Genomic DNA, 72,089 nt, shown 5'->3' on the forward strand with positions numbered 1-72,089 from the left:
GTGCTGGGCTGAATTGAACCCGAACTTAAGATATGTGCACGCACACCCTACGCGTGCTCTCCGCGGCGGCTCAAGATGGCGCGGTGTGTTCCCAGGGAATAGGGATGTAGGCTCCCTAAGAGAGAAGTGCGAGAGAGAAGCCTGGTTGCAGTGAACGCCTTATACATGATGTGTTGCGCGTGGTGGCAATACCGTGTATCAATACCTAGCTTCAATGCTAATCGCATTAATGTCGACAGTCATGGTGAGATAGCTACTGCCGGAAGTATACTCCTGTCACAGTGTTCAACCCTTTACTCCATCTATATTGGCGTCCAAACGTTCGGACACGCTTGAAATTTCAGTCTGCCTTCAGCAAGTCCGGCTAAATTCCACACCGTGCGTCCTCCCAACCCCCCCCCCCCCCCCCCCTCGGCCCCGCTCCCTATTCCTCTCTAGTGCAGAAATTCAAATTTTTTCTCCTTTATGGAGGTTGGCATTTGCCATTGCCCCATTTTTTAGTCCACGTCACATGGCGAACGTTGTGCCGCGGTCATACGTATACTCTTTATTTTTAAGCCAACACCGCTTTCCCAATAACTGGCTCTTGCATAACTAAAAAAAAAAAAAAAAAAAAACGTTATTTTTTTTACGTTTGATCTTCCACGTGTTCTCGCCAGGTTTCAGGTAAAGGATGTTGAAGAAATAAAATGTGTCGTCCATAAACGTCTTCTCTTTCATAACGTATATGTTTTTTTCTTTTTTTCAAAGTCACCCAGCAAATGAGATTTCTGCGCTGTTTTCGCAATTCACGCGAAAGCGTCGGACTTAATGGGAGAGGAAGCATTCAGAATAAGTTTAGCGAATCTCGCAAAAAGCGTAACATGACCTTTCGAACTTACGCCGACGCGTCTAACTTTGTCATATGCAATCATACTAGGTGTAGCATCAGGTGCAGCATTTTTTGTCTTAAATCATCAGTTTGAAGTCATATTTTTAAGAATGCTAAAAGCGTTTTTTGGGTCGTAAGCAACCTCAGTTTTGTCCTCTTGCAGTCTGTATTTTACTATATGGCGAGCAAGCGGCTCTCTGATTTTAAAGGTCACAGACAAACTCGCACCAGGAGATAAAGAAAACAATAGCGTATGCGAAACGCTGCTTCAAAAGAGAAAGAAATAACGAAAGAAAGAAGAAAATAAAGCAGGACAAAAAAAAAAGAACTTAAAGTCTCAACTCAAAAGCAAGTGATGGTGACGTCCTTCATGTTGTCTTAGCGATAATCATATATAAATATACCCTTACTGGTCCACAGCGCCTCGCTCCATCGACAAGACGGCATCGTATCAATTAAGAGTGCATCGTATACGCACGACATGCGTTGACAGCATTGATATCAGCTTGTCGCCAATGAGGAGGTATATACTAGGTTTGTCAATTGCACTGCTGGTGAGAAAGATCGCTAGACAGATAGGTAAGACAACACGACCGAACGATGGCGCTTAGAAGAAAGAGAGTAGAATCTGTGTAGAAACTGTGCAGAAATACAGTAGAAAAAGGCACTGTGATCTGTACAGGCACTGTACAGCAGATCGGTACTGTGATCAACAGTGGGTGAGGCAGGGCAGTCTTAACCCGGAGCCAACGTTTCGACGGGGTACTTGTCTTTGTCAGAGCTTGGTTTCAGCCCTGACGAAGTCAAGCCCTATAGTGTCGCATCGTTGACTCAAGGTTGAGCTTTGCCTTGTTCTCCCACTCTGGTATACTTCGTCTTAATGTTCATTCGAACCCTTTGTGAGTTTTTGTCTGAAGCGATTTCGTTCCTGCTGTTTTCCTTTGTGTTAGCAAAGCGAGCTTCAGACTTTCTTAGCTGCAGGCAAATAGTGTCACGTGGTGCGCACTGAGTATGCACCGTCCGGGTCATGTGCTCTACGGGTAGAAATGAAGCGCCAGTACTTCGTTGATACGCGAAACTGTGCTGCGATGCTGAGGTGTAACCACGGAGAAAGAATTCTTTCTCCGTGGGTGTAACACAGCATTCAAATTCTATATCTGCTGTACTTGAAATGCCGTTCTACATTGAAACACGAATCATGTGAATGGCTGATCAGCCGTGCTGGTACTGGAGCTATGGTGTTCCCCGACATTACGTGAGGCAACCGGATATACTATTCCGTAGTGTGGCATCCGTATCTTTATGGGCTTGGATTTACACACGCATGTTTGCTGAAATTTCCGTGAATTGCAAAAACCATAGGTGGGCAAAATAATGCGGCGTTCTTCAATGAATTGCGAACATCACAGCCCACTTATATCTTTTAGAAGTTCATCAAAGTCAATTATTGTGCTATTATATAGCTCACACGGGTAAGAAAGAAAACACTGAAGACCGCATGCTACGGCTAGTTGGCCGCACTGTTCTAGTTCGAGAACACGTTACGTTTATTTAAATGAGCCTATGGTACTTGCTCATAATGGTGCGGCGTTTGTCTAATACTCTGCGTAAAATGCAGGAAATAAACCACCGAGTGGCCCCATCTTACCCTCCCCATCTAGGTAGCTGTGAAAAAAAATTTTTGTTCATCAATCATACAGCTATGGAGAGAAAGGGTAAGGCGGACACACTGAATGCAAAAAAGAGGTATTTTGGAAAGCTTAACCGCTTAACCATCGACAGAGATAGCGAGACGTTATCGCAAGCTTCCGAGGAATCGCGGGGGCGTTTTGTCCGCACAGAATCAAAGTGAAAAGAAATAGATAGAATGAAAACGGAGAAAGATCACGCCTTTGTTTCTTAGGAACCACGTAACGGACCGCCAGGGCTTGTCAGGGGCTGAAGGAACAGACAAACAATCAATTTAAATGTTGTAAACAAAAAAAGAAAAAAGAAAAGCCTAGCTCCAAAGGCTTGTGCTAGAAACTGCGCCGCTTGCTGACAGGCTTTCCATGATACCACAGTTCCCAGACGTATACGTTGCGTGCGTTGTCAAGAGCGTGAAACTCTGAACATAAATTTTCGTGTCGCTTGGATACGTGGCCGAGTGTGTCACGTTATAATTTTTTTTCGTACACAGCGGAATCACCTTCTAGTTTTATTTCGTAAAATTGAAACGTGACACGTGCTGCGTGCCTGACGTGTTCACGTCGCTTCGAACTATTGATTGGTTCGGACTTCGCTTCGTCGCGCACCGCAGACTTGTGCTTATCTTTTTCTTTCTTTAGCTCTCTCTAAATGCCAAGCTAAACCGATACAGAAAGGAAACCTTTCGTGCGTTGATTTTCATAGCTAATAATGGGGGCCGCATAGAATCGATGAACGATAAGAACGGTGCACGCTTTCGTTTACAACCACTATATTTCTGCTTGGCCGCTGTGCACGTTTCCCCAGTATGAAAAAAGGGCGAAGAGTTTACAGCAACATCAAGTTTTAGCTGGCCACCGTAGTTAAACGAGGCGCTGTAGCTTCCCGGACGATGTTCCTAGCAGTATGCTTGGGTGACACGTCGGCTCGATAAAACACGTGGGACAACTGCTTCTGCGCTACATAAACAGCAACCTGGAAGCTACAGGGTGTATCGCCGCGCTGGCGTGATGAGGAGCACCACCAGCGCGCTCGTACACGAGCTGAGACCGACGAAAGCATTTGTCAGCGCCAAAATTAGGGAGTTTTAGCTAGACGCTCAGATGTGTATGCTCAGTAGGAACGCTAGTGTGTTTGCGCACAACGCTCTTTCCAGCAGCGATAGTCCCTTGGCTCCGCTGTCTAGTCGATTGAGCTATTCATAACGATAGGTACATTGACTACGTCGTTGTAATAATGCGTTAGCATTAGGAGTGCCAAAAGTAGAAAGAAGTGTATGTATGTATGCATGCGTGTATGTACGTGTGTATATGTGTGTATGTACTATATATATATATATATATATATATATATATATATATAGGGAGAGAGAGAGAGAGACAATTAAATTCACCGTGACCAATCGAATCAACGCTGGTGCCACAAATCCGATACGCCGACATCCATATCACGCATCCCAACACGAACGTCAAGTCATACCGAATGAGGCCGACAAAATGATTACAAAAGTTCTCATAGAACCTTCGTCCAGCCTGTGGACCTGCCCTGCCGTTCTCGTGCAAAATAAGGACGGCAGATGACGTTTCTGCGTTGATTATATGAATTTGAACTATCTAACTCACACAAACGTCAACTACCTGGCTCGCATCGATGATGCCCTCGAATACCTTCATGAAACTTGCCATCCATCGACCTTAGGTCCGGTTATTGGCAGATTTCAGTCGACCCCATGGACCGCGAAAAGACTGCCTTTATTACGGCAGATGGCGTGTACCAATTCAAGGTAATGCCGTTTATAAAAGAAGACAGCAACAAAATGGCCCGTTCTGCACTTTCTGCAACATAATTGAATAATCGAAAACAAATAACGCACACACGCAGGCACGACCGCGCATGGATAAAGTACCGGCTGCCTCTTCTTGTTCAAGCTATCTCACAATCTGTTCATTGCGAGAACTATCCTGCATGAATGATGAGTAAGTGACGTTCGAGCCTAAATACATGCAAGAAATATAACTTGAACAGTGATTAAATGCACCCTTTAGTTTCGGTGCCCAGAGTGAGTGCATTGGCAAAAAGCAGAATACGCGGACAAGCACGAAGACAGCCGCAAGAGAGAATAAAATGACAAGGCATCAAGTAACTTGAAGATGCCAATTCGAGAGACAACGATAGCGACAAATGTATTCTCGAGGCGTGGACACTCCAAGAAACTCGACGCAAAGGAAAACGCCCGACTAACTAAATTAAGTTTTATTTGTTTCATCAGTTGGCCTCTTAAGCATTATACCTGTTGTTTCAATGGTCTTAAGTTCTTCACAACGACCGTTCGGTTGAGCACGAAAAGCATTCGCAGAACAAGAGGGTTCCCACAGGGTTTTCGCTTCATGAATAATGCAGGGAGGTCGCACAAGTACTCCAACTGCCAACCTTTATTACGAACTGGCCAATTGAATTCTATTTGATAGCCTCTAATTTGAACATTTGGCAAATAGAAAAACATTGCAGAAACGTTCCCGCCTTCTACTAATGTTCATTCCTCGGTGGGACGCGAGTTGGGGAGCACACAAATCTACAGAAACAGAAAATCTACAGGAAAGAAACCACGACCTCGAGCAATGCCATAGCCGCCAAGCTACCACGGCGGGCAAATTGAAGTGTTGATTTGACGTGTGACCGCCTCCGTAGTGCCGCCTAGACGCTACGTACGGGGCTATAATACCTGCTTTGAGCCTGCACGCCGTATGTTGTCCGCTTTACATACTTGCGTAGGGTTTATTTTTCGGAAATAGCAGGAACATACAGTACCGTACCTTTATCTTAAGTTTATCCTGTTTATCCGCAACTGCTGCCGTGTCTACTAGTAGCGTTTCGTCACCTTCTCATGTCTTTTACTACTACTACTACTACTACTACTACAACTACTACTACTACTACTACTACTACTACTACTACTACTACTACTACTACTACTACTACTACTGCTGCTGCTGCTGCTGCTGCTGCTGCCGCCGCCGCCGCCGCCTAGTGGTAGAGCGCCCGCCTCGGCTGCGGGAGGCTATGGGTTCGATACCCACCGCCGCCGGGCACCCACTGGTTCAAATGGGTACAAGCGTGCCCCGGCCTGGCGTTCGGCTTTCTTTGGGGTCTTGCGCTTGGGAAAGGAGCCTGCGCCCTGAAGTCCCGTCGAAACCAACGTGAGCACGGTGGCGGTCGCCGCCGCCGCTGCTGCTGCTGCTGCAATATCGAAATAAGAGGAAAAGAAAGCTTCGCCTAAAATATCACCACCAAAGCACTCCGTACAGATGGTTAGCCAGCGTTTAATGCTGGGCTAATCCCGACGGTTCATAAAAGTATTTCTCAATTATGAGGTTACACACACGTTCGGCTGCAACGGAGAGAACGACGTCACTGACGGTGTGCCCGCAGTCCGCCGTTGTCACTGAGTTTGATGTCTCGAGTTTGCTCGGCGAGTGGTTAGCAGCATTCGCCCGCCATTGCCGCTTGCGACTATACGAAATTAAATTGCTTCAAAATTTATTCTGTCCATCACTGTAAGGCAATAAATGGCTCATACCCCCGTAAACGCGGCCTCTTCATTACGACGACAGAAGTGAACTTCTCCGCAGGAATGATGAGCGGCAACGCATCCAGCTGTAGAAGAAGAGGACGACGACGAACGCGGGAGCAGTGGAACGAGCACGCGCCGAGCCTGAGCACGAGCGCAATCCGAGGGGCGCCAATGAGCCCGCTGCGGAAGAAGACGACGACGCTCGAGCCAATGCTGACGAAGATAGTTTTGTGTGGCCAGGCGACGGACAGATGCGTTTTCGTTTTCCTGAGCCATGTAAAGTTATATGGCTAGGCGAAACGAAAAAAGTCACAAGCATGCGCGGCACACGCAGCAAAGCGTAAGCTGGTAGAGCGGCTCAAGAGTAGCTCTGATTTCGGCACCAAGCACAACATGGTCTTCGCGGCAAAGTCTCTTCGCCTCGTTTTGACGAGAACGATCTGAACGGCCCGCCCAGCGTCGACGGCGAGCTGTGGCTTGTAATGATCTCTGCACAGCAGTCTGCTGAGCTCTACAATTCGCTTCTTCAGCAGCGATTCGTACCTTGCGAGGAGACGCCATAACGTGTACCGTATCCATAATACGTGGCGTTATGGATCTCACATCTTACATCCCCTGCCCGTGGCAGGGTACGTTGTTGTTGATGATGATGATGATCATGATTGCTTATTGGAATCTTCAAAACGGGCTGGCGACAAATAGTCACCTAGCCTGCTTGAGTTAACCAGGTTCAGTTACATGCAGCATGCAATTGCTATATGCACTTTGCATTTGCAGGCAAGGTGCCTGCAAATCTAAAGTGCTTATTCTTTCTGGGGCTTTACGTGCCAAAACCAGTTTTGATTATGAGGCACGCCGTAGTGGAGGGCTCCGGATTAATTTTGACCACCTGGGCCGGTTCCTTAGCGTGCACTACAACGCAAGCTTAACTAGATGGCACCACCATACTGGCGGAGGCTCGGGATCGCGTTGATTGCGCGCGTCTCAATCGCATCTCGTCGTCTGGGCCTGCGCAGCTGCGCTTGCAGGCACCTTGACTAGATGGCGCCACCATACTCAGCTGATCGTCTAGGCTCTCGCTGGCCAGCAGCTCTTCCCATCGCTCCGCTGTAGGGTGTTGTACGGGGTGGTACGGCAGTGATAGCCTGACATGCCCACATGATATGAAATGAGGTTACTTTAGCTGAGCACCATGGGCAGCGAGGAGGGTATGCCGTAGGATGTATTTTACTGAGGATGTGCAAATTGGGATAAGTGCCGGTTTGAATTTGTCTCCAACTGACCGCTTCCTCTTTATTTAGTGTTCGGTGTGGTGCGGAATAGGTTCTCCTAAGTCCTCTATTGTGGTTTAGAATTGCCGATTAGTCGCACGGGACGGGAACGGGTTCCTCATGGGAGCAGTTGGAGGGTGCTCGGCTCGTGTACCCTCGAGCTACCCTATCCGCCGCCTGGTTTCCCTCCAGCCCCATGTGACCCGGGGTCCATATTATCCGATGCTGAATTGGGTGGGTTTGTGTGTACTGAGATGCTCGCCAGTGTCTGTCGCGCTCAGGATGATACCGAGGGCAGGCTGGCTGATGCGCCCTTGTAGGTAGTTGCGGCAAGCCGCTTGGGAGTCCGTCATAACTGTGAGCGATCGTCTCTGTCTGTAGCCGTGGACAAGAGCGAAAACAATGGCTGTTTCTTCGACTTCGGTGATGTTGTGGCACCATATGGAGGCGCTGGTCAGTTCTTGGAGTGTGTTGTTCACAACTGTGGTGACTGCCCTGGTGTTCGTGACTGTAGCGTGTGCGTGCCCGCTCTCCCACTGCGGCACACATGCGCGTAGCACTGCCGGCCTCTGCCGCCGACTCTCTCTGGGCTCTCGCCCGCCTCTAACAGTGTCGACAACGGCGTTTAGCCGTTCCTTCACGTAGCCAGCATTTTGACAGCGGTTGTGTGCGGTCACACAAACAACGCGCACAACTGTTGTCGACGGCGGCGGCGTTTTGCCCGTGTTCGCACCGAACGCGCGCGGCGTTGGTGACGTGTTTATGAAGAACGTGCCAACCTTTGCCGTACACCCTATGGCGGTGTACCCTAGCGACCATAAGGCCATGGTCCCTGTGGTCACTAAATAAATGAAAACCACCGGATCATATATATTTCTCATTCTTTAATAGTTCAAATAACCAATTACACCATCACATCTAAATAGTCATAATTGGAAATACGTAATTCCCACCATAGTACAGCTTCGCTGGTCTTCCACCTCCACCCCAGTGGAAGGGCTGACAGTTTTTTTTTTTTTTTTTTTTACATATGCTGCCTCTAACAAGAAAGCAGTCATGATTAAGTAAAAAGAAACATACTTAAACTTGAACTTGTTAGGAATGCTACTTAAGCTTAACAATTTTCGCAAGCGCTAAAGAAAACGATGATCGCAATAGAGAATATTACTTAGAGCAAGTTAGGGGGTTCCATGTTATGGCTTTCAAGCAGCGATGCACTACAGAATTCAGCTCCGAAGCAACGGTTAAAATGTGCTCAAACATGTACGAATCCATGTGTGGAAAACGCTAAATGCTCACTCGAACACAAACAAAGAACAAAGATTTCTGAAGAAGTGGCACACCCGTTTTATTTTTGAAAGAAAAGGCCAACTAGAAATGAACATTGGCCCATTCTGAAAAAAAAAAGCAGAACTCAGGTTGTATATATTGCATGTATAATCATACATCCCATACGTTATCGATGCGTCCTGTCAAAAAATGTATCTTATATGACTGAGCATTATATAACGAGCCCATACTATGTGATGCTGTAAACGCGGTATATCAGTGTTTTGTTGTTACATGTCATTTTGTCAAATAAAATTTCTCTTTGTGTAATATGTACGACCAGCTTGTCAGAACACCTGTAATATTTAGAAAAAAAATTAGCAGTGGCGTAGCTCGTCTATGCCAGGATATACGTAGCGTGAGCTAAGTCGGCCACATCGTTCAGAACCGGTAGACCTGGTGGCAAGGGCGGGTAGCGATACCCATTGGTGACGCTAAAGAGTGGAATCTTCTGCTTAGCGAGAAAGTTCTTGCACGTTGTACAAACCAGCGCCACGGTTTCACCCCACGGAATGAAGCCATCTCCCTGATGCGGCTTCCAACCAACTCGTATCCTAACCTCCTCCTTCTCAACAAGTTCTCCCCAGCCTTATACTCCACCACCTGCCCAGGCTGCGGTGCACCACCGACGACTTTCCACGTCACGATGGAGTGCCCAAAACTCCCAACTGATACCCCCATTCTAAAATCCCCCCAACCAACATATGCGCAGTGGGAGGCGATCCTCCATCGCTCCGAGCCTCAGGTCTGGCTGGCCCTGATCCGATGAGCAAGAGTGGTGGCGGCAGCCATTGGGGCCCTGGACTAAGGGCCCCAACCACATTCACCCTTTCACGTTAAAATAAAGTTTATTTCTTCTTTCTCCTGCAAGGTCCTTAGTGCTGCTGGGCTGACTGCGTGACAGTTCGAGGAACATAAAAGCGCCACTTTTTCCTCGCTACTCTAGCAAATAAAATGTAAGTGCCCTTTCCTGGCAATTACATGTAGCACCAACAGAAGCAGGGGAATGCACTGTCGACAGTGCTTGCACACAAAGAGCATACATGGTGGGAGGCTTAGTCGCTCCTCCGAAAAAGAAGGCCATATACAAGGTGTTTGTTTTTAGGCGGAACACTTTAAAAAATTGCCGCAGTTTCCCCCGAAAGGCGAAGTATCAGTAGCGATAGCAAATTATACTCGCGGACAACTTTCTGTGGCAATGAAGGGAAAGCTACGGAGGCAAAGCGCGCACAAGTGAGAGCGCTTCTGAAAGGAGTCCTGCGTTTTAATCCACGTTGGTTTAGGCAGGGGGAGACAAAACATAAACAGCTTATTAGCAACAGTTAAATGAGACAGAACACACCATTGAGAGTAAAAGTTTACTTATTTTGCGGCTTTTCCCTTCCGCGTCTGGGCAAACGCGAAACCGCCGCACGTGGAAGCTGCGTCGATTCAGCGTCTCTTCCGAGCATCCAAAAGCACTGTCAAACGCTGCCGGACTACTTGGCGCGGTAACACATGTGCAGCATCCACGCGCCCGTAGCTTTCCCTTCATTGCCACAGAAAGTTGTCCGCGAGTATAGTATAGAGCTATACGGAGTAAGGATTATAGTTTTATCAGCTGCATAAACTTGGACAAGCAGCAGCACCAGCAACGCGCAGAACTGTTGTCGACGCCGTCGGCGTTTTGCCCGCGTTCGCACTGAACGCGCGTGGCGTTTTCATATAATACGCATTTGGTGCCGCAGCTAAACGTCGCCTCCCTTCTCTCGCTCCCTCCCGTCCCCTCCACAGCCTTTCGCGCGACGGAAAAAGTCGCGTTTGCTCTCTATATATGGAAAGGAGGAAAGAGACGCTTAATTCTGCAGCCCTTCAGGAACCACGGCGCAGAATGCGCGTTTGCTCTTCGACATTCGTTCACTCCCCGTGAAAGCGCGCGCCCCTCGCGCCCTTTCACTCGCACATACAGCGTCTGGAGCGCGGCGACGATTTCATCGCCGTTGACGTCCATACGGAACCTCACGGCGGCGGCGACGCCGACGGCAGAAATCCGCTTTCGAGTGTCCATATAATTGCTATCGCAATAAAAAGTTGTCGCAGTTTCACCCTAAAGGCGAAGCATCAATTGCGATAGCTAATTTGTAGAGAGCTATACGGAGTAATGATAGTAGCTTTATCAGATGTATAAACATGGACATGCAGCAGCACCGGCAACACGCAGAATTGTTGTCGACGCCGTCGGACGTTTTGCCGACGGCGTCGCCGCAGAAAATGCGTGCGGCGTTGGTGACTGTTGCCGGAGCCTCTGATATAAATAGGCACTTGGTGCCGCAGCTAAACGTCGCCTCCCTTCCCTCCCCCCCCCCCCCCCCCCCCCCCACGGCCTCTCGCGCGTCGGAAGAAGGCGCGTTTGCTCTACATATATGGTGATTGTAAAGGAGGAAAGAGACGCCTACTTCTGCAGCCCTTAAGGGAGCGCGGCGCAGAACGCGCGTTTGTTCTCCGCCGTGGGTTCACTCCCCGTGAAAGCGCGCGTCCCTCGCGTCCTTTCACTCGCACATACAGCGTTAGGCGCGCGGCGACGATTTCATCTCCATTGACGTCATACGGAACCTCACGGCGACGGCGACACCGACGGCAGAAATCTGCTTTGGAATGTCCATATAATTGCTATCGCAATAAAAGAACTGTAACATCTAGCGCCCCTGCCATTGTTGCTGTAGGCTATGTGGCTAGGCAGACAATAGCAGCAAGACAATATTCAACGATAATTTTGTCAATTAACTCAAATATGCTAATTAACTTTCGATATGTTAAGTTTGGGCACATGTAACTGCAAAATTGAAGCCGAGGATTAATGAAATTATGTCTTCCTAGCAGAAATCCTAAGACTAGAACCGCTTTTAAGACCTCAAAATGAGCTACGAAATACAATGGTGGAAAGTTATTCAGTGCGCCTAGGCCCTACTTGAACTTCGCTGCTCAGGCCAAGGTTTTCATCATGCAATGTGCATTTGTATCTCATGGCCTGGAGGAACACGACTATCCATTTATTCTATGTGCAGTGAGGGCATTTGAATGGGGAACGTGGTGATGAAAGTTTTATTAGGTACGTTGCAGTTTCAAAATTAACTAATTCGCTAAATTGTTACATCCATTGCTTTAACAGGAAGACGAAGCAGGCATGCGTCTGGCACTCATGGTTCCTGCTGCACTCAGGTTTCTGAAATATTTTATGTGAATTGATATGACCAGCAATATTGCCGAATAAATCTTCGAGCTTTGGGCGGCCAATACCAAGCGTCTTCGGTGAGAAGTTTGGTCAGTCAAACAAAAGAAAAGAAAACGTCCATGTTTGCATCTTCTTTGGTAGTCCACCTTTGCTAATAACTCCATCTCCATTGGCTTAAACCAGGCTCTTCCGAGCAGTTTTATATAGCGTAAGAACATTTTTGTGAATACGAATCTCAGAGCAAAACTCACAAAAATTTCTTTCGTAAGAGCTGCTTGGCATTGGCCCGCTGCCTTCGGTAATAGTATATACGATAGCACGATTGGCTGTCACTTGCTCTTGCAGATACATTTAGCGTAACACTTCTTTGCTTTCTTTTTTTTTTGGTAACAGGAGTCCAGTTGACGAATTCCCAAAGCTTTTGTTCTTAAGAGCTGCTTGCCTTTGGAAGTCGCCCTTGCTAATATCATGTCGAACATTAAGGTTGGCTGAGACCTGTTCTTACAAACAGTTCTAGCGTAGAGCGCTTTTGTCCATGGAGGCCCAGGTTCACCGGCTACTAAGACGAAAAATGAGAGAAAGAAAAGTGGCGGCTCGCCCGAGCGAAACCCGATAACTTTGTGTCAGCATAATGCATAGATTTCTCTTACTCTATTCTATTCCTCTCTTTTGTTCACACCGCCGATCGCGGTGATAATGATACCACTCACAAAGCGCTTAGCGTAAAGGATATACATTTGAATAGAATAATTACATTATGCAGGCCTGTTTGTGTATACCCCACACTTTGTACATTCTACGAGTAGGCGGGCGATATATTACGGTAATCATTTTTCAACCCTTCAGCGAAGATGTTTGTCCCATGGCTAACACCCTAAACCTTTAAGGCTATAAAATGTTTCATTGTACAAGACAGTGAGTCCAAATTACACAGCGACAAGAGGCACCGCGGTTGTAAACTGCGTGGTAATTGTGAACATGTGTACACCAATATATCTGACACGAAAGCTTGACAGCCATATATCTATTAAAGATTACTTGACGCAATTTTCTTGTCGTCACTCGTAGCTATCTTCATTTTTGCTTGCCACAAAGAGTCGACGGTAAGAAACATTTTTATTTGTCTCCTTCAACAATGCGATCTTATCCCTTAAATGTGGGGATGCTGGCCATGAGAGAAATCAGCATTCTTAAGGGTGCAAACATATTTACTATGTATATATCGTGTCTCTTAACGAAAAATAGCGTCGCTACAGCCATCAAAAAAAGCAAGAACCCCGCCACAGTTATGTTTTTTAAGCCTGACAGGAATTCATCAATAATAATAATAATAAAAAAAAACACCACATAGCCATTACAAATGCACATTCGTACATTACAGTCACATAAACTTTCTTTCTTCCTTTTCCCACTGGGTTAGTAGCGAGAATGTTTTTTTTTTTCTATTCTGTGAGTAGTCACTGTTAGACCGTAATTAAAGGCCATGTCATATATATGGGCCTTTAAAGATTAGGACTTCTTTGTAAACAAACAAACTCATACCTTGTGCACTCTATAGTTAAAGTTTTCACATGCACATCACAGCAGTTGGCTCGCGAAGCTAGTAAACATGACGTCTCGCGGGAATTGCGCAACGAGCGCCCGAAATGGAATAAAGCCATAGGCACAGCCCGTGTAATCAGACGTAAAAACATGAAAAAAAAAGCGCATAGAAATTCTTATGCCCAGTGTTCCATTCTTTCATTATAGCCTAGTATGTGCCTTGGTTAGGTAATGCATTCTGCGAAAAATAAAAGTAAATCTTAATTGCTTCCCCTCCCCTTTCACTTATCTCATTAGCGCTTTCCTTATCTCAACGGACTCGTCCGTTTCACGAGAAGCTGTTCCGGGAAAGTCAGCCAGCCAGCCGCAGTTATTTCCATTGTTTTCTGAGGGAATAAACGTCTCATCGAATAAAAGCCCCTGCATACGGAAGCCTCTGCCTTATACTTTAGGAGCCAAGGCTGATTGTGTTAGGACAACGACCACCTTTCTTCCTTCTTGCCCCCCCTTTTTTTTTTTCACGCGCCGACTCGCCTTCCGGAAACAGCACATAAAAATCCGAATTCCTAACGTCATTATTGCTGTTTACCTGAGCAATAGTGCGTCTCGCGAAGGTTTGTCAACCGTGGTACCTTTGAATAAACTTACGCATGTAACCGCAAGTGGCGAGGAACTTAAGTACGTATTATTTGAGAGGAGACTGTCACTGTAGTATAAAGGCAGTGGACTTTCACTTTTTGCATTAGAAAGTGCTGACAGCCGAAGTGTTGACATAGGTTATACCTTTAGTAAGGGAGTATTCTCCCTGTAAGAAAAAAAAAAGAAAAGGATAATAGAAAACGAGCGTTCCCTTTCGACAAAGAGGTTTGCGTAAGATGTAGTGTATTTCTCTCACTGTCGCCATAATGTGTTCGAAGAAAAATAATGGCAAGCTGGACTTATTCCTTGTGGTAAAAGCGCGAGCGAACTAGGACAACAGTGAGAACGCAAATCAAGTACTACCAAATGAAACATTTCTTTTGTAGGAATGACACATGACTTCAAAACGTACTTTACCGCATCTTTAAAGAACTGTCTGTACGAATGCAGTACTTCTCGGCCGAGTCTAATTAGAGCTTACACTTTGAAAACGTTCACGCTTACGTTTGCTGTCAATTTGGATCACCGGGTGTGCCATTCTTCAATGAACACCTTTACCAGAAATTTGGATCATTCAGTATGTGCCACTAGTTATGCACCCTACTTCAATCAACCTAGTTTGACTTGCAGCTTGGGTCACTGAGAAAGTGCCACTGCGTATGTTCGAATGCGGGGGTGGCCGGAGTCGAATACTCGTCATAAATATTCAGACAATCTTATCTGAATATGTATTCACACAGGCGCCATGCGTAATCTTCGCCGCAGTGGAGCTAGATGGCCCAAAGTGTCCAGGGGGAAGCACGAGAGAGCATCCCGCCTGTATGCACACCTTATACATTGTGCGTTTCGGCAGTTGCAATACGGTGTGCCGATACATTGCTTCAACGCTAATCCGCAGTAACGTCGGCGTTCAGTCGCGAGATGAGTTCTGCCAGATTTCTTAAATACAAATTGGAAATTGCAGTCAAGTGGTAGTAACAAAAAGCAAAAATTTGATTCCCAATGTTTATTAGTTTACAAGCTGTTATCATCCATTTATAAGCTTTATTGCATTCTCTTTAATTTTTTGCCTCATACTATACGGCACAATTTCTCGTCTCATATACACTCCGTCAGTGAGTTTTGCCACATCAGTTGCGATCAACAACTGGTCTACCAAGCAAGCAATCGAAACAGGGCACAGCAAGAATCACAATTCCCACTTTCCTTCACACTTTCTTACTTTCCTTGTGTTCTGCATTCCTAGGCGCTTTCCTTTTGATACCCACCTTGCTCAACTCCGCAGACAGCTTGGCTGTCTTCTTCATCGTTTTAGATTTGGATTAGACCGTAGGACCCCGTGCTCCTAGCTGCATCATAATTTAGAAATGTAAGCTTTGTAATGCGTGAATAAATGTTGCTTGTGTATATTTCTGTACGCCCTCCGCAGCAGGCACAAGACGCTTCACGAAGCCAATGCGGCTGCGTCTCCGATACAAGCTACCTGATTTTTAGACTGCACCATCTTCGGGGAGAAAATTCACCTAGCAATGCCAATAATTATATTCGCGTTAAATGTTGGCAGAAGCAACTGAGTGAGGATGAAGTGAATTCAACGGAATGGGACAAATACTATACCCGGTTTCTTCAGCAATTTTCTGGAGTGGGTATGCGTCACTAAACCAAATGTCTACATCTACACTCGCAGCGTGATAGTTTAATGCTCCTTGCTCTATCACTTTCTTTTAAAGTGATAATGCAAGGAGCATTAAACAACAGAGAAGTGAACAAGAAATCAGTAAGAGAAAATTGAAGAAGTTGCCTACACAGAAGTGAAGAATGTGGCAATATACATTGATTTCAGTGCTATAACATTAACGCCGGCATTAATCGTGAGGTTGACTCTGCGGGAATATTTTGTTTTATTGTAATTCAACGTTTTGTGCTAATGTTGTTTTATTTTTACTTTTACTACATCCTATGACTTTTTTCTCTAAATGGTAATTTCCGAATTCTCGATGCCCTCCCCGTGTCCGTTTCATTTGGCCACCCGGTTCCTATAGCCTGTCCCCCGCAGTGGGTGTGCACCACGAGCACTCTGGACAAGAACAGCAGCAAAATGAGACGGCAAAAAAGAAAACCGAGGAAGAAGAAACAAGACAATCGCGCGAGCAGCACGTGCAGTCTTCAGCGTGGACACGTACAAGGTCGCATCAGCCGCCATCGTTGTTCTCGGCCACTCTTTACGGAATTCTACACTGGCGTGAGTAACCACGCCCTTGATTTTGGCCTTTCTAATTATCCTAACTACAATGTGTCGTAGTTTTGTCTTGTTAATACTTGGAGTGGTACAAACAGATTAATGTTTCGAAGCTGTGGAAAGAACCCCAGTGCGGCCATACATAATGGGGTTTTGGTTCCCGAAACCACACACTGGGTTTTGAAGGACGCCATAGTGGAGGACTCCGGCTAAATTTTGACCACCTGAGCCTCTTTATTGGTCACTCAAAGCACGGTATACGAGCGGTTTTCATTTCTTTCTTTTTTTTTTCATTCCTACCCCATCAGAACGCCGATGCTGCGACTGGGAATCGTACACGCAACCTCATGCTCAACAGCGTAACGGCATAGTCACTGGACCATCGTTGTAGACGTGCGCTACCATTACGATTGACAGGAGAACAAGAAATCAGCCACTGAGTTTTAAACATGGTTTCCCCAAAGAAGCTCCTCGCTAAGCTTTATGCTAAAATGAACAATAATTTGGCAAGCGACCGAGTCAACAGAATCCCGAATTTCCGGAGACTTCGTTATTTGCATAAAATTACGTAATTTAGGTAAGCTTGGCTAGTTGGAAAATTAAACTACCTCCGTCCATCACGTTTCATATAGAATAAAGTCCACCGACGTAAATAAGAGTTAACTGTTAATCGCTGGGAGAGGGCGTCAGTGCGTCAGTTGACCTAAAACCGGCCAATCACATAAGTCACAGACAGGCCAGTTTCTGCTCAGCAAATCGGCTCGACGATGGAATCGGCTTTATGTGACCTAAGCATCCTTTTTGAGGCGCAGGTCGGCGTGTGCTTTGCCTTTGCCTCCGGGATGTACAGTGGTGAGCACTGTTAGGGTGAACACCTCATTAGTATTCACGAGCCTAAAGAAATTGACGTTTAGCACAAAATAAAGAAAACGATTTATTTAATCTGCATCATCATTAGGCATCGTATTCGGCACATTTCCCCCCTAAAGTAGAAAGTATGTTGAAGTTATACCAACTTGAATACTAATAAGGTGTTCACATTAACAGTGCTCACCACTGTACAGCACTCACGCCGCTCAATCTCGGAAGCCATAGCCGAGGCATAGAAATTTAATATGGTGCCGTCGCGTGCTCACTGTGGCACGCGTCCACAGGGCTCCTCCCAGACAATCATGTGGTCCGGAGAGAACCAAGGCTCGGAGTTTTCCGTCTCGTCCTTCGGCATATCGGTGCCGCAGCTGGTCCAGGGTTCGCCTCAGCTGCTGCCGCGCGATGCGCCCGGCTCGTGCAGCGACCACGACACGCACTGCGGCATGCTCGGCTTCTACCCGGCCTTCCTGCAGAGCTACCGCACGCCCCGGTGCTACCTCATTTTCCTCTGCATGCTCGGCATGACGCAGGGCTTCGTCGTCAACGGCCTCGTCTCCGTGGTGACGCCCACCATCGAGAAGCGCTTCCAGCTGCTCGGAATCGAAGCAGGGGCAAGTCTACGGGCTTTCTTCGCGATTCTGCAGTATAGTTTCAGGATGCTGTTTCATAGTTTCAATAGATGTACAAAGTGTACCTACTTTTGCAAAATGCATTTAGGTAAGAAGTGAAAAAATAATTGATGTGTAAAATTGTATTGTATACTGCTTAGCTCACGTTTATCAGTATGTATTTGTTATTTCTATCATTAGAAGATGGTTATGAGGCATTTGCTTGTCCTGCTGTCATTGTATATGTAGGGGTCGAAGACATATCAACAGCGCTGTATATTTTACCCTCGGACTCCATTTCCATTCTAGTATGCAAATAAACCTCTACTCCTTACTCTCTACAACGCGCACGGGCTGAGACCGGCTTCTCACAGCCTGCTCTATCGCTAACCTGCAGATGATTCAGAGCATGTTCAACCTGGCGTCGTGCATCATGATAACGCCAGTGAGCTACCACGGGGGCGTCGGCCACAAGCCGGTCATAATGGGCATCGGCGCGCTCGTCGTGTCCGCCGGCTCGATGGTGTTCGCCTCCCCGCACTTCCTGGCGCCGCAATACATGGTGGTGGACAGCGGCGCCGCCGACGTGTGCCCACAGCGAGGTCCGGGACAGTGCGAATCCTCGGCATCGTCCGGCGTCACCACCAGCGCCAACTTCTTCAAGTACTTCTTCATGGTACACACGTTCTTCGTGCCTCATCGTTCAGCTGCTGGGAAACACAACATGCGTCGTTTGCTCTTGGCGATACATTTTATTAATGATGCTAGAAATAACAGCGCCGCCGAGGTATAGCCATGCGAAACCACTATCAATCAATCAATCAATCAATCAATCAATCAAATGAGTAAGCGATCAGCAAAGTGACTGGGAGACAGTTGGACTTCCTACATATAATTTACGGTAATCTGAATGAAGAACGAAAAAAACAATTTTTCCCATCCAAAGGTAACATCTGCTGAAAGTCCATGCAGTAAAAATCATGGATATTTTGAGGCAATTTATTCGATACAATGTGCCCGAGATTAACACGAATATATTGCACTCTGTAAAGGGAAGTACTCTGCGTTGAAAGTGTTTGGTGGTCATATTTTCCATTTAATCTTTACCATGTATTCCATTAAAGATTAGGCATCTAACTAACAATGCTGGTTTCTTTATTTGAACTGCATACTTATATTGGGACATCTTGAAAGTAGCGTGCTGGAGCACCATGCGCGACCTTACACACTTTCGTTTATCAAAGTGACGTTTGTATAACTTGTACTTACTACAAACTTGCGATTTCGTGCAGACTGTGACGCGCTCGCGTACGTTCAACGAACCACGCGTTTTCTGTTAGATGCATCCAAAGTGAGTGGAGTCCTTAAGAAATGGGTAACCGACGGTGGGACCAAATATCTTGCCTTTCAGCACAGCAGACAAATGCTTTCACCGTTTGGCCGCGATCGCACCCATGCTTCTCTCGTACCAAAGTCACTCTTGAAAACAACTGGCGCGCGTGCGTCCCGTGCCAGCTTATGGCATTCTTCTCTCGTCGCAGCTAGCGCTATGAGGCGCCGTATTAGACTGATCGGTTCACATTTCATTACAACAGCAATGATTGACCTTTTCAACGAGAATGCCCTGGGCGTCGCCGTAATGCCCTCTGGGCAACGCGAGGGATAGCAAGATGGACGCAGAGTGACGTTTTTCCAAACAGTTGGAACAGTCTATTACCATGAGCAAAGAAAAAAAATGACGCAGTGTAATATAAAGGAGCCGGGAAGAACCGAGAGTGCAGGAGACATGTACAGCAAGAAAAATCTGAAGACAAACAGCACAGCGTCTGCAGTTAAAAGGATGTTCCACGTCCGCCGCCATGACAGTGAGTGGCGCTCGCTAATTCTTCCAGGGATTGGTTTAGCACACATACACGAAGACACACACACTAATACCCAAGAAAGCGGGTACATAGTAAGACAGACTATAGCTCGATTTGTCGCACGAGTCATTCCGAGATTGTGGGGTCGGCTCCCACCAGCGCCGAGTTCTTTAGTCATCCACTTTCGTTTCTCTTTTCCGTGTGTTTACATTTTTAGTGCAAAAGCAGGTAATTTTCTATACGCTTTACTTAGATTCATTATTTCTTGGCTTCATAAGTGGTTGTTACAAGGGCTTGGCAGTATCGAAGTTACAGGTATTTTAGATACTATCTTAAGATACTCTTTGGGTATCTTGTATCTGTATCATGATAAATTCGGCAAGACGTGTATCAGTATCAGCAGCTTCGATACATTATACAAAATATCGTGTATCTTAAGATACAAGTTACACCTACTGCAAAACTCACAAAGCGACCCCGAATCACTAACGGCAGTTATAGCTTATTCTCAGAAACCGTTATGCTAGCGCTTTCTTCTACTAACCAAACATGATAGAGACAATATAATGTTCTGAGGCACTGGCATTATTAATATAGTTTTACTAATTTACTTTCAATTATGCTCATAACAAGAATACTCTTAACTGCAAAATGGAAGTTAAACCGGTACTCATAGCATACCAGTTCGCTAGAAACAGTGCTCATACCACTTTCGAGATATACATTGTGGACACGTATCATGAAATCCATTGCAGTTCTAGCTAACAGTTAACAGTGTTGTTCTAGCTGACAAAACAGCAACATATTATCTGGATTATTGCAGATCTCTGCAGATTTTGACTAATTTGATAGCACTTTACGAGCGCCTGATCTAGACACTGCTAAATACCCGCAGGAACACGCCATAATAGAATTTCAAGCTGCAAAAGTCGGTGCGAAAAAAATAACATTGTTTCAAGTCACGTGAACTAAAATACGCAATTAGCCAGCTTCTTCCACGGCACCTGCACAAAATTGGTCAGTAGTTCACCATTGTTGAAAACAGCTACATGTCATAACAGTACGGCTGCTGTCACAATTCACATTTAGGGAGCAGCATGAGACTGTAAAGAAGGGAATGCGGAGCCGGCTTTCTCTGTACTGTCTGTGCTAACTCTATGATTCGAGCTTCTTTTACTGTTTTCCGCCGCAGGTTGATTTACTTTTCTACTGCTATCTTAAAAACTGAATGCATTTGACAAAGTAACTGCATTTTTATTTATCCATATATGGATAACCCGACAGTGTAACAGAACCTGCTCAATAGTTGCTGCGCGATTTCCAGACCTTCAAAGATCTTCAAAGATTCGTATATCCTTACATGTAATGTAGTAATGCTGAGCGCTTAGAATTATCAAAATTGTTTGATTTTCTTACTGTATCATTTCTCGTTTGATATATATGCATAGCTGGCTTCCTTTCTATTGTCCAAACCCGCTATGGTGTTTCTCCGTCTCGGAGTTCACATTTTACACCCTTTCCTTTGCCACTGTCGATGCGCCCATTAACAGTAATAATGCCACTGTCGATACGCCCATTAACAGTAACATTTACTGGGTACTGACACATAAGCACATTTTCGGCCCTGTGAGAAGTTGCGAACGTTTTTACAGTAAGCAAAAACTTTCCTTTGGCACTTCGGCCGATTGGAGGCTCTCGCACAAGAAACATGGGTGCCATACCCAATGACCCAGGTTGTCTACTAGCTTGGGCCGCTAGGTATGTATACTGACTGCTGTCTTACTAAGCAGACAGCATGGGCCACTAGGTCGAGAACAATTCATTCATTCATTCATTCATTCATTCTTCTTCTTTCTGGGGTATCTGCCCATTCCTGTCCGATTCCCAGAACAGATGGGCCAAGGTGACAAAAGCGTACGCAGGCTTATGCATGTGAACGATCATGTATACATGTATGTTTACAAGCACCTATGCATGTAGCACTGCCCAGAAAGAACAGTCCGTGCAAGATTAAAACGTCGTTGTACGCATCGTCTCTTCAGTCATGATAGGCCAGCTCCTGGTCAATGAAATAAATGTTAACCGTTCTGTAGCAATAAATGTCGCAGTTTCACCCGAAAGGCGAAGCATCAATTGCGATAGCAAGTTACTAGAGAGCTATACGGAGTAAGGGTCGTAGTTTTATCAGCTGTATAAACTTGAACATGCAGCAGCACCAGCAACGCGCAGAACTGCTGTCGACGCCGTCAGCGTTTTTCCCGCGTTCGCACCGAACGCGCGCGGCGTTTGTGGCTGTTGCCGGTGCCTCTGGATGCGGCTCGGAGGTTTTCGACAAGATCAGAACGGGACACTCGTCGAGCAGCGTCGGAAGTCTTTATCACCTTCTCGCCTCACAACGTTTTTATATTTTGATGCAGCAGCTGAACGTCGCCTCCACTCCCTCCCTCCCGTCCCCCAACGGCCTTTCGCGCGACGGAAGAAGTCGCGTTTGCTCTCCGCCGTGCATTCGCTCCCCGTGAAAGCGCGCGTCCCTCGCACGCTTTCACTCGCACATACAGTATACGGCGAGCGGCGACTATTTCATCGTCGTTGGACTTCATACGTACGTAACCTCATGGCGACGGCGACGATGACGCCGATGACAGAAATCCGCTTGAAGTGTCCATATAATTGCTATCGCAATAATATTAAAGTGATAGCACCCTATGTGCAACGGACCCCTCCGAGGCGTCGAGCGCGCCAATTGATTGATAGCCAGTGCAACGAAGTTTCAGTCAGGGCACTAATGCTAGTGGGGGTCGCTACGGAGTTTCAAATGGGATATATACAGTGATTACAACAAGATGTACTGTGTCGTGGTATCATTAGGGATTGTAGTTGGCAATGAGAATTCCACTTCGTGTTTCTGCTGATGCGCCCACAAGGTTGCGTGATTCATGGATAGCATGGTAATATGCTGCACGTTGCACAATAAAGCTATTGCCGACTTAGAAAATCGTTGACGGTATCTAAGACAATATTTGTCCAGCGCTGTCTGATGAGAAAGCGAAAGATGTGATTACTGCCAAATGCGGGCGATCGCCGAGATCTCCTCGTTTGCAAGCATATATATAATTTTACATTCCATCAAAGAGATAAGTGCTGCTGATAGTCGGCATGTTATCTTATAGAGAAAATAATCTGCTGTTATTAGATCCACCGTTTCTCAGTATGACGTATTATACAAAGTGAAATTAAGATGCGCATATTGCAAGGCTATCATGAGCGGTGTCTGCTGCTCCACCTTGAACTTTAACCGTCATAAGTTACGTGCACTTTGAACATTGTCATGATGATGATGAAGAAGCTGATGATGGTGATGTGCGCATCCGCTTCAAAATTGGGTGGTAACGTATGCCACCAAGCTCGTTCTTTTACTTTCCTGTGGGTTTGTCTTGAAATGCCTTTGATTGATTGCTGGGTATATATGGCGCAAGGGCCAGTTCTGGCCAAAGAGCACCTTGAATACCTTTATACACTAAGCTATATTTTGGCAAGTAAACCCCTGTAAACTGGGACGGCATCTATAGGCGTGTTTTAAAGAGGCATTACTTCATGTATTGAAGGATCTTAAGATTCATATGGCCAGTGTAGTATAGGATACAATTATCTTCTACCTGGTTAATGTTTCTCTAATATTTATCACCTCAGTATCTTGTGTCTGTGCTATGATACATTTGCAAAATATCTTTGCCCAGCCTTGGTTATTATTAACGAAAAATTGAGCGACTTGAATCCTTTGTTTGCCCTCGCTCGGAAGGGTCGAGATGGGTCGAGATGGGTCGAGAAAAAGCGTTGAGATGTCTCTGTAACACCAGATGCCCTTGTACATGTGACGTAATGTCCTCCTCTCTATGACGCAGGCGGGGCATGCGCTGCATGGCGTCGGCTCGTCGCCATTTTTCACCCTAGGCGTGGCTTACCTGGACCAAAACACGCCATCGGCCAGCGCATCTATTTATATGGGTAACTACCTTTGCTACAAGCCAACGAAAGTTCTACCAAATGCCCACCTGATTCAGATTGATGTGAAATGCTACAGCGCTGTAGAGCTGTGATTACAGAACTGCGCGACTCTGGTTCAATATGGCTGGGGACTCTAAACAATGCAGCAAAATGAAGACTGACAGAAGGAACACAGAAAAAAGCGCGCTAACGCTGACAACTGGTGTTGAGCAATAACTAGCTCCAAGAGCCTACACGCCAAATTACGAGCTTTTTGTTAGATGAGGACGGTGAGAAGCATGGCCCATGAAAAAAAGTGACAAGACTGTACTATAAGAAAAGCACAAGATACGTGCTTTGCCGTGCTGTCACTCGCCGTTCTCCATTATTCTGCGATATTTATCGTCAGAAGCCATGCTGTTTTTAGGCAACCACAGAACTAATTTTCCAGAAAACTTAAATTTTTATGGCCACATAGCACGAGTTACTTTGTGTAGTTTCTCCATCGCTTATAGAAATGTGACGATCGGTAAAGCATTGTTCAGTTTCTTTATCACTTCAGACATAGTTTTGACGTATAACACGCAACTCTATACAGGCGTGTGAAGCCAACAGTTAATGAAGCCAACGACAGCACAGGGGAAATTATTTTAGTTTTATTTGAAGTGTACAGATGATAAGCTAAAGGGAAATAAAAGTGGACGGAAAAAACTTGTGGCCGGTGGGAGCCAAATACAAAACCTCGACATAACGCGTACGTTGATCTACCTCAGGAGTCTACCTCTGGAGTGTTACGGTTGAGGCTGTTCGAACGGTTACTTTGTGAAGTAATTTCCAGGCCACGGCGGCCGCATTTTGATGGGGGCGAAATGCGAAAACACCCGTGTACTTAGATTTAGGAGCACGTTATAGAACCCCAGGTGGTCCAAATTTCGGAGTCCCCCACTACGACGTGCCTCATAATCAGAACTGGTTTTGGCGCGTAAAACCCCATAATTTAATTTTCTTCTGGAGTAATTAACGTATGTGTGCAATATGTGCCCCATCACTCATAGCCATGGTGGCGGACATGCAACATGCTTTTCACCGGTGGCGTCACGTAGAACGTGAACGTTAGCAGCGGGCAGCTGACCAATAAACTCTCCTATGCTATAATAAACCTGCCGGAGGCAAAACCCTCGCTATGCACGGCACAAGAAGTAAGACGCTAACTGAGGGGCACGATTTTTCTTAGCCACAACCACGTGAAGGTGAAGAAAGTGTAGAAAAAATATCTGTAGGTTGTTGCTGTGGATCTTCACCGGCGGCAAGTAGATTTTTTATCAACTTTCATTTCTGTTTAGCGTATTATTTTGAACACTTCGATTAAAAATACAAATAATTTCCCTCGTAGTTTACCTTGGCTTCGTTACCTGTCGGCTTCGTATGGTTGTGACAAACAAAAGTCGGACCCCATCAGGACTAGCGCGCACCACTGCTCCCATTTTTTGTTGCATAGTCTCAAAATTGCAAAATAAATGCTTCAATATATCTATTAAAATCTTGTCAGCTTTTGCAAAAGGGTTGAGAGCCGTATATACAAAATATGGATTACACTGCTTTCTGCTTAGGACGTTTCTGCGTTTTGCATGTCCGGAGCTCTGCAGCTTAGCTTCAGCTTAACCAAAGAAGATAGAGGGGTAGCCTTATTTCGGTAGGCGGGCTTATGACGCCATTTGCGTAGTGGTGTCTGTAGTAAATGCGTATTTAGGATAGTGCCGTCAAGGGTTCATATGTCTAGGCATTTCAGCAAGTAGCACCAGACGGAACCTACTGCTTTTATTATAATCTGTACCTCAGAAGATCAGCGCAAAATGTTTCCGTGCTCTGGGGTGCCTCGGTAGCAAAAAACACCTATTAGGCAACAAAACATTTCGGTTTCCATGCGACAAAACCAAGTGCGAATGGTATTTGCAGACATCCATTGCAAAAAGGCAGTCACATTTAAAGCACCTCTTTCGGTGTTCTTGCTGCGATGATTATTATGGACAATATTCAATATGCCACAATATGCATAGGTTATCATCGGTGCTAGACTACAACTGCAGCTGGAAAATCACTATTTGTGAGCAGTGTCGACAATGCCTTACGCGTCATTAAGTTTTATTAATACCAGTGTCGGTGAAAGGTTAGCTTAAAGCTTCTGGGCTTCACGAGTCCTTCCGTCAAGGCACGTGATTACGAATCATGCGTAAAATAAACGCTAAGCGACGATGGTGGGAGGTCCGTCCGCAGGAACTAGCACCACACGTAGCACGACGTGCTTGCAACCTGCGTTCCTGGAGGGCGCTAGGAATCTGTGCAATGCCTGTATGGTGAGTATGAAATAAAAGCTCCTGCACCTTTAAGCGCGAACCTTGCGTCAGTCGTGGTACCTTCAGCGATGGAGGTGCCGAAATTGAGTGACGGTGCGTTTCTTGAAATTCGCACATGTGCTCACACAGATGAAAACTATAAAGAAGCTGTGGAAACAACCACCTAAAATGTCATGTCGTGTTGCAGGTATTTTTTATGCCACATCCGTCCTGGGACCCGCCATGGGATTCCTCCTTGGCGGGTACTTCCTTTCAATGTACACGGACATAACCGCCGATCACTCAAAGTAAGTACATTCGTACTTTTAGGGCTGCACTTGGAGTCCTAAGTTGGAAAAATATTTGGGGAAAACGTGTACGTATGAGGTCTGTCTCAAAAGTATATGATCATGAATCTGAAAGGAAGGAAACGTCTTTTGGTGTAGTCATTGTTTCAATCCACTTAAAAGTAGTTCCATATTACTGTTTCCACACACTGAGTCCCGCTGTCTTTCTACTTCTTGAAACAGTCGTAGAACACCTTCTCGGGACATGCTGTTAGAACAGCCGTCGCGTGGCATTTGCTGTTCATTCATGTTTGAGAGAGTGTTCTTTCCAGGCGCCTTTTATTTTTCTGGAACAGCCCCAAGTAGCATTATTTCCTTATTTATCTGATATACCTTAGGGCCGAAGCATTACAGAAGGCAGTGGGAAACGAGGAATACAAGGTAAAAAAGAATGTGTCAGAGCAGTATGTGAAAACATAACGAATCAAGCATGATTAACATTACAAAAGTAACACGCCTATGTGCGGACAGTAGGTTATGTGCGGAGAGAGGCCATGTGAGGAGAAGGGTAGGTGCGGAGAGTTGGAAGCTTGATTAACCACAAAAGAAAGGCAGCATATCCAACGAGTTGGGATCTATATACAGCGAAGCTTTGTGTCAGTGCATAGAGAGTCGAAACACGGGTACACGTACGCACACACACACACGCACGCACGCACGCACGCACGCGGGCACGCGCGCAGGCACGCACGTGCACACACACACACACACGCACACACACACACACGCACACGCACACGCACGCACGCACGCACGCGCACAAGCTCGGGCACACACAAATTATACCGAGCATTTAGTTAAGTGGAGTTGCTGACATTTTTGAGGTAAGCGCCGTATGGCTCGCTAGCAGTTGTTTGGTCACCTCTTATCTGAGACACTTCATATAAAGCTTGAGACATTCAATCTCTCGGTCTGAGTTGAGCTGAACATGTAATAATCCACTTTTTTGTTTTTCAGGCTGGGCATGGACTCAACAAGTAACAACTGGGTGGGCGCTTGGTGGCTTGGCTTCTTCGGTGCCTCCATTGTCGCTTTCTTCACTGCCTTTCCCATCGCCAGCTTTCCAAGGGCGCTACCGAGTACGCAGAAGCCTGTTTCCCTACTAACGCGTTAACTGTACTTGACTGCATTTCCAATGAAACTGCACGCTCAAAACATGATTAGATATAAATGTGCGAAGCTAGCACTTGATATTGTACCAATGGCCTATAGACTTCTTTGTTTGTCGAATCATGTGGCAGAGTTATTAATTCTACAGACACGTGCGACGGCATAACTGACGGCTAGACAGCACTTGGATGTTAGTACGGGTACAGTATAGTAACAATCGCGAATTTTCGCAGCGGTACACATTAAATTCGACTACTTAACTCGGGTAAAAAAAATTGTCCCTCCTTCTTCATCCGCTACCGAGTACGCAGAAGCCTTTTTCCCTACTAACGAGTTAAATATACTTGACTGCATTTCCAATGAAACTGCACGCAACATAAGTTTATCTAGCCGTGAGCGGACAGAAACAGCCAGAGTTGCCCAGCTTACTTGGAAGAGTAAGATAAAGGACCAGTGGCTGCAAAGCTGCCAAGGGATCAAGGGTTCAAGGCACATCAGCTAAATAACTTAAATGTTACCGTGCATAAAATTCCCACACGACAAAACAGTTTTGATAAACACGATAACAATGAACCACTGATATCAATTCGGTCGATTACAATGTTCATGGGCCAGAACACTTTCGCTTGTAGGAAAACAAAACATGAATCCTTTCCTTTGTAAAGCCTATCGACGAAGCGAATGATTTTTATGTGTTTCAGATTGGTATTATCCTGTTGGCATTTCCCTTTTTCATGATAACAGATGCTTGATAATGTGTACCTATGTAATTTCAATCTGTGAGAATAATCACGCGAGGAGTTCAGTAGTGTAGATTAAGCTGCCGTGTGCAAGTGCGAAAGACGTATCGCGAACTTCCACACTTAATCGTCGCAGCCGCCATAGAACGGGCGAAAGATCTGTCGAGGCTGCAAAAGGAGAAGCGGATGCAATCCCTGAAGCAAGCGCCGAGCACAGCCAATGCGCAAGCTGCGCCGGACGCCCAGACTACACCGGGTTCGCAGGCAGTGCCAGATGTCCAGGCTACTACGCCGGCCTCCCAAGCTCTGTCTGATGCCCAGGCTACTCAGGACACCCAGGCTACTCCGGGCTCGCAGGCTACGCTGGATGCCAAAGGCGCGGCAAGCGCACAGAGAGCACCAGAACCCGGTGTCACGAGTGCCCCGCCCGATATGCAGATCGCGTCGGATGAGAATACCGGGAAGGAGAAGAGGAGCTTCGCCAACCACGTCAAGAGGCTCATATCCAACCCGACCTTCGTCTGTCTCACGCTCGCCGCGAGCGCTGAAAGTGAGTTCCGAATGCCAGCAGTCTGGGACGCCCGTAATTTCGAAATCGTAATACAGCCCTAGTTTGGGCAAGCAGGGGGCTCATTTTGCGAGGCAGGGCTGCGCGAATAAACGCACTATCATGGAAAAATGAAAGCTGCACAAGATGTTCCAAAGCAGAGCTCCATTCGCGAGAAATTAACTCGACGTAACGACCACCACTGGTCCGGTCACCAAAGTCTGTACATGCATTGGCCTCACATTACGCGTACAATCTGAAAACATGACGGCATTGCGCGAACTGGCGAAAGCGGGAACATGAGAACGCGTTCTAGTGAGCCCTAATTTGCTCGCATTTTAATTGTCCATGATCGTACACATAAACTGCACCAGTCGTTGTACGTATATACCTCCTTCGTCGTTGCTTTTACTATATCCGCCCTACTGTGCGAACTTCTTTGAAGGCACTTGTGATGTAATTAGGATTTTACAAATTGTGCGGTTCCATAATTAAGGCTTAGTTTCTGGGTAGTAAAGTTAATAGGGTGAGCAGAAATGTTGCAGAAGTTGCGTTTCATGATTGACAGCACCTTAACATTTCAACGTTAGTCTGGTATGAAGATTTACAAGTCTTTGTTTTTTTGTGACATGATGTACGCCGTTTCGGCTATTCTCGTGCTCCCTGGGAGACTGACTGCTCATGACAGCAAGTAAGGGACGTGAGGGAGGGGGGGAACATATATCTTCCCAAGTTTTATTAATTTCTATACCTCTAGCGAATACATCATTAATTACACGTCCGGCTTTTGCGGTGGGCAATAATTTACATGACGAAGAAAAGTATTTTATTTTATGTGCTAACTTGAAGGTAACCCTTCAAAAGCCATCTTGTTAAATAAAGGAGTAACGTAACAAAATAACTCAAGTCTTGCGGGCCATACAAAGTAAGATTACGGACCAGTGGCTGCAAAGCTGCCAAGGGATTTTCAAGCTAAGTTGAGGTTGCCAAAGCCCAGGCAATATCTCTATTCTATATAGAGTCAACATTTTCTCGAGCTTTTCTAATCTATGACGCGAGCATTTTGACGAGTAATCGATCTATTATAACTCTTGTCGGTGCCATTGGCTAAAATCTTGACCTCTTAGTTTCTCATGAGTTGTTGTCTTCATTGCAGCAATGATCGCGTCAGGACTCACCGGATTCGCAACAAAGATCTTCATCTCCATGTTTGGCATCTCGTCAAGCCGGGCTTCCAGCCTTCTAGGTGGGCTCGGACTGCACCGAGGAGCAATGTGTTTGACAGCTCAAAATTGCTGTTCTGCGAGTGCAATTCCATTTTCCCATTTCCTATTTACGTTTGCGCATCGCGATTTCAGTATTTACGGAAAGCGTTTACCTGTGGATTTTGGCAATTCATGCATTGGGTACATGGAGGCGATTGATACATAGCACCACAGCGGTATCGCTAACGTATAGCAACACGACCAACTTCTTTTTAATTACTTGAGAGTGGCAGTCACGAATATGTATTCAACTTTTCGTTAACTCGCACGATTAGGTCAACTTAACGACTTTGCGAACCCTCTTCAGTTCTAAACGAGCGTGTGAGCAGCCTTATTAGCAAAAGCGCTCACCACACTGCTGTGTGATCAGGTGTTTGTGTAAGAAACATTCTCCTCACATAAAAAGGTGACGTACTCTCTGGCTATTGTCTACGTATAAAGAAAATTTCCGTGCTTTATTTTTTATTGTTCTGCCAGCTATATCTTCACACGAAAGCTGTTTTTCTCTTTTTTGAATTATAATTTTACTCCAACATTTTTTCAGTGACCTCTTTTTTTTTAGTGATCCGTAATACGCTTTTCGTTATAATTGTATATTACTTGTTTTCTGTATTTTTAACATTGAGAAACAGTTGAAATTCTAAACAACATACTGTGGGTGTGATTGTGGCAGTTGGTTTTGTGATGACATGAATCGTTTACTCCTCAGTTGTCCTGATAGCCATTTTGGCTACTACTTTTTTTCTGGGGACGTTTAATTGTCTTTCTGTGTACTTTTGTCTCACTCGAATAAAAATATTGTTCGCACAGTCTCTTGATTCTGCGCTGTAAGTTAACTTGACAGTGTGCGAGCCGATTATCTTGACAGCCTTTGAATCTATCACCTTACTTTATTCTCTTCTGCACGAGAAACTGCTATGCCTCTGGCTCAATCCCCGCTGCGCATGCGCACTGCAGGCATTGTATCAGTACCGAGTGCTTGCGGCGGAACTCTACTGGGAGGCTACTTCATAACGAAGCTGAACGTCAAGTCGTCCACGATCGTGCGCTACTGCGTCGTGCTGTCATTCGTACCATGGTTCACAATCTTTGTCTTCATGCACTCCTGCCCCAGCAACCATAGGGCACTTGTCAACCTCACCTCTATTGCTACCAATGTCTACGGGTAAGAATCTATTGAGCATTGGTCGGTTACGCAAGCTTTCGTTTACGGCGGGAGCAATTGAAATCATGCTAAGTTGGAATTTTCCTCTGAATGCTTGCAATTCATCCTGACGCTGCGTTGCTTATTAGGACGCTTTCAAGACAGCTATTCGTTTGACTGGTCTACGGGGATTCAAGAACAATTAATTTATTCATTCATTCTTCTTCTTTCTCGGGTTTTACGTGCCGTTCATTCATTCATTTTAGCCAGATTGTCTTATGATTGAGGTATTACATTTGAAGTGAGAAATATGTGCGTGTGAAAGCACGTGTTTTATAGACAAGAACACGAGCCTATAACTGAAAGAATCCTCCAAAATGCAAAGAACCACAAACATTCAAAACATAATACTAGCTTGACTGTTGTGCACGGGCAAGCATGATTTAATTTCTTTAAGATTGAAGACACATTTTTGCAGTCGTAAATTACATAGAGAAATCAGATAATGAATTCCAATAATGTAGTCAAATAAAGGACCTAGGGTCTTACTGCTTCATAATATTTTTCCGTACCGACTGTACAGGGTTTATGGACAATCTAATAACGTATGTAATGCTCAGCCAAAAATTGTGCATTGTATTGGGGACGGTCAAAGAAAAAATTGTATTGTAACAAAATATGCCGCTAGTCTATAATCCAAATAGCACGGTTGTAATTAACAATAACACGTGCTTAAATGATGTACATCAGTAAAAGCAATAAGTATTGAAGAGGAATACATAGCAAACATTATATAAACACAGATAAACGAGCCAATGCAAGTAAAAAAAATGTTGAAAGTTTATAAAATCACGGAGTAGCAATGTAATCTTTAAGTCGGTGCATTCGGTTGGGCTACGTATGTGTTATTACCAGTTGTTAACTGCGCATAACGCGGGATCGCTTGAGAGAATCGGAGTAATTGACGCCATGGCTACGGTGACGTGGCGATGGTGTACGCAGCCAGAAGCTCACCTTCGGCGATCTCGAGCACAGCTGTAACGCGCACTGCAACTGCTCGCGCATCGGTTACGACCCGGTGTGTGGGAGCGACAACTTCACCTACTACTCGCCCTGCATTGCCGGGTGCGGTGACGTGAGAAACTTCAAGAGTACTAAGGTACGCACCCCTTGACTGGAACAACGCTGGTAGCCGAGGAAAGGCCGCGTCACATGTCGCGATTCTCTGCGATTCCGGAAGCAGTGGCCGCAGAAAACGCCGTCCCGTGGTAGCTGCAGCGAACCGACGAAATTTGGTTGGACCTTCTCGCAGTGGCGCTGCGTCTGACCAGCGCCTCTTTGACAAGGTCTGGCCAATGGCCGTGTGGCAGCAGAGTGTAACGCACATGCTAACGTGAGAGCGGCAGCACACGCTCGCTGCTTTCGCTGCGGCGGATGCTACGTCGGCACACCCTCGTAAACGAAACGCACGGAGCAAACCTATCGCGGCATCGGCTTTGGCACGACGCTGCTCGTCGGAGCGTTTCGCATCGCAGAATCGCAGCATGTGAAACTGGTAGAACGCTGATTTGTGCCTAATGTCACCTAAATACCTAGTGTTGCTTAAATAGGAGCGCCACATTTACGTTACTGTTACTGTACCAAACCACTGGCTCGCTTCGCGCACAACTTTATGAGACCATGCCTAAACCACGTCCATTGTTGAAACAGGCCAGTCCTACCGCCCCTGTCTCGCCAAAGGTAGTCATCAGGGCCCTTCTTGACAAAAACATTCTTACGCTAAAACTGCGCGTAAGAGCAGATGCTATGCAAGTGGGAAAGAGCGCTCAAAGGAGACGAAGCCGACAGTAGACGACAAAGGCGCCAACTAGCCTCACGTCGCACATTGTAGCATATGCTAGCCAACTATGATGTCGAACGCAATATTAGTGAAATTTGCAGGCCAATGGCAGATGACAGTCTATTACGAACAAAAGCTTTGTGAATTCAGCACTGAACTGATGTGCGCAACAAAACAGTGCATAAAGGAAGCCGGCAGGTCCAGGCGTTCCCACTTGGGTCCTCTCATAAACAATTACTACTAATCGAGTAAAATAATGCTGGTGAGTTTCGGTGATTTGACACGTATACTACCAGGGTGCGCATCATGATACAGGCCTCACTGTAACCACCTACTACAGCATACGGGAATTTGTAACGATCTTTTCCATATATCGTTGCACTCGCGTGCAGCTGTACAACCAGTGCACGTGTGTGAACGGTCCGACGCTGTTCATGGCCGCCGAGAAAAAGAGCAACGAGACGGGCAACTACTACATGGCCAAGCGTGACCCGTGTACCACTGACTGCCGCCTCATCTTGGTCTACGCGATCGCCATATTTGTCGCGCTCTTCTTCACTTTCCTGCTCATCGTGCCCGCCCTTACGGCGCTGCTACGCTCGCTCGACGAGGACATCAAGTCCACCGGCATCGGCGTCAACTACGTCGCCATCAGACTCTTGGGTACGCGGGCACGCGTTCTATCTGCATTCGACTGGGCTACACAATGCATTTAACCCTCTGAACGATTGGCCGTCACCCGCGAATGTAACGTGGTCATAAGTACCACACTAAAAAAGTACAGATCCGTCATCCCATGTAGCAAGATAAACTGATATACAATCTCACCGACGACGGAATGAGCGCATTGCAGTATGAAACAAGAACCGTTGAAAAAATGTTTATATACAGCTCTATTACTAAATTATAGTGATATTGAGCCTATAGAAGGTGATACACTACCTAATTCGACTTTCGTGGAAATCGAAAGCAGTTATAACAAAACGACGCAGGGAATGGAGCTCGCGGAGGTGACGGCATTAAAGCATGAGGGCGCCTACGGCAGATGGTCCCGAAGTGGTGCCTTGTTCGGCGGAGAGCGCCATTTCCCTGAAAGGTTGTAGATGAATGTAAAACGACACTAGAAGCATTTTATATAGCAGGGAAGCGGAATGTGCTGACATGAAGATGAAACGAAGAGAGACACGAACATAGCTCTGGAAAACGCGCCACAAAAGCATAGAACAGACGGAGACTCCTATAGGCACAGACACAAAACGCACTATACTTTAGGGACATATACGAATCCATAATAGCGATAGTTGTTTTGCATGAACACGAAGAGTGCTTATGCGGATCGTTTCCCTTCTGAACAAAATGCAAAGCGGACTGAATGTGGGAAGGGAACTGTGGCATTTGGTTTCCCGAGAGCTTAAGTAAACATTGAAAGAAAGTTCACCACGGTTGAAGCGGTGTCATTGCCTTGTCGCAAGATTTACGGTGCCTGCAGCTCTTTCGAAAGGGAGGCTTCCGAAGTAAAACAAAAATAGAGCAGACACCGAAGTATTTTATTACTTGTGCACCGCGAAGACGTTCTCGTGAGCCTCTTCGGCTTTGCTAGTTATTTCACATTGTAGCTAATGTTCTCCATCTTCACTACAAAGGCCGTTCTTTTTCATGTGAATGACGCCTGGCGATATGCGAGGCCTGCGCATGTAGTACACTTGCTTAGAGCGCGTAAGCGACATTGTGCGCATCAATGAAACAAACCTTGGAGACCGGGCTTTCAGGCAGGGGAGGGCCCATGTTACCAAGCACTAAACTTTTACGTACGCGCAGCCGAATTCGTCCATGATTAAGTTTAGCTTAAACTTGTTACAGAACGGTACGAAGTCTCCCTCTGTACGACCACTATAGATCCTGAGTCGAATGCGCGTTCCCACCATCTTCGACAGGCACCATCCCGGGCCCGATATTGTTCGGTCACCTTATCGACCGCAGCTGCGTTCTGTGGCAAGGCACATGCGATGGTGGCTCGGGCGCCTGCGCCGTCTACGAGAACTCGGCCATGGGCATGAACCTGTTCCTCATCATGTTGGGCGTCAAGTCGGCGTCCATAGTGTTCTTCTTTTGCGCCTCACTTAGCAGCAACACGGAGGTACGCTCAAGCATTTCTGCAGCCCCGCAGTGCGCGTGAAGTCGAAGTAAAGATGCTGAATCATGCAAAGGCCTTCGATACCACGCATGCGCTGCCCTTTCTTGCAGGATATATGCATGTTTCATACTTTTCTAGTTACCTAAAAGCTTTCACCACTCGTCATATGAAGTTGAATTGATCGGCTGAGTTGACCAGGTGACTCAGTCGAGGAAGGGAAAAAAAGCTCAGTGGCGTAAAAGTGACCCCGCACACATTCATTCTGCCTAGCAGCATGTCATCGTCATGGCGCGGTACCTGAATCATTTTGTAGCTCGCGCCAGGCCAATGATCGTCTTTGTTGGTGGCTATTGTGTTTGCTTTGGTTAACCACATGAGACACTTGTAATGTCGCTGCGGCCGTGGCGACGCCAGGCCGAAAATACGTCGCCAAAGTGCATTTCCCCGAGCGTCTTCCATGCGCTCGATGAAATCGCAATTTCACTTTAAATGTTGATTCTAAACGTGATGAACGCAGGCCATCTTGTCAACCGACGCCTGGAGTGGCGCCTCTAGCTGATGCGGCCGAAGACGACGCGCCCTGCAAGCAGCAAGGATCGGGTGGTTCTCTTAACGCGGACACCGCCGGCAAGGAGGAAGCTAAGGAAGAGGGCAGTGACAAGATGAAAGTGGCGCGCAGCGAACCCAGGGATGAAGCAGCGAGCAAGGAGGACACCGTCTCCAGGGACTGAACATTCCATAAAGCAAAAAAAGAAAAAAAAGCGCTAATTGAAACAGCAATAAAAAGATATGATTCCTCTCAGTTGGGTGGACATTATACTAAACTCAACGGACGTTGGCTTATCCAAAGCTTTCTTTTCTTTTTCGCTTAATCTTGACTGAAAGGACAAAACACTGGGGGAGTGGGGAAGGTGTGCGTCATTGCCTGGCAAGGTGTTGCGCCACAACGGCGTGCGAGAAGCAATGACAGAGGGCGAAATAAAAGTAAAAGAATAACGAAAATTGGTAGAATGTACGTTCCTTATAGTCTCTGAAAAACATCCATAATTTATTATCTTCGCACTCTAATACCCGTGTTACACGGGCACAGAAAATGGCATTCAGTAGTTAGGGCCTTATCTTTCTGAATAACATTTTTTTCGCCGGAGCTGCCACACGTACAAATTTAATGACATTTGACCCGATGATGTCGATAACAGTGTCTTCTGAAGTGAGCAAGTTTAGGGTAATAATAAAAAGATAAACATGCATTTACAAGTATAATCTGCCTTCAAGGCTAGTGAAATGTAGAAATAAGCCTACTATGTTGCCGCTAGTTTTAGTTTGTTGCTGTCTTTTGCAACGTTGCGACCAACCTTAGCAACGTAAGCCATTGCAAGTCAAATCCGAAGCCCAAAATCAAAATGGCGCTTGGCCGGTCGAAGCCCGTTCCAACACTGACCTCAGGATTTCACCAAGTACAACTCCTTGCAGAAGAATTTTAGTTGAAAGTTGTGTATAAATTCTTTTTTACATGGCAGTGACTGCTTCAAATACTTGAATTATACCGCAATGAGCAAGGTATGGCGTCGAGAGTACGCATTTCTCAGTCGAATGAGTTCTGGCGAACGCCTTCGATGACGAATGACATTAAGGCGAATGCCATTTGATTTGCATGTGTGGCACCACGCGAATGCAGTAAATCTCTGAATGTCTGAATGTACAGTCTAAATGGGGCCCAACCACCAATCCTTTTAATAAACATACTCGGTTTGCAGAAAGTGCGAAGCAGGGGCAGCTACAGCTTGCCCATCTACGGGGATCTGTCGCTTGCAAATCTCGCTCTTTTGTTTTCATGAGTTGTTCTGGCTCGTGTGCTGTGCAGCTTTTTTTTTCGCTTTTAGCTTATTCGCTTATTTTATGGGGCAATGGGGTGCTGGAGTAAGCTGAAATCTTATGCGGAGCTTCTGGAGAAAGCCCCACGTTCATGACCACCGAACAGTCCGCCGCAACTTTTACGGTGGTGGACGTTAAGCTTGGAAGCCAGGCATTTCACGAGTAGGAGAGGCGGGTATTCTAGTACTATCCTCCATAGCGCACTTGTCTATAGAGCCCGGGAATGCTGTTTGCGCAATCTACTGAAAGTCATTGCAGTGAGAGAAAAGTATGTAAGCGGCTTCCTTCTGCTCGTGCTGTCCTCTGTGCAGTGAAGACGGCCACTGTACTGGGAGACAGGCATTCTCTTTGAATATATATGTATGTGTGTGTGTGTGTGTGTGTGTGTGTGTGTGTGTGTGTGTGTGTGTGTGTGTGTGTGTGTGTGTGTGTGTGTGTGTGTGTGTGTGTGTGTGTGTGTGTGTGTGTGTGTGTGTGTGTGTGTGTGTGTGTGTGTGTGTGTGTGTGTGTGTTGACTCCATTGATGAAGCGTCAAAAATGAACACTAGGTACGTCAAAAAACACAGCCTTTACTGTGAAAGTAAAGAGCGTGTTTCCACGTATGCAGTGTTAATTGTTGGCGCCTAAATATATATATATATATATATATATATATATATATATATATATATATATTTAATTTTTAAGCGTCAAAAATTAACACTGCGTACGTGGAAACACGCTCTTTACTTTCTAAGCTCTCCCAATCCCGCTATACTACGTGTGATGTTACAAGTGCCCCGATCTCGAACCAATAGAGCAACAGCACTTGCCGGTAGGCCATTTCTTTACAGGTTCGTTAGCACCTTCTTTGGTCCTGGTCTTAGTTTGACGGTGAACGAGTTAATCAGCGTGATAGTATCAGATGCTTAGATGACAAGCCAGTCTGTGAATCCGGAGACTTTGGTCAAAGTATACTTTTGCGTGCACAAGGACACAAAAGTCCTATTGTGATGCGCTCCTTGAAGTCAACTGGACTGCACGGCCACCTGTGACTATGTCAGTGAATGTTCCCAAGCGGGTGTATCTGCACTTACTAATTCTTTGTATTTCTTTCGGCATTTCCCCTTTTCCCCCTTACCTCAATGAAGGGCAGCCAACCAAGCGTGACCTTGATAAACTGCATATTTTCCTCCTTCTTTTCGAGCTTTCTTTTTATTTCATATTGCTGTATGTGATCATCAGCCTATATTTATGTCTGCAATATTTATATTTGTATGGACTATTTATATTTATATCTCCAATTACCCCTGTCTTGAGCTACCTGATTTCAATTTGTGCCTGTAAATTTCCTAACTTCATTACCCCACCTAGTTTTCTGCCGTCCTCGAATGCACTTCCCTTCTCTTAGTATTCATTCAGTAACCATAATTGTCCACCGGGTATCCATCCTACGCTTTACATGGCCTGCCCAGCTCGACTTTTTCCGCTTAATGTCAACTAGAATAACGGCTATCCCCGTTTGCTTTCTGATCCACACCGGTCTCATCCTGTCTCTTAACGTTAGGCCTCACATTTTTAGTTCCATCGCTCTTTCTGCGGTCCGTAACTTGTTCTCGAGCTTCTTTGTTAACCTCCAAGTTTCTGCCCCATATGTTAGCACCGGTAGAATGAAGTGATGGTACACTTTCCTTTTCAATGACAGTGGTAAGCGCCCAGTCAGGATTTGGTATTGCCTGCCGAATGCACTCCAACCCAATTTTATTCTTCTGTAAATTTCCTTCTCGTGATCAGGGTCCCCTGTGAGTAATTGACCTAGATATAAACGTACTCCTTTTCAGACTCTAAAGGCTCACCGGTTATCCTGAATTCTTGTTCCCTTACCAAGCTACTGTACATTGTGTTTGTTTTCTGCATAATAATCTTCAACGCCACTCTTACACTTTCTCGGTATATATCCGCTAACAAATTTTCGCTGTGAAAAACGCGACAACAGACGTCGCGTACCTCTTGTACTTCATTAAAAATAATCGCTCGCGGACAGAGCCAGGACACGTTAACGGTGGGTGGCTAGCGAGACCGTGAACACGGCTCCAACTTCTTGAGGCTAGAGCAAAACCAGAGACTCTGATAACTTTCCCTGAGTGCTCGATATTCCGCTGTCGTTCGACGCTCGCTGACAGACGAGTTCTCTGCCCATTCGAAAGAACAAAGTTGTTTTCGGCACCTTTTTCTGTCGTGCGCTTCCTTCACCTCCAGCGAGTTGGTTTAGCGACAGTTGGGCGGAGAAGTTTAGTTAGACCAAGATGTGCTTGAGACTAGCCCTCCGGCAGATGACAATCGAAGGTCAGGAGAAGAGCGGTTGAGCTGAAACTCGGCCAATGGCAAAAGTAAATAAAATCAGGTAAAATATTCACAAAATGCTTCATTGAACCCTTGTTGAGTAGCTGACTTGCTAATTGAAAAGCAACAAGCGATGATCGAATTTGTCACAAAGCTCGGTTCCGCGAAGGCCGCAGGCCACAGATAAAAAGCCGACTATGAAATATCAACACGACAGGACATTTGGTACCGAAATATACATGCGAACTTGAAACTTCGGAGCAGTGGCGTGGCCAGAAATGTTGTTTCGGGGGGGACTGAGGAGGGGGGGGGGGGGGGGGAGGCGCCTGTGCCCCCTGCTGGCTATGTCACTGCTCCGAAGAGACAACCAAGAATGTTATGAAACAATGACGACAGCCTTCTTCAGCTTCACTGACTAACAGGAGAACGAATTAGTCGAAAAAAAAACCTCTTGTTTTTGGTAACATAAAGATTACACTCAAAAGGATTCGAAGCAGAGACCGGGGATGAAAGGCTAATTGAAAAATCAGGTGTGCGTAGGTACCGCAGTCGCTAGCAATAATCTGAAGACCTAGGATGCGGCGAAGAAATATTTTCTTTCTTTTATTTATGTCTTAGCGTGCACGTGTAGACTATAATTGAGCACTAGCTACGAGACATCTGTTCGACCAACGTAGTTCATGTTTTAACTGCACATTGTGCAAGGGAATGTGAAAAGAAAAATTTATTTATTTTCGCCGCTGCATGGTCCTTTGAAACATTTACTTTCAGATGGCACTATTAAGAATACAAAGGAGAAAATCAGAACTGCAGGGCACTCGTTTAAATTTCCTGTTTTTTTTTGTTTCTGTTTTTTTCAGAGATGTGGAGGCAGAAAGCGGCCCAGAATTCACAAGGCGTTCCCTTCTGTCGGACGACCTGCGTCATAGCGGAGGTAGCTTCGAACGCCAGCGTCAATTTGTTGCAACACACAATGCACTCTAGTAGCCTTAGTTCGATCGACGCTTTTTGAACGTTCCAATGGAGGAGCGAGCTATACAAACTGGTAACTTGCAAATGGAACGAAAATCAAGAAATATGTGACGGGCTGTGCATTACGCCAGAGCTGACAGCAGATGGCGTTTGTCTCAGCCCTCTTCGATACGTCACGCCTACGTGTGACTTTAGTTTTAAGTATTTTGATTTGTAACTTGTTCTTTCTTTTTTGATTTTAGTGCACTGGTAGCAATACAAAAGAAAAAGAAATTCAAGGAATTCTCTGTTATAAAGTTAACGATTAAAATAAAAGACTACATTAAAGCGGACATTGACCTCGGTGTGCTATAAAAACGGCTTCAGGTATTACAAAGGCAAATAAAAAGTTAAAAAAAAAAGAAAGTAAAATGTTGCGAGAGCTGTCGAAAAATACACAGCTGCATAACTACTGCAAAGCCACGTGCCGTTACACCGCATACCAGCTGGACAGCTTGCTACCCTTGATGTAGTGCGAAACCCACGTTTAAATTTTGAATGACGTGCCTTTGTATTCCGTGAGTGGGCTCCTGCTCTGACGTCAGCAAATGGAAATTGGTCTTGTTTACTCTCCCTCCCCACACCACGTTTCGCAACCATCATTTGTTTTCATAAATGGCAAGGCTTTTGTTATGTTAGCGATAGTTGCTTAGTTGTTTACTTCGTTTTCAGTGAAAACTTAAATTATGAAATGCGCCCATGAGAGTGCTTGTTGCGGGACCTCGCTGCGAAAAGGATACATTGCACGTCAGCGTCGCGGTGTCTTTTTATCATTAAACATACTTTCTTCGTTGCATTGTTTTATTGGCAATTGATACTCGATGTTGCCGACCTGTGTCAGCCTAGCTTAATGTGTTACCTTCGCTGAAACAACAGCAATGATGACGGCGATCATCATCGCCATCATAATCATCATCATCGCTGCTTTTCATGTATGCTAGTTCAAGACTGTAGTCACGTACTGGCTCTGTTTCACAGTAAAGCTCAAATGGGGACTGAGTCTGCGTGGTTCTCTCAGAGATGTGACAGTACCAACGATAAGCGAAGATAACCGAAGGTAACAATCTAAAATGTGCCGAAAGAAGTTGCGCAGATCAGATTTTTGGACAGTACTGGGGGAGTTTTTTTTTTTAATTTTTTTCATGTTAAGTTGCAAAAGGGTGCGACAGTGGGCTATTTGGTTTTGTGTCTTGTAGTGGAAACAGCGCGAGAAAGGAGGACTGAGACGCACACATCACGAGCACTGACTATGAACTGGTGGTTTATTTGACGAACAGAAACATCTACAAGAAAAAAGGCGGGAAGCGAGTAAAATAGCGATAGTCACAAAAACAACTAAAGCTGGGAGTGTATCAGGCACTAAATGAGGCAAGAGCTATACTTCCAGCCCGCTACTAATGCATACTGCATCTATCAGGCGGGAAAATGAAGACACTTGTAAGGAAGCAAGAAAGCAATAACACTAAAACCAAAAACGCTAAAGGTAACAGACAACGTATGATAAAGCAGAAAAATGCAGAAGAGAGAACAGGAAGAAAAGTAATGGTGACAATGGGCGTGGTGTGTGGTAATGTGCACAAAAACAGAAAAAGAAGAGTAGAAAAGAGAATACTGCTCTTGTCAAAACGCCAACTGCCACGGTATTCTAAGCTAAGATATTCTAAGAACCTGGTAAGGTATCCGATTTCTTTTCTGGTTTAGCTACTAGGCTATGTGCTCACACAACTATTGCCTTTCGAAACTATTTCGCGGAAACTGGACGTTGGTGTATTTCTTGAAGTCCCGAACAATCTCGAAAGGTTGCGTAGGCGCGTAAGCCAAAAACTACCAAGCAATGCAAAGTGTAAATGTCACAGCAGACAGTTTGTAAATGGTTCAGTAGGCGTGGACTAAAATGTACCCTTGTCTTGTGGGTGCTACTACGTGGTACAGGCCTTCGTTGATTTTGTGACGTTGAGTATTTCGTCGCTTCACGGCTTTTCTTTTTCTTTTGCGTATTTCTGTTCGTCGAATAAACTACCAGTTAATAATCAGAGCTCGTATTATTGTGCGTGTCTCAGTCCTCGTTTCTGGCGCTAAATGCACAACAAGATTATATTAAGTTTAGAAAAGTGGGAAGGCATGCCTTTTTAGGGCCTGCTACACCGAAATTCGAAATGCACAACTCAGTCGCAATGAGTAATGAACAAAAAATGCAACGAATAAAAAAGATTGTTGCCGTACATTTTTTGACCAGCCTGCACTGCGCATGAATTCTTTTTTTTTTTTTTTTTGTCCGCGTGGGCGGCTAATCGTGTTGGCCTGTTTCGTGTTTACGAATCGTGTAAAAAAAATTGGCGTTAACATTTTTAACAGAATGGCTGATTAGACACGCTGCTTAACAGTGGATATGTTTTTTTTAGATCATTGTCACTATCATCACAATAATTACTGTAAGCTGCTGAAATTTTCCCCAATGATATTCACACCCAGTCCTTCCAGTTCTAGCAGCTTAAGTGCAAGGCATGGAGTTGATAACCATTTCGACTAGGTTGTTTGTCTTGGCTCGTTCCTCTTCGTTCCACTGGTCAGCTGCAGCTGCATAGACGAATACGTGTCCCTCATTATGGTCACTGCAAAGAAGCCTTACTCTCTTGCGCGGTACTTTAGCCGGCACAAAAGAAAACGGTTGCTCAATACCTTTCGCACATACTGAGCGAAAACTTGCGCTGACAAAGAAGTTGACTGTTGTGTTTTCTCTTCGTCTCTTAATATATCAGTGCTCTAGTGGACAGCGGTGGAAGAGACCGAAGTGAAGTTAGCTGTTTATCTGGAAAGGCCTTGATCCCCGGGCGTCTAGTGTAATTCAATAGGCGTATATTGCTTCCTTGCCTTCCTGCCGTTGTTGGCGTCGTCAGCGTGGCGTGGCGTCACTGTCAGCGTCAGTGCTATCGCCACCATTGTGATTGTCGCCGTGTTTCTGTCAACGTCAATAACGTCGTCGTTGTCATCTGACCTATTATCACTGTTTAAAGTGGCATTCAAGGCTGGCTTTCTTTCCAATATTTGTATAAATTTTTTAGCCATTTCTTAGTGACGCAAGTCAGGACTTACATACATTCTTTGGCCTCTCGTCAGTCACCTGGGCTTGCTTTGTTGTATGTCTATTCTTTATTTTTATATTGCTTATTTTTTCTCCTGTGTATGTCAATTCAAGTGCCTTATCTGAAGTAGTGAGCCCCTGCTTATACTGGCCTCTTCAGCTGCCATTAAACGTTTTTTTTCTCTCTCTCTCTAGTGCCACTAATGCGTCGTGGCTCGTTGTTCTTCAAAGGCATTTATTTTATCCTAATGATCCGCTCAACACGGCTTTTGTCATCAGTGTTGACGCGACATAGGTGTTTGCTATAGAGTTCGGCCATGAAGCTAGCCTCTTCAAGCTTCATATTATCCTTTCTTGCCTCTGTCTGTGGCACGGTTGAAAAAGGTACCCTTCCTCCTGAAGTCGATATCCCTTGAGGGACCTGTCTTTCATTCTTGCCTTTCCAACTGCTCACTCGCCTTCTCCGAACCGGCGAGCTGTCTGGGCTCGAAGTTACTTTTTTTGAGAAGGCACCTCGAGACAAAAGATACGAAGTTCAAGCCTAGCTAGAAATAATAACAAAAGCTTTATACTGTTTTACCAGCCTTGAAACCTATCAATGGAATCCTGACACAAAAGAGCGAGGACCGAAATAGACAGCTAAGCCGACAGTGCGTCTTAAAACGGCCAAAGTGACTCAAAAGAGTTGCTCTCTGTTGGTAGAATAGTTAGTTTCTTCGCTTTTATTTTTTGTCGCTTTTGAGCTGGAAGCACGGTTTGGAGTTTACACTTGGAATCTGCCCAGAACGCCTTCTCTGCACCTGTTTAGCATCAGCGCAGAGCCTTTTTCTGTGGAGTTTAGAACGGGAGCATTGGAAGTGAAGTGCAGAGTGTATGTTCCCAAAGGACAACGGTGAAACAAACGCTTTTGGTGCTATAGGGGGCTCCTAGGTTACAGCCAGGGTGACATCCTAATCTAAAGCATGCAAAGCTTAGTACGTACAGCGTCAGTAGGTGAGCTTGTAATAGTAATTACAAATGTGGCAAGCACAGTATCAACGTGAATCCCACCTACCTTTCCCCCACTTCATGACCAGTCTACCGCAGTGGGTGAGCGCCATTTTTTAAGCAGCCAGCCAGAGTCAGGTTCTCAACTCTCCTACTGTATTTAACGTGATGTTCACAGTTAAACAGTAATAATGCAGAGCTAACTAAGTAAACCAATATGTGCTTTTAGGTGAGGTTAGAGGGGAATACTAAAGTGATTAGGTGATGCCCCGCTCTGCTTATTATTCACAAACCAGTGCCGAGGTGAAAAAAAAACTTACGTAAGCCAACGGCAAGAATAAAAAGGCAGAATATGAACAATGAGGAAGAAAAAAATCACCAGCCCTTCCCCTGTCGAGAAAACGGGGGAAAGCGAAACTTCTCGTGTGTGTACCTGCATGACCTTCGTTGTGATTTTCTTTCTTTATCTCTCTATATATATATTCCGCTCTTTCTCTCTTTCTATATCTCTTCCTTCCTTTCTCTCTCTTTCTCTCTCACATTCGTGTTGATTTTCTTTCTTTCTCTCTTTTTCTTTTTCTGTCTCTCTATCTTTCTCCATTTCTTTGTCTCTCTCTTTCTTTTTCTTTCTCTCTTCCTTTCGTTGTCTGACCTTCGTGGTGATTTTGTATATTTCTCACTCTTTCTCTCGGTCCTTCTTTCTCTCTTTCTTTTGTCCCTTTGAGCTCTGACCCTTTCTCCACTATCACCAGGATCGGCCCGCTTTTCAGCCTCACACCGCCACCATCACCACCACACCGCTGCCACTGCCTATAAAGCTTCGCTTAAAAGCCGTGTCAGTCCACTCCTTTCTCCATCATCGGTGAATTGTAATTCCACAGGTAAAGATGCTTCATAATCACCTTCTTCGTCTGCTTCTCGAAAGCAGATTGCTCGCGCGCATCTGCGAACTTTATTCTTATATTGATACCACACGAAACAGTGCACGAGTTCCTGCGCGAAATGTTCCGGCAACTACCGCGTCACTACTTTCCATTATGGTCGGAACCGCAACTTTTTTTTTTTATCTTTCGTACTACCCGTCATCTCGTTAAAGAGAACGGTCGTAAAGATCACTGAGGTAATGAAAGATTACGAAGGATCGAAACCTAATTTCGCTTTTCCGCAAGCTTGTACTGTGAACCATGGTTATCGCAATAGCATGCGTCAAAGAGGCCGTGATACGCCAGATATGCCATTAACCTTTTTTCTTCTTCTTCTTTTCCTGCTTGCTCGGAGCTATAAATGCTAACGTCCCCGCGCTACGATCCATGAACGGCCGTGTCAAAGAAGCCCTAACTTACCGGCCGACGCAACAAGCGTCGTAACGGCATCGTAAGGCCAGACGACCAACAGCACTTTCTGGAAGAACGCGAATTATTGCACAACTTCCTTTTACGTGCGTGAAAACATGCCAGCAAGACGGAATGACGCCGCATGCTTCGGATAAACTGTTATAACCTGTACTTTGATACTGCGGGAGCCGACACAGTTGATGGGAGCAAAAACTCTTGAAATTTCATTTCACATAGCCTCGTCACAGTTCACGAACCTCGGTGCAGGTTATAAAACAAGAGCTGACTCAAGAATAAAGTAAACGGAAAGAATATTGTCATCGGCGAGAAAACATAGTCGGATGAACTGTTAAATGGAGTTTGGGTAAAGTGTCATGATCTTGCAGTGGCAACCGCGCACTCTGAGTAATTGAAGCAGCGGTCTTCTATAACACTCGGACACATCACTTAATGGCTCGAAACTTCAGCGCCAGCGTTGTCTTTATCGCACTTATACATGGCACGACAACTGAATTGCTTCTTCAGCATTCGTTCACATCAATTTTGTAGTTTCGAAACAATTTGGACATGTGAATGTCCTTATGTTATCACCATGGTGGCAGCTAAAATAAGACTTCTTTTATTTTACTAATCTTCATCTAGATAATTCACATGGTCCTCCTATGCATGTTCGATATACTTGACATGGTCGTCTTTGTTACGCGGACTCGTAATACATCTATTACCCGTCTTTGAGTGTTCTGAGTGTATAGCAACCCAGCGAACACAAAAACACAAAGGCAAGCGCTTCTTATTGCCCTTTTTATTGCAACCAAACTGTAGTACCACCTAGCCCAAACCATATTGCTTAGGTTGTCCACGCCGTATTATTCGTCCTGCTGTTACGGGGAAGAATTAAAGAAAACAATAATATATGAATTGAGCATTACATGGCCTGCCCAGCTCCTCTTTTTCCGCTTACGAGTAATGTCAACTAGAATATCGGCTATCCCCGTTTGTTCTCTGATCCACACCGCTCTCTTCCTGTGTCTTCACGTTAGGCCTAACAATTTTCGTCCCATCGCTCTTTGTGCGGTCCTTAACTTGTCCTCTAGCTTCTTTGTTAACCGTCGAAGTTTCTGCCCCATATGTTCAGCACCGGTAGAATGCAATGATTGTACACTTTCCTTTTCAACGACAGCTGTAATTTCTCAGTCAGGATTTGGAAATGCCTACCGTAATAACCGGCAAGCATTACGGACCATTATAGTTGCAGAATGGATACCAATAGAAGGGAAGTGCAGTCGAAGACGGCAGAAAACTAGAGAGAGAGAGAGCAAAGAGAGGAAAGGCAGGGAGGTCAACCAGAAGAGCGTCCAGTTTGCTACCCTGCACTAGGGGTGAGGGAAAACTAGGTGGAGTGATGAAGTTAGAAAATTCGCAAGGCGCAAGTTTCAATCAGCTAGCGCAAGACAGGGGTAATTGGAGATAGCAGGGAGAGGCCTTCGTCCTGCAGTGGACATAAATATAGGCTGATAATGATGATGACGACGACGACGACGACGACGACGACGACGATGATGATGATGATGATGATGATGATGAAGATGAATTGAGAAGCACTCTGTACCACAGTATAATGAGTGCCTTTCCACGAAGGCACGTAATACAGGCTTTTTACCTGCGCACTATCTCTCCTCTGCAGTTTGACGTTTGTTTGTTTGTTATTTGTTTGTTTGTTTGCTTGCTTCCTTGCTTCTCTCCAATGATTCCCGTTGCAGTCAACTGCCTTCGCATGAAAAAGAAGGGTAACTTGGAGAGGGCAAGTTAATATCGCGCGGACAAAGCCATCTCTCGGGAAAAGTATACTACAAGAAAAAGTCCAGCATTGTATTTTTATTTTTTTTTAGCTGTGGCTTCACACTAGCTATTACAACGTTCAACAGGAATTGAGCACGGGCGAGTGTGAATACAACTGGTTTATTTTTCAGGCGTGGCCAAGTTGAAACTTTATGGACAAGAAAGTAGACGAGCAAACAAAAGCGCTTTCGTGTGTCTGTACCCTTCCCTTGTTGAAAAACTTACATCTTGGCCCCGACCATTGCTGGGAACTTACTGGGAACCACCAAGAGTCATACCCGTCTAGAATACGTAAGGCATTTCTAACAACATAGCCAGGATATGCTGCTCACTTTATTCATACGTATACTTCCATCGAACACCCATCATGCTCTGTGTGGCTGTCATCAATGAAAACATGTCAGGACGCTTAGGACGCTGGATACTCCGCTTGCAGGAATATGACTTTGCCATAACGTACAAGTCTGGAAAAGTCATCATGATGCAGGACGCATTGTCTCGCTGCCCACTCTCGCTCTCTCCGGTAACGCGCCGTCGCCTTCCCCACCACGTCGTTCCGATGCTACGCCTGCCTCACACCAGCTCTCGATAACGCCCCTGGACCTAGCTACGCTTTCATCACGCTCTGATCTCGTCTTGCTTCAGCGGGCCGACTCCTACTGTCGAACTCTCATGGATCGCCTTAGTGGATTCGCCGAACCACCCAACAGCCGCTTGCGACGCCAACTTCGACAATTTCGCCTGCAAAGTGGCGTGCTACACCGCTACGTTTATCACCCAACAGGTCACCGGTGGGTCCCAGTTCTACCTCGCTGCCTTCGCCGGCGCGTATTAGAGGCACTTCACGACGACGCATCGGCTGGCCACTTAGGCTTCCACAAGACTTACGACCGCATCAAGACCCGCTGCTTCTGGCCTGGCCTATCCACAACGGTGGCCAAATATATTGCCTCCTGTGCGTCATGTCAGCACCGAAAACGCTCGACTTCCCCTCCTGCCGGTTTACTACAACCTCTGCCTTGCCCGGACGCACCTTTTGAATTTGTTGGCATTGATTTATATGGTCCCTTGCCTTTGACACCCTCTGGTCACCGTTGGATTGTCACTTCGGTCGACCATTTAACCAGATATGCCGAGACTGCCCCTCTGCGAGCCGGTACCGCGTCTGAGGTTGCTGACTTTTTCTTGCGCTCCATCGTCTTGCGCCACGGGGCTCCTCGCGTTCTTCTGACTGACCGTGGCAAGGCGTTTATTTCCCCAAGTTCTGGAGGAAGTTCTTCGGGCCACTGATACCGTGCACAAATCTACTTCTACCTATCATCCGCAGACCAATGGCCTCACTGAGCGCTTCCACCGTACGCTGTCTGACATGATTTCCATGTACATCCGGCCTGACCACACTAACTGGGATAAAATTCTTCCTTTTGTGACATTCGCCTATACTACTGCTATTCAACGGACTACCGGTTACAGCCCTTTCTTCCTTGTATATGGAAGATCTCCTTCCACCATATTTGACAGAGAATTCTTTTTAGCACCTCTTCGCCTACCGCGTCCCTTCCAGAAGATTTTGCTAGCACCTTCTTCGCCTACCGCGTCCCTTCCAGAAGATTTTGCTGCCAGAGTTGCACATTGCCGTCAAATCGCCGGCAAAGTACGGAAGCTACTCAAGCTGAGCGCAAACGTCGCTGCGACAACAAACGCCGTGACCTCCGTTTTCACCCTGGAGACCAAGTCTTGCTTTGGACTCCAGCCCGAACTCCAGGCCTATGTGAGAAGTTCCTTCAACGCTATATTGGCCCATACACCGTTGTGCAGCAAACATCTGCAGTGAACTATCTCGTGCGCCCAGTACACTCCGTCACTGACCGGCGCCGCCGGAATGCCGAAATTGTTCACGTCTCGCGGATGAAGCCCTTCACTCCCCGTTTAGATAATCTGTAATCTGCGGCCAGGCTGGCCGCTTCCATGACGGGGGGAAGTTAGTGTAAGCACTATTAACGTACTTCGTCCTTTTAATTTGTACATAGCCATCATCACCTTCCCTGTTCTTCTACTTCTTCGCGCATGAGCTGGGGCGTTTGCTTTTTGGAATAAAAAGCGCTTGACAGCTCGGTCGGTCTCGGTCTTATAATATGTATACTTCCATCGAACACGCAGGAAGGCGAAGTAAGTGTCCTGTTAACAACGAACACAGTTTGGTCACACGCAGCAACTCATTAGGCGCTCAGTAAATGGAAAAAAGTAACAAGGTGTAACTTACTTGTTCGGGTGGCTCAATTTTCATATGGACATTTTGTTTTAGTTTTAAGGTCATGTCAGTTTTCTTTGTTCTCTACTGAAAATGTCTGCTAAGCTTGCAGCGCATTGTGACAGCATAAGTATTAGTTTACATGGTTATAATAGTTAAAGCAGTCAACTAAAACATGAAATACTTTATATATTTTCATACACAACGCTACCGCTGTACAGCTGATCAAATAGTGAATAATCAAAAGAAACATGACATTTATATGAGACGACAATTGAATGGTAGTGTTGGCCTATTTAAACGTTCCTAGTATGCCATTTTAACTGAACAAAGCAGAGAAAGCAAAACTTGGAGGAGGGACAGTGAAGACAGGCAGACTAATGCCAAGCAATTCACAATCTCTGTAATGTAAAACATCGTTATGATCAACAAGGGCTCAGAGAGAAGCAGATACTTGATTGGGGTATTGAAAATGTATCAGGAGTTCCAGTAAATGCTTGACAAGTTGATTGAATGATTGATTGATTGATTGATTGATTGATTGATTGATTGATTGATTGATTGATTGATTGATTGATTGATTGAGCTAGCTAGTTAGCTAGTTAGCTCCGATCACACAGCAGTCAAAAAGCCTCGTGCAACGTCGAAATTTTATTATGCTCGTATTTATCGTCCCGATCTTTATGAAGAAAGGAATATAAATACGACAGGGCGTTGGTTGACAAAGTCGACGATGCTCGATTTGGAACAGCATCCCCCCTTTTTTTTTAGACGACTTATTATTCTCTTCTGTCTTCTCATCTCTCCATTATTCAATGCGCAAATCTTAGTTTCTTCTTTCTTTCTTTTTTTTTTTTTTGCATATGCTACTTCTCGTCTCTGCCCGGCCGCCTGGTCTCCTGAAGAAGCCCATGGGCCATCATCCTCCGATAATCTACCAGATGGTAACCTCAGACGGCCAGACCAAGGAACAAGAATCCGACGTCGTAACACTACTACATGCCTGATTTTCCCATACTCTTACTGTTCAGAGAACGAAACTACACTCGGCATTTCCACCTAACCGTTGATTGTGCTTCTTAGTGTGTGAGGAGTTGTGAAACAGCATTCTATTGTATTGCAAACTGTTGATTAAGGCATGTTTTACAGGATTGTAGGTATTAGCTTCCACTATAAGTTCGTACGAAGAACACCAAGCAAGTTTGTATTGTCGTAGTCGTAGTACGTTCTTTCTTTCTGAGTAAAATGAGCTGAGCCGAAATAGTGCCACTACCCCTCTTCATTTTTTTTCTAAAAAAATTGCAAACAAACAAGCGACAAAAAGAGAAAAAGTACGAAAGAAAAGAACGAACGACAGGTTGCCATCAGAAAACACGCCAGCGCCCTACAGCGGGCATTACAGCCATTTATAGTGCAACAACCCAAACATTACGAAACTTTCTTCCAGCGTCGCAAAACATGTTGGGCGCCTAAAAGGATAAAATGCCGTAAAGTAATTGCCCTAGGATAGAACACAGTCGAAAAAAATAAACGCAGAATGGAGGGCCATTATACAAAAAAAGATGCTGGCAAAAGCCTAAATCCTAAGAAAAAAAAAACACATTCGACGCCATCCTGAACTTTCAGGCTCCTAGTTACGAAACCAAAGTGTAACTTTCGTAGCAGATATGAGCACTCCTCTCCGTCACTAACCGGTTATAACGAAGCTGCTTACACCTCGCTCTTCGTGCACTCAAAAGGGGTGAAGGACCGTAATACCGTCCAACCAGGTAATGGAAAACCAGGTATCACCTGAAAGAAGGCCTTCTTGTAGTTCCGGTGCACTATGGTATAGTATAAGCGCATTCAAGAGTAAGCCTGCCTCTCACAAAGGCTAGCTTCATTACCACGTTTTTTGGTAGAAGTTTATACTTCTGCAGAACAGCGAATTGTTACACCAATGGCAAAAATGGTAATAAGCAGGGTAAACTTTTTTTCTACTTGTACTCTTTCATTCTGCCTGCCTCTCACGGTACTGCAGTCCCTGCTAATCCGGTCTAAAGTTCCAGTAGGCGTCTTTCATACCGTGATTCTGCAGCTGTGTTGCTTCGAAAGCAACGCGTTTTTTAAGCGTGCTACATAAGTAGGTTTTCGACAGACGAGTAAGACTGTGTATCACGCGTGGACAGCACTCCTCAGCATTTCTCACTGGCCGGGGGCTTTTTTAGAACGCACGTTCCTGCGTCGGCATCGACGTTGTCACTAGTAACCGAGCGAACGAACGCAGTGAAGGATGAAATTAAATTATGGAGTTTTACGTGCCAAAACCAGTTCTGATTATAAGGCACGCCGTAGTGGGGAACACCGAAAATTTGGACCACCTGGGGTTCTTTAACGTGCACCTAAATCTGAGTACACGGGTGTTTTCGCATTTCGCCCCCATCGAAATGCGGCCGCCGTGACCGGGATTCGATCCCGTGACCTCGTGCTGAGCAGCCCAACACCATAGCCACTGAGCAACCACGGCGGGTGCAGTGAAGGATGAAAGCGAACACGGCGCGCAGCGGGGGATGAAATACGGGAGGAGGAAAGCGGAGGAAGAGGGTGCAGTGGAACCATGAGGTGGAAATCAAAGGAGGAGGAGGAGGCTATGGCGAACGCGTGAGAAGAAAAGTTGTCGGAGTTTCACCCGAAAGGCGAAGCATCAATTGCGATAGCAACTTAGGAGAGAGCTATACGGAGTAAGGATAGTAGTTTTATCCGCTGTACAAACTTGGACATGCAGCAGCACCGGCAACACACAGCACTGTTGTCGACGCCGTCGGCGTTTTGCCCGCGTTCGCACAAAATGCGTGCGGCGTTGGTGACTGTTGCCGGTGCCTCTGATATAAATAGGCACTTGGTGCCGCAGCTAAACGTCGCCTCCCTTCCCTGCCCCCCCCCCCCCCCCCCCACGGCCTTTCGTGCGTCAGAAGAAGGCGCGTTTGCTCTACATATATGGTGATTGTAAAGGAGGAAAGAGACGCCTACTTCTGCAGCCCTTAAGGGAGCACGGCACAGAACGCGCGTTTGTTCTCCGCCGTGCGTTCACTCCCCGTGAAAGCGCGCGTCCCTCGCGCCCTTTTACTCGCACATATAGCGTTCGGCGGCGCGCGGCGACGATTTCATCTCCATTGACGTCATACGGAACTGGTGACGGCGACGGCAACGGCGACGGCGACGCCGACGGCAGAAATCTGCGGAGTGTCTATAATTGCTATCGCAGCACAGTGCGGCGACAATGGCGAGATGGCGCCAGAGTAGCAGGTCTGGGTGTGGCGGCTGCTGTGAAAACGTGTCACCCACGTGCTGGCTCTCGCTAACGACAGTCATGAAAAAGTTGTCGCAGAGAAAGGCGAAGCATCAATTGCGATAGCGCTCGGAGTAATGATATTAGTTTTATCAGCTGTATTTTGCATGCAGCAGCACCGGCAACGCGCAGAACTACGGGGCGTTTTCCCGCGTTCGCTCAGTGCGGCGTTGGTGACTGTTGCCGGAGCCTATACATTTGGTGCCGCAGCTATCGTCTCCCTTCCCTCCCCCTCCCCCCTCCCCCACGGTAAAGAAGGCGCGTTTGCTTGTATGATGATTGTAAAGGAGGAAAGAGACCACTTCTGCAGAAGGAAGCACGGCGCAGAACGCGCGTTTGTTCTCCGCCGTGCGTTCACTCGCCGTGAAAGAGCGCGTCCCTCGCGCCCTTTCACTCGCACATACAGCGTTCGGCGGCGCGCGGCGACGATTTCATCTCGATTGACGTCATACGGAACCTCACGGCGACGGCAACGGCGACGGCGACGCCGACGGCAGAAATCTGCTTTTGAGTGTCCATATAATTGCTATCGCAATAAAACACATATAGAGCTGCGCTCAAATTTTGCCATAGGGAGTATGATAACCATCGGTAAATTTTTGTGATGCCAGATCTTAAAACAAATGTCATGACTTTTTAGGTGATCCTTTGTTTTCTCAGTATTGATGTAGGGTATGCAAACATTAGTACATTTCAACATTCAGGGTCGCCCTAATTATTTGACTGTTTCTGTGAGTTATTTTTTGAGATTTCACCCATTTTTTTCGTCATCCTTTCTTTTTAACTGTGTGATTAGCATTGTGATTTTTTTTCACTAATTCTTTCATTGATTTTTTCTCTTACCCTTTATTTGCGATGATGATGTAGAAGTTGTATAATATATGACATGACTCACTGTTTGCCACGAACCTACTAACCCCCTTTTTTATGTCTTGTTAGGAGGTCCTCCCGACAGTTGTTACTTCGGGACCTCCAAATGTGTACTTATATCCATCTTGTATTTGATTTCGTCGTCAAATAAATATTCATTGAGATGTGAAATAGAGAGTTTGACGGCTATGGTGGTGCGCCGCCAAGCACGAGGTCGCGGGATCAAATCCCGGCCGCGGCTGCTGCATTTTGATGGGGGCAAAATGCAAAAACGCCCGTGTCCCATGCTGTCCCATGCATGGGGGCACGTAAAAGATTCCCTGGTGGTCAAAATTAATCCGGAGTCATAATCAAATCTTGGTTTTATTTCAAACTCAAATTCAAATTTATTTGAAAACCACAGTCCTGGTATTTTACAAAAAAAAAAAAGGAAAAAGAATCACCATTAAAGCAGGTGAAGTATAAGGTACATGCATGATGAGTATTCTCAGAATGCGTGATGATTATTTCTGCATAACAGGCTGCAGAAGTACATACAATCAAAGCGCTTTTGGATCCAAAACATAAACAGCGCTAGACGTGACCCAAAAAAGCAATGAAGAAATACAGGTGCAAAAGTATAAGTAAACGCAAAGCCTAGTACTCATCTCAATCAAATCAATTCTTTTGTTTACAGTTCTAGGTTCTTTCCCACTTTATTTTTTAAAATTTTACACAAAGTTAACGGTCGAACGAACCTTATTTCAAATTTCGTATCAGAAGTATGAACCACTAAATTCGAGAAAAATAACCACAGAAAATAGTGATACCGACACCTACAGCAGCGGCGTCAACGCAAAGTTTTGGTTACATGCACCACGGTAAAAGTGAATAATTGTGTTCGCTGCATCTCGTGACTCTTCCACGGGATTCAATCCTGCAATTCTTCACTGACGCAACTGGGAGCAAGGGCTTGTATTGACATTTCTCACCTGTTGAAGAGCATAGCCCGAGCACCGCTCGGGAACGTCATAAGCTAGCAGGGCTCATGTGCGGTGGGCTGTTTGGGCGCTTGCTTTATGTTCTTCGTTTTTCGATAATGTCGCGTGCTTTCCAATTTCATCACGTAGTGATAAAAACTTGAACACCCGCTGAAGGCTAAGGACAAGCTAGTGTGGTTCAACCCGCGAGGTATAATGCGACCCAGGTGCCACATCGCTAACGAGCGTGTTTCTCGAGAGCACCGCGCAGCAGCTTTCGGGTGAAAGGACGGTGCCTGGTCTTGACACTTCGCAAGCAAGGAGTTGTTACATAAAGTTGTTTTACGAAGGAAAACTACACGAAGGAGCCACCTCCTTTCTTTCTCGTCTTACGCCCTCTAAAATCTCGTTTCTAGAAAGTGAGGAACAATGAAACTGCACCTTGTTAGTCGAAGTGGGAGGAGGCAGCACAAAGAAATAGCAAGTCTAGGAAATGGCAACTTCAAGAAGTGCCGGAAGCAGAAAATATTTTAAAAAATTCGTGGAACTACCAGAAAGAGGAAAAGAAAAATCTTGTTGCGCTGCCCCGAGTGCTGTGTTTGCTTCCATGAGATTTAATATCAGAGTTACACACAGCCTGGTAAATATCTTATACCCCTGTGCCTTGAAGACAACGAGGTTGAGGTTGCTCCAGAACCACGCTCTGTGATGAGGGCCCTCAGAAAAAAAAAAGGCTAGGAAAGAAACTTTGTTGATTAAAAAAAATCACTCGCCATCCTGGCCTTGCGGCAGTGGATGTCCAGCGCAGCTGTTGGAAACCACCACTACAACTGCTGAGGGGGATATACAATGCTTTATGACTTTATAATAATAATAGTAATGCTATTTTGAGTAATGGTAGCAATGGGAGTGATGGTCATTTTGACAGCACGCTGCCGCTCATAGCGGTGCTGCAACAGTGCTGAAATCAGTTGCTAGGCTGGTTATTTTGTATACGAAACGCTAGGGACGTCACTCCCCACGTCGCAAGCTGCCGTCGCCGCGGCAGCTTACGCAACAGTAATCGTTACTGGGAAACGTATGCGGGGAGCGCCTACGTGCTTCGCATTGTTATCAGGAGCGCCTTTTCGTTAATTATGCGGTTCAGTTGCTTGTTCTTTATTGAAACGTATGCTGTTCTGTATGTTGTATGCGTGATTCCAAATAATGTATGCACTGTTCGCTTCACTTTGCCGAGTGCGTGTAGCCTGTGCCTCACGGGGGTATGAGCCATTGAAGTTTTGCTTGCTTGCGGGGTCATGAACATTTGATGAGTCACTGCTTGTAGCCTCTGCCTTGCGGGGGTATGAGCCATATTGCTTTGGCCTGCAATGCCACCGGGTCGGCCCACCATTGTTTTCCGTCGATGTTAGCCACGAAAAAAACCCGGGATCCTAGCCATAGAGAGCTTCGCTGTAAAACGAACGATAAAGAGATAAACGAACATGTAGTTGCACACAGCAGCGGCGCGCAAAGCCCATTTTCGTACTTTGTAGAAGCAAAAGCTTGATTTAGCTGCATGACGTTGTTGCTCTGCAGTGCCATGCGGTTGTTGAAGGCCACGCGGTCGGCGCCGATACATCAATATGTTGCATGCAAGCTGAGTACATCCGCAGATGCTTGCTTCTAAGTCATGTAATTCGTGCTCATTTGGCACTGTCATAGTCTACAACCATTATGATAGACTAACTGTACACGTTCGCTGCCCGTTCAAGTCATGACGCGGTATAATGCGCTATGCTTTAGATATTGTACCATGTTGCGTTACGGCAGTCAACATAAAATTTTAATTGACTTCATGCACTAAACAATAAATTAAAATGAGGATGTGAATGTCGGGTAAGGGTTTGCCAGTGCTCCCGTAAGTATGGATTTCGCAGCCACCTTGCTGAGCATATCACAGGTGCTAGTTGACCAGCTCCTGTTGCACTGAAATTGTGTCGCTCGGCGAATTAAACTGTTCGCACGCCTCTTTTTTCTCCACCTAATGGTGCTGTGTGACTGGTATGTATGCCAACAAATCCTGACACTCTTCTTTTTTTCCGATGCTTGACACAGACAAAGAGGACACGACACCAGGGGCGCTATAGCGGCCGTGGTGTCCTGCTCTCTTCTTTGTTGTATGTTCGCTCATCCAAAAAAAGATCATCTGAAGTCTCCTCGCGCCATTCTTTATAATGCACCGGGGCTTGGACATGAACATCAAAGTTTTACGGCTGTAGTCGGCAACCATAGAGAAAGACCAGGAAGCGCTAAATCAACTACGTGATTTTTGAAAACCTCAATTGTGAGAGCACCAAAATTTAAACTTCCGCGAAGGTGGAATTGGTTTTTTAAGTGATGCGATGAGAAGGCTTTAATATGAGCAGGCGAAACGAACATATGGGGTCGAAATGTTTGCCTTTAATTTGCCAATCTAAAAAATATTAAGAAAAACCACAAGCATGTTTATCTTCTTGTCATCCGCATAAATTTTTACCTCACGTTCGGGTATTACCTTAGACATATCAGCAGCCTTTATGAAAATATAAGATGGTCCAAAAGACGGAAGTGGCATCATGAAGACGAATGAACGTTAACTTCCTATTTCGTATTTGTGGATCATACACTTCAGTATTTATACTTGCATACACCAAAGCAACGACGATAAGCAGCTTTAGTGACGACAGTGCAGAGAAGGGCTCAATCCTGTAAGCCACAGTGACGATGGTCAAAGTAAAGCCAACATCGACCACAATCGACCCGTTGAGGCTAGAGGACACCAAGACAGCTCAAGTCGCGAATTATTCCGAGCATCCGTCATCATTCAGAGTGTTTGCCGTGGGCGCTCTATATTTGTTTTCTTTTTCCCTTTCGAATCTCTCGGCTGTAGTCGCCCGTATGGTCTGTGTGAGGCCGGGCAAAGTGATTTCGACCCAAGAAAGGTGATCCGTGACCATTTTCTTCTTGTCTTCTGAGTGCAAGTGATGTTCTCAGCCGACTACAAAGCTCCACGGCGATGGTATTCTGGGATAGGTTTCGACTTCTGGTTATACAAGAGAACGCTTTGAACATAATGAACTTTCTTTGCAGGAAATCTTAAGAACTTCCCAATCAGCTGATACACTAAAGATTTGTTTTGACTAGTTGGCGGTGAGGCAGAGCATCTGTTTGTGTGTGCCGTTTATCACACGTGACATGTGGCTGAATATAGGACGGAGTGAGAGACTGCACAGAGGCGCTGTGTGTTTATGTTTTCTCACATCATAGCTTGTTGCTTATACTTATGTAAAAGGACATTTTAACAAAGCTCGTTGCTTTCTTTCCGGCTCGGTGAAGAACTCCGTTTGTCTATATAGGGTGTCCCACCTAACGCTATCAAACCTGTTCAACGAAAAAAAGAAAATAGTAAGAAAACGCTCTGCAAGGTACGATTCTACGGTGTTCGATCTTTAGATAGACCTCTGACAATAGAGCACCGTAGGTCTTAAAATTGTGTCTTGCACCTCTTCTTCGTTTTTATTTTCGTTAAACAGCTTGACTTACGTTAGCTAGGAAACACGGTTTATGGGAAATCTGGTAGACACCATGAAACTACTTAATCAGGGTTACCTTTTCGAATAAACTGTCATACATCGTATCTAGTGTGTGTGTGTGTGTGTGTGTGTGTGTGTGTGTGTGTGTGTGTGTGTGTGTGTGTGTGTGTGTGTGTGTGTGTGTGTGTGTGTGTGTGTGTGTGTGTGTGTGTGTGTGTGTGTGTGTGTGTGTGTGCGTGCGTGCGTGCGTGCGTGCGTGCGTGCGTGCGTGCGTGCGTGCGTGCGTGCGTGCGTGCGTGCGTGCGTGCGTGCGTGCGTGCGTGCGTGCGTGCGTGCGTGCGTGCGTGCGTGCGTGCGTGCGTGCGTGCGTGCGTGCGTGCGTGCGTGCGTGCGTGCGTGCGTGCGTGCGTGCGTGCGTGCGTGCGTGCGTGCGTGCGTGCGTGCGTGCGTGCGTGCGTGCGTGCGTGCGTGCGTGCGTGCGTGCGTGCGTGCGTGCGTGCGTGCGTGCGTGCGTGCGTGCGTGCGTGCGTGCGTGCGTGCGTGCGTGCGTGCGTGCGTGCGTGCGTGCGTGCGTGCGTGCGTGCGTGCGTGCGTGCGTGCGTGTGTGTGTGTGTGTGTGTGTGTGTGTGTGTGTGTGTGTGTGTGTGTGTGTGTGTGTGTGTGTGTGTGTGTGTGTGTGTGTGTGTGTGTGTGTGTGTGTGTGTGTGTGTGTGTGTGTTAAAGAATTAAAAAAGGTAAATTATGGGGTTTTACATGCCAAAACCACGATCTGATTATGAGGCACGGCGTTGTGGGAGACTTCAGAATAATTTGGACCACCTGGGGTTCTTTAACGTGCACCTAAATCCATGTACACAGGTGTTTTCGCATACTGGCGCTAGTTTTCAAGCTTGTTCTAAACGTAGACTTAATGCACCGACTATGGAGTTTATGTGTAATTGATTCTGTCAGCAAACGTGCCATAAGAAACTAAACTATTGTCTTGGTGCCACTATCATCGACTGTAATTTGGAATCTAAATGTAGTGTCACACGCCGATTTGCAAATATGATGTAGCTTAATGGCAAACCTGGCGCCGCACAAGCACGTGAGTTTAGCGCAACCACACATAAAGAATGTAATATCTTCATAATACTACCACAAGGCTTTCGATGCATGGATATATAGAAAAAGCGTCCTTGAATGTCATTTACGTCCTTATGCTAAAGAAATTACCAGACATGAGAACGGCTCTACACAATATGGAAACAATGAAGCCTTCGAGAGCGTTGGAAAAAAAGGTATCTACTGTGACCTGAACATCTTGGACGGAGTGGGAAACAAAACAAAGCAACAAAATAAACCCGCGAAAACTAGAATAGCCGAAATCAATAAGCAATGTAGCTTGGAACGAAAATGGCTTTTCTTCACATGACTGCCTTCCTTCCGTAACATCACCCGTTTCCCCATCTCCGGAGCTCCGAAGTCGAGGTGATAGTAATAACAAGAAATGAATTATATGAGAGGCGCAGCTTATAGAAGAGCGATAGACCGTGACTTGAAAGTGAATCGGGTGTCGTACGTTCTTGGAGGGTCTTGGAAGAATGGCAAAAGTTATGTATTTCCAGCACAATTTTCCATACTTTCTTGCAGATAATGTAGAAAGTAGTTCAAATTGACCACCATTCGCCGTAGTGTCGTGTTCAGACAACGTTTATTGTGTGCAGGGAGGAAGTCAAACGGAAATCTGGGGCCGTATTTCCGGTCGATGGCTTTGGTGAGTACCATATGACAATTGCGTGACGTGATATCCTAGACGATGTCTCATTGGAGCGTCTTTCCCACTGGCTCGGCAAATCAGCTTCCACTGAAGTTGTCACCTGTTAACGTTGTGGATCCAGGATACTGCCTCCTGTAGAGCGTCTAAAATGTGTTCTACTGCCACTCGACACGAATATATGTCACAGCATTGCAGAGCTATTTGACGTACCAATATTGTCAAGCCATTGTTTATCCTAATAACCCCTGTGATTCAATTTAAATTTTAATGTTCGGAACACTTCTTCTGCTTTTCGTCAATAATCAAGCTGTGTCGGAAAAAAGGTGCCACATACGCAGGCAGCTTCCTACATCGAACAGATTGCTCAGCACTTCCTTATTGCCGTGCCAGTGGAGCCTCATAGGGAAGAAAATACAGCATGTCCTTAGAAAATTCGAGTTGTAGCTAGCTGCGAACTTTAGTTCGCTGACGTTGTTCGAAGCTTACCGGTGTGACATTGTTCGTCATTGCTTTTTTTTTCCGTATTACGTATCATCTACCACTCGTTCTTAGCCAATAAATTGTTGCGGCAAGCTTAGCTACTTAGGCTGCCAACATTCTCAATTTCACGAAGAGATCGATAACCACAATATCGAACAAAATGACTCGCCCTTTTATAAAACGTTCTCTCTGTTTCGTCCTCGTCCTTCGAATTACATTCACCGACCCGACACGCGGCATCACACACTGCCGCTCCTGCCCCCTTTTCTTCTGGCCAGGCGTATTCTACCAAGGGCTTCGTACGTAATCATTTGTAATAGACACGACGACGGCAAACGTAATCTCATATATGTTCTACTTTCGTCCGCTGAGCATGCTAGAAGTCTAGTACAGAATGGAAGAGTGAATAGCTGCCGATATCAGGTTTTCCTATTCACTTGGAGATTTCCATTGTCGAGGATCTATACCGCGTTGGGCATTCTCCGTGCAACATCTCCATTGTTCCATTGTGCGCGCAACATCGAACGAAATCGCTCAGGTCGTCCACTCTGCTTTACTCGGTGGTAGGACGTTCGTACTGATGGAGCCTGAATGCTTCCTGTTTACTCCTCAACGCCGCCTCTGCGCGCTTTGCGGCTCGGAATGGTGAGAGAGGTTCCTTTTCGCAACAAATAGTCCTAGCTTTTCTATATCTCCTTCTATACTGAGATCTTGGAAGCTGGAAGCATATACAGGCATTAGCGGTGGCGGTGAATAATAGCCTCTCGATCGGCAACCTCTGTCGCATGGCTCAACAAACGTCGAAGCTAGCTCTTTTCCGATCTATTTCGGATTGCCACGTGCAGACACAGCCCTTATACGGAATTGACACCCTAACCTTCATATCTCTCTTGGATAAACGTTTGAGTTGTTCTTTGTTGAGTATTTCTTTCTTTATCGTTTTCTAGATTGGCCGTGAACGCGGCGATAAATATATATCAGAAAATAAAATACAAAGGAAATAAATACAATCTCGTTGGGACGTATCACTTTTTTGCCTGTGTACGGTGAGTGCGTTCTTATGTTGAGTAAAAAAAAAGCGCTCTTAATAATTTTATATCTTGTCTCCTCTTTAATTTCTATGTTGCAGTAATGCTAATGCCAACATACATGTCGATCTTGAAAGGTGAAGTGGAGCTCTATAGGTGGTTCATTGCAAAGACTTGCCGTTTACACCGTGTTGGTCCAAATCGTCTATCAGCGTCTATCAGTGCGTACTGCACTTTCTCGTTCACAGTTTATTACAAACAAATTTTACACCATTAGAAACGTTCGTTATCCCTATTGTCGTTATCATTGCTACATGGTTCCGTAGCGCGCCTACACTGTCCGACAGACAAGGAAATTTAATGATCGTCCTGCCTATACACTGTTTAAAAAAATAAATAAAAAAAACATGAGAAGCCAACTGTAAATTATTTGCGCAGATATACGTACGCAAACATCAGTCGATACTTTTATCAGTTTTAGATTGGCTAGACGAATACACTTATCTTAAAAACCCCTGCTTCTTAACCATGCGCTTGCATGTGCACTCTATTCTGCAACATAGATGAAGAGCAGACAGACATGAAAACAGAAAAAGAAACACAACGGCAACTCGCAATGTTGCACATGGCAGTAAGTTTAATCGAGGAAATCTTCAACAGATGAAGAGATCCCGTACACTTGCTGTCCGATCAGCGACTCGTTTCAGTAATATGTTTAATCAACAAGGCTGCGTCAATGAGAGAAGGAGAAAAAGAAGAGGACAAAGAAAAAGAAAAAGGAACAGAAACAAAACCGGTAATCTGAAGAAACCAAGCTAGAAAATCCAGGTAGCAGAAAGAGTTTGCGTAAGCATAAGCACCTTTGATCAGCGTTCGCTTTTATTGTTTTTGTTGATAGCAGTGGCCCATGTATTAAAGCTCAAGGAAATACATATAATCTCTAATAAGTTGCGTATGTATTTGTGTGTCTGTACCCTTAAGGAAAACGCTTTAAGCTTAACTAAGCTGTAGTGAAAAAGGACGACTCGACGTCGAACCACCTTGCATTGTTAAACGCATTCGAAATGTTTCCAGAAAAAAACAAAAAGAGGTCTCAGAAAATGAATTCCTTCAAGGAGAGCTTATGGAACGGAGAATTCGATTATTCTTAATGGACGTGGTTTTCAGCGTATGACATTTGAATGCGACAGCAAGTGCTCGTATTGTTCTTGATGACAGCTCAGAGTTCAGTGCCAACTCCAACTCCACTATGTCCTCACATTTCAAACGCAAAAATGTCATTAGTCAATCGCAAAACCGCTTTGAAGTACATTTATTGTGTTTAATAGAAAAAACAATACAATATCGACTGTTGGAAGCACTATTTTGATTTGAAACTTACAATGTTTTTACACAAATTGTAGACTTCTTTAAAAGAATGATATAAAGAACCTAAAAATAAACTAAAGTAATCATAGGAAGCATAGAGCTTGCAATTATGCAAGTCCGCATAAAAAATAAACAACCCAATACAATGCAGAGTGTGCCAGTATGTCATGGAACAGCTAACTACTATACCTAAGAGACTGTTATTACATAACTGTCACCTCAGACTTCGCAGGCGTTGCATTGTTCTCCTGGCCAGGAATGCGCCTATCGGCCCTTTCTTGGTTTTGGTGCAAAAGCTAAGGCTGACCGCTTTGTGCGCAAATGAGGGCCCGCATTCACAAAAATCTTCTTATTCTGCAACTGCTTTTGAGAGCAGATGCCAGCAAAATATGATTCCGGACATTCATTTAACAAATGAAGCTTAAAGAAAAACCATCGTGAACTTGACTCCAGGTGTTCGTCAGCAAATCCGTTCATAAAGAAACTATGTACTCTGTTAAGGCTTGGAAAAATAGGTCTTTGTGAAAACTCCTTCTTCGCCTAATTGATCTTCGCTAAAAGACCGATTGTCTGCAGATATGGTTCACACATTGACCCCCTGACATGCCGCCCGTATAGTAGCCAATGTGTCTTCTGTATTGTGCATGTCCTATTTGCGGTAAATATGTCTTTAAGCCCTCCGTAATTTATATGAACTGTGGAAGTTGCCGTTAATGACATCACGCCGATAGTGATATGCCTTTTAAGCATGAAATGCTTTTAGCTCCCGCTGTCGGTGACCTGCAAGTGACCTTGAACCAAAAACCAGAGTCGTTATCCGGGCACTCAAACGAGAATATATCCGGGCATTCAAAACCGAGAACATGCTGGCAAGTTGCGAGAACAAAACGAGATCATCCGGGCAACCAGTCGAAACTTAACAAAATGCGGTCTCTGGCGCCCAACCCTTTGTCCAGGGCCGCATTACATACGCTGGTTACTCTCCAAACAAGATACAAAAATATTGCTTCCGAGTTCTTCCTAATGTTTCTTCACAATATCACTCAAGCTGTAACTTCTAGTGCGCTGAAGTTTGATTTGTCATTTCCAAAAGCGACGTTCAAAAGGCAGGCACAGGGGACCTAAGGCCGCACATTTGCAGCCGACCACTTCGATGCGACAAGAAGAAAAAGTGGCGACAGAGGCTGAGCGCGTTGGACTGTTGCTAGAAGAAACGCGGTTGAAGGCGGTGGCACTACAGGCAGCAAAAGACGTTATATGGTAGCCATTTTTTGCTTACATCTACTCTCGATTACCGGAGAGCCAGCAATTTTTTTGTTATTTTTTAGGTTATTTCTTTTTTTACCTCTTCAAATGTAGAACTACTAAAATAAAACAAAGCTTTTGCGTTGATCGCTCACTGCCTCTGACAAAGAAAAGATGTTTAAGAGAAGTTGTCATCACAGAAGCATCGACTTACTTGAACTCCATCTAAGCTATTGTTTCTGCGTGAGTTCCTCGTGCCGGAAATGTTACTTGCCAGCATTGCTGAATTTCATTCTTTTTGCGCGGTTGCACAAATTATTTACGAGCGCGCATATGCGAACCCAGTTCTCGGGAAGTCATGTCATGTACGTATGAGAGATGGAAAACGGCAGTTTGCGAGCAAGCTACGGAATCCGAAGCGTCTTGACCATTCTTTCGCAACAATCAGCACAGGATAGAATGCTCAACTCTCCCCCCCCCCCCCCTCCTTTTTTTTTCCCTTGTGCTGACGGGCCTGCGACTTCGACAAGAAGACGAATTGCGCAATTCGTGCGTGATAAGAATAAGAGGCGTGGCTTGTGCGTGCACTTGAGTGTAAACAATTTTGTGTTTGCAGTATTCGAGAAAAACAAGATTTATGTGGAAGTAGACTTAGGTGGCTGGCCTGCAAGGTAGTCAGGTGCTAAAGGGGTGGGAAGAGAAGGGGACGACGCATGAAGAGCGTAAAGCACGCGGATAATTCAGGCCTAGTACGCAGTGTTAATGTCAAAGCGGCACACTGATTATAACAGTAATTAGCATGCGTTCGTGTATAATTGTATGCATCAGGGTATTTTACAGTTCTGACTGGTTTTTGTAATGTTTTCGTCAACAACAGTGCAACTTAGTTACATTAGTCGCCCTATTAATGACTGTTTCTTTTGTTGCGTTCTTTTTGCAATTACAATTTCTATTGGCATAGAAGAATGTCCACGTGCTCAGGTCTCAGAGGAGACTTGCAGCATTGGAAATAATTGGGTCTATCACGATGGCCCATTCACCTGCATTTCTCAAGCACTATCACAAAAATAAAATAATAATAATAACAATTTTAAAAACTTCAGCTCTTGCGGCAAATTTCAAAGCAATACATTTTGACCATTTCGGGCCGTTGTGTTTATTAGTGCTGGACGCGATGGCGTCATCAGCAGACAACGTACCAGCACATCGCTTTTTAAATGCTGAATATATTTCAGAGACTGCAGAAAATAATAAACTCGCTATACGGGAAGTTGCAAATAACCACACGCAATTTGCAGACTTTGGTTTTGTCCAGAGGGGAGACTGAAACTCTGGCTGTGATAGCCTCTGACGACATCGAGGAGACCACGAAAATTGGTGAATTAGCCAGAGTAAAGCGAAAACTAAACTCTGCAGACTCAAGTTTTGGAAACTGCTTGTTCTAGGCCTTTGTACAGGAAATAGTTGAGTAATCACGGGCTGCAATCCGGTTACGTTTTTGTGCTAGCGCCGAATGCGCTCGATTTATTGCAGGGCCCCTTCAATGTAGCAGAGCAGATGCCACAGACACCAGATACAAAAGCCCGTCGAATCAACAATACACAATGAAATGTATTTTTCTTCATCTTTATTATTTTTAGTTAGGTTTTTGCTTTCTTTCCTCTTTCAGTCTAATCACCACAAATCACACGTCATTTGTACGACTTGGCTAAATGTTTCAGCTCTTCCATGAAGTATGGACCACAGAAAAAGCATTTTGACATTTCTTGGTGATGCCGGCCACCTCCTTTCCTCTTTTCTTTGTAAAACTGACTCCACAAAAAAGATTGATAACTAAGCGAGACATTAAAGCACCAACGCTAACGGCCAACGGAAACGTACAGCGGCTCTAACGGAAACATAAGTACAACGGAAACATAAGGGCAAGCACCAGGTGAAAATTGGTAACGACCATTTCATTGGCGAAGGCGACCTGGTCAATGACTGACAGTTATCAGGAAATGAAGGTTTGCAATTGCTGTCCTAGCTTGTTTGCTGCCTTAAGTTAAAGGAACCCTCCGCATCCACCAGATAAAATCCTGGCTGCTCCATTGCTCTATAAGCCATTTAATGAATTCCAAGTGCTGTCAGTCAGAGCAATGCATGTCCTCTGCTTTCACCTCTTCGTTCTATTTACGACAAAGACGCGGCGTTCTTGACAGTGAAGGCTTACTTCAATCTCATGACGACGTGGTAATACTTAGACACCTTATTAAACTAAATGACAGGCAGCAGTTTGAGCAAAGCGTTCGCTTTGTTGCCTTTACTTGAAATTTGTCTTCGCAGTGTCAAACTTTATGAGTCAGTTTTGGAACACTCATTTGGGCCACTTTCAGGGAGGTGGCTTAGAACATTTGGTGGCTTTCAAGACAAATCACTACCTCGGTATTCCTGCGGTATCACTCGGTATCACTCGCAGCGCACTTTAGATGCTTGCATTGTACAGAAAGTTGGGGACTTACCCAGTAGGGCAGCCAGGGGGTGGCAGCACATCGGGCATCTGCTCCTCACCCCTCCGCCTCCTCTCCTCCCGAAAAGAATTTCTGGCTACGCCACTCGATTCAACACTCGTCTGTTGTGTATACCTCCGCCGAAAAGGACAGCCAGTGGTGGGCACAGCTGTTTCCGCATGACACAATGATAGACCGCGTCTCTTCTAAGGATAGTCGAAATCCCGGCGCTTAAGACTTCGGCGCGTTGCGTCAGCGCAGTCTCGATTGGAACGAGCAAACACTGGGATTAAACAGGGACAGTGATATCGTTGTACTTCGGGCTACAGGCTGCCTGTTGAGAGTCAGCGACGAACACTGCTCGCGCTGCGGGAGCCAGCAAAGCGGGTTTAATGAAGTTCGCGCGCCTTCATCGCCCCGAGAAGACAGGACCAATACGGGCTCACCTAAAGCTTTCCCACGTCTCTAAATCGGATGTGTAGGCCGCGTCTTGTGTTACTATGCATTGTGTGATAGATGCGACGGTGCCTAACGGCCACCATAAGGTTTTACAAGTGGTTCATGTCATGCGCTATGAAAAGGCTACCTACTTCTTCGCACCTGCAGAGCTAGGAACGTCAAGATTACTAAAAATGGCCATTGTACAAAACAGAATGCTCTCAATTCCCGTATACCCCTCCAATCTCGAACCGCTAGACTGTTTATTCTCACCTAAGGGCTTTCAAATGACTCGAAAGTCTCATTTATTATCTTGCTTTACACTTTTTTATGATCTCAAAATCACCGGAAGCTTGCGCAGTTTGTATACTTGTAATTCTAGGTGGTTCCTGTTGCAAGATGTACGCTGCACGTGTGCCTTTGGAAAATATAGCCACGCAGTATAATAAACGGGATAAGAGTGCTACCGCAAACACGTGCAAAGGAGTAAACAAGTAGAGGCACTTGTAAAGTCCAATACCTAACATAAAAGTACGTGTTGAATAATGGCCGTAATTATATATATATATATATATATATATATATATATATATATATATATATATATATATATATACAATGAACGACATACGTTCAGGGCGAGAAGCGTACAAATACCAAACAGTACAAGTATATATCCGCACGAGAAATGCATGCGTCTTGGCGAGTCTTTTGTTGGGTGTTGGCAACTGGCAATAAACCCACATATGAGAAAGCCCTTGGAACGAGAAGAAAGGGAACCGAGGGGCCCGATTGTTATTAATCATATCATAACAAGCCAACAAACATTAACACCAAGAACATACTTCAAGTGTATTAAAATGAAAGTGGATGAGAAAACAAGTGCGTGGGGAACGAACCCACGTTTCGCTGCTATCACCGCGGAACCGTTTTCCCATCCACTTCTGTATTTATGTTTTACTGTAGAGTGTTAGCCAGCGCAACCACTCACAAACCGTCTGCCCTTTCTGCCGCAAAGTGCTTTTGTTGGGTGTTGGCTCAATAAACCCACATATGCCCCAAGCTAGCCCTCGTTAGGGGAAGAAAGGGAACCAGGGGCCCGATATAATCATATCATAACAAGCCAACAAACATTAACACCAAGTAGCAAAGGGGATACCACCTGGCTCTAATTGAATTAAAGAAATGATAAGTTAATGGCTACAACGGGGAGGGTAAGTGGGAGCGAAAGAAGGGATAGAGTGGAGGAGACGCCATGGGCTGGGCGAGCAAAACCGGGCAATCATAGTTGGCTCCTACGCACCATACTTTTGTTTCTCTCTCTCTCTCTGTCTAATTCTTTCGTTGCTGAAACATACAGAAAATGCAATTTCCCACTTCGATCCATCTATATTATTTCGCGTTTCCCATTTCCAGATCTCACATCAGTCCATCTTATTTTATTTTAAACAGCTGGTCCGGGTGTGTCATTTTCCCAGCCATCCGAAGGCTCTCACGATCACTAAACTCCACATGAAAGTAGGAAATAGTGAGAGGTAAGCCTGCAAGAAAAAGAACGTCCCCCACTATTTCTGTGGTTGATTCTTACTAGAATGCCAAGAAGTTTAGTTATACCTTCTCGTCTTCCTTTTTCAAGGGCCTTCCAGGGTCTTATTTCTAACCTCTCTTTCTCCGAAAAGATGTCCAGCTAGGACACTGAGGTACCAGTTTTGCAACCGCTTAAAAAATGAGGAATGTACTACAGAAAACCTCAGCCTGCTATTTCACCACAACACGCCATGGGCTCACTTTTGATTAGTTCATACGATGATTTTATTTCCAGGGAAGGAATCCAGGATGCAGTCGTCAAAGACAACGTCAATCCTAAAAATCGGAACACAGGTGCATTAGGCAGGTGTCCCATGATGCGTGGGAGTCTAAGCGTGCGAGTATCCTTCTAGAGCGTGAAACAAAAAAAGCACAGACCCAATGGAGGTGGACACTCGTCAAGTTTCGACAGCGATTCTTGTCTTTGTCCTTTAAGCTTTGCTGAATCGATAAATCGATGACCGCGCTGTAAATATAAAAACTCAAACAAAGCTTTACCCCATACACTAGTCGCCGGAAATAGGACTTTCGCAATGCAGAGTGCGAAACATTCACTGGGCGCTGAGAAAATTGTTCTGTGCTGCAGATAGTGGTTCCCGCAGGACTTACTTTCTAAATAAATTATTGCGGCATACCAAGCTACACACGCTTAGATGGAAAACCAGGCGGAGATAATGCAGTCACCGAAAAAAAAGTTACTTTGGAGAAAAGTTAATAAAAGTGCAATCCACAAATCCCTACTTTGATTGCTCGCAACGCCAACACAACAACGAGACCACATCAAATCACAGAAGCCATAATATGTAATTCTCTTATCGTTGTTGCCATGTGGGGCCGAGGAAAACTTCTGCGTGGTGCGAAACACCCGAGAACTCAGAGCAATAATCCGAACACAATATGAAATGCTTTCACCAAAAAAGTTCTTTGTCTGTGGTTCAAGCAAGTTCGTATAACGTTTTCTTTTTTCTTTCTCCTACACTCAAGTGTGCTCATCAGAAACTCTGAAGGAACCAATAAAGAAGAAGCGCGTTCCGTAAAAGTATCCACAATACAAACAACAAGAATTAAGCGTCAGGCGAAAAGCGTTTGTAAGCGCTTTTATACTAACCCTTGTATTAACTCAAGTTTGTTTCACAGCAGTCTCCTTGTCTGTTGCGTTTACCTGATGTACCTACAGCCATAAGCATGAGTGGCCAAGTTAGGTTAGTTCATTTCTGTGCATCTTCGCTGGCCCGAATTCCTGCGAACTCGATTTTCGGGATAATCGAGCGAGCTGCAGCAAGCCGCAAGTGTAGACAGAGATTCACTGTCGAAAAAGTTGGTTAGAGTTGGTTAGAGGGAAAGTAACAGAACGATTTACAAATAACTGCAAAAATGCAAGCAATAACTTTGAGTTCTTGAGCCTCTAGAAATTAAGTGGCCTACTGCCAGTGAACTATCAGCTGCAACTCAACTTTATGCCAAGTTTCCTGTATTTTTCTTCAGCTTCTGCTCATTATTTTTTATTGCCTTCCTAGCAACGTTCAGCGTATCCATAAAATGGTCACAAACAAAAATGTGGTTAGCGCGGTCGCAAGGAAACCGACGCCGTCGTATATTAGCGTCCCGATTATACATGTTGCCATTTTTCTTAGTGTTGTTCCACTTCAATTCAAACAATTCTGTAACACTTGCTACGTCTTTTTGGTAGTCATATAGCGTGAAATATTAGAACGAGAAATAACATTCATGAGGCGCCCAAGCGTGTATTGAGATAGTAACGCCGCAAGTGCGAAATAGATGTAAGTCTATCTAAGACTTTTTTTTTTCTTTTTTAAATTGTGCATCATGCGCAATGCAACAGAGAATGACTGCAAATCAAGGGTTGAATTGATGAAGCTCGTAAACGCGGTTTACGCCAATGCATTTCTCCGCAAAGTTTGGGAATTAATATCTCGAAACTGGTGTCATCCCAAGAATTCGTTCCAAGTGGTCCGCCTTGCGAACTCCCTGGCTACAATTTGTAAATTGCAATATGGGCCATCAGGTAATTATTTAGAAACTTAATTAGTAAATTTTTGGTAATTATTTGATTATGAATTTCAATTTTTGTGCCAGTAATGTCCGCCTCTTCCAGTAGACCAGCTCATTAACTAGAATTGAGCTATCTGCCACAGGCAACCTTCAATAAATTTTGAAAGTGTTCGCTGAAACACCCTGTATAAATATATATATATATATATATATATATATTGTGATGTGGAAGTACGGCACCGTGTCTAGGCTGCTTGGGCGAAGAGCGAGGTGGAAGAAGAGGAAGTTGGCAGATAGCAGAATAGCTGGCCCAGGAACGGGTGCTGTCTCTGTGTCTCTCATTCCGTTACAATATATATATATATATATATATATATATATATATATATATATATATATATATATAGTACTTGGAAAGCCTGCCTTCAAAAATAATAATCAGTAGTGAGTCAATAACCGTGGTAGTTTATATTTTAGGAATCTTGGTATAGAGCGAGGGTAAACAGAAGCCAGGGCACTTCCTATAGCCACATATTGAAGGTCAGGCACACCGTGTCGGAGTTTGCCCATGCATGAGACGACGACCATGACGACGACAACCACAACCAACTTGCTGCACGCTGCTCGTCGGTTGCCACCAAGCAAGATCAAGCTCGTGGTCCGGCCTCGGGTGTGGTCAAGTATCGGGCGGCGGTATTCTACTGTTCGTTTAACGTCTCGGTTGTTCTTTTGACTTATTTATTTTTTTCTTCACCTTTCAGTTTATTGTGTCGCCAGTGTAAGCAAGTCAGACTAACCTGATGTCTCTTTCTTCCCCCGGTCAAGGGCATTCCCCTTGGCTAGCTTCTATCCCTCCCCAAGAATGGCCGATAGGCTCATTTTTACGCAGTGGCAACAAAAGCGTCCCTGTGGCTCTTGTGCCTACAAATGGGTGATCAATACAGATGAAGAATCTGAAAGCCATTCAGGTGGAGCTTCGAAAGGCCTCCTCCCAGTTTCAAAAGATCACCTAGGTCCGCCAGTTTGGTCGCGGTGGTATTCTTCGCTGTTCACCGGACCAGGAGTGCGTTCCAGACCTTCTAAACTGTTCAGAATTTGCATCGAATTCGGTGAGCCCGTTTATTCCA

The 72,089-nt window shown here is 45.3% G+C and overlaps 1 protein-coding gene across 1 annotated transcript; it reads left to right on the top strand.

Annotated features, from left to right (window-relative positions):
• The first annotated feature begins 18,234 nt into the window (after window positions 1-18,234).
• On the top strand, window positions 18,235-35,874 carry LOC119445209 (solute carrier organic anion transporter family member 4A1). The gene is made up of 11 exons (XM_037709532.2): window positions 18,235-18,513; window positions 23,602-23,704; window positions 26,225-26,324; window positions 27,321-27,442; window positions 28,350-28,763; window positions 29,917-30,006; window positions 30,983-31,190; window positions 32,172-32,328; window positions 33,402-33,672; window positions 34,944-35,175; window positions 35,661-35,874. Exons 1-11 carry the CDS (start codon window positions 18,235-18,237, stop codon window positions 35,872-35,874), a joined length of 2,190 nt encoding a protein of 729 aa, XP_037565460.2.
• The last annotated feature ends 36,215 nt before the right edge of the window (window positions 35,875-72,089 follow it).

Source organism: Dermacentor silvarum, chromosome 3 (assembly GCF_013339745.2).
Source record: "Dermacentor silvarum isolate Dsil-2018 chromosome 3, BIME_Dsil_1.4, whole genome shotgun sequence".
NCBI classification, from domain to species: Eukaryota; Metazoa; Arthropoda; class Arachnida; order Ixodida; family Ixodidae; genus Dermacentor; species Dermacentor silvarum.

Bases quoted from the DNA above. Each gene is read 5' to 3' on its own strand.
- LOC119445209 (XM_037709532.2), top strand. From the start codon at position 18,235: ATGATTCAGAGCATGTTCAACCTGGCGTCGTGCATCATGATAACGCCA. The intron at 18,514-23,601 runs GTACACACGTTC...TCTATGACGCAG, and splicing joins TCTTCAAGTACTTCTTCATG to GCGGGGCATGCGCTGCATGG. The intron at 31,191-32,171 runs GTAAGAATCTAT...TGGTGTACGCAG, and splicing joins ATTGCTACCAATGTCTACGG to CCAGAAGCTCACCTTCGGCG.